Genomic DNA, 72089 nt, shown 5'->3' on the forward strand with positions numbered 1-72089 from the left:
CCCAATATCATCGTGGGAATCCGCGAGTTGAATGCCATAACATATATCAAGTGAATCAATAAGATACCCCAATTGTCACCTCAAGTATTCATACCGCAAGACATATATCATGTGTTCTCATCTCTGAATATTCAATCCGACATGACAAAACTTCAAAGGGTAAAGATTCAATTCATCACAACGGGAGTATAGAGGGGACAAACATCGTATGATCCGACTATATTAACAAAGCCCATGATATAGATCATGAGAGAGAGAGAGATAAAACACATAGCTACTGGTACAAACCCTCAGCCCCGAGGGTGGACTACTCCCTCCTCATCGTGGTGGCCGCCGGGATGATGAAAATGGCCACCGGAGATGATTCCCCCCTCCGGCAGGGTGCCGAAACGGGTCTAGATTGGTTTTCGGTGGCTATGGAGCCTTGGGACGGCGGAACTTCCGATCTAGGTTAACCCCGAGGGGTTTCAGAATATTTGGGAATTTATAGTGGAACGAAGGGGTACGGGAGGCCACTGAGGTGGGCACAACCCACCTGGGCGCGTGTGCTCCCCTCAAGGAACCCCCAGGTGTAGCTCTGGCCTATTGGGTTCCTTCTGGTCCAAAAAAATCTCTGTAAAGTTTCGTAGTGTTTGGACTCCGTTTGATATTGATTTCCTATGATGTAAAAAACAGCAACCGACACTGTTAGTAGGTTAGTCCCAAAAAATGATATAAAGTTGCCATAAAATGATTGTAAAACACCCAAGAATGATAAAAGAACAGCATGAACACTTCATAAATTATAGATATGTTGGAGACGTATCAAAGTGAAAGACAATAATGACGACATTCGATGAACTGGCCGTGGCAGAGAGAAACTGGTATGAACTCGACTTGTTCTGTCTGTGTAAATGTGTGCTACCTCTTGAGCATGCGTTGGTTTTCCTTTGAAGAGGAAAGGGTGATGCAGCAAAGTAGCCTAAGTATTTCCCTCAGTTTTGGAGAACCAAGGTATCAATCCAGTAGGAGACAATGCACAAGTCACCTAGTACCTCCACAAACAATCTAGAACCTCGCAACCAACGCGATAAAGGGGTTGTCAATCCCTTGACAGTCACTTGCGAAAGTGAGATCCGATAGAGATAATAAGATAAATATTTTTGGTATTTTGTTGTATAGATTGGAAAGTAAAGATTGCAAAATAGTAAACGAGATGTGACAATAAAATAGATGCAATATAATTAAGAAAGAGACCCGGGGGCCATAGGTTTCACTAGTGGCTTCTCTCATGATAGCATGTATTAAGGTGGGTGAACAAATTACTACCGAGCAATTGGTAGAAAAGTGCATAGTTATGAAGATATCTAAGGCAATGATCATGAATATAGGCATCTGATACGTCTCCGTCGTATCTACTTTTCCAAACACTTTTGACCTTGTTTTGGACTCTAACTTGCATGATTTGAATGGAACTAACCCGGACTGACACTGTTTTCAGTAGAATTACCATGGTGTTATTTATGTGCAGAAACAAACATTCTCGGAATGACCTGAAACTTCACGGAGCAACTTTTCAGAAAAATGAAAAATACCTGCAAAAGATGAAGGCCAGGGGGCCCACCACCTCTCCATGAGGGTGGGGCGCGCGCCTGCCCCCCTAGGGCGCGCCCCCTACCTCGTGGGCTCCCTGTTGCCTCTCCGACTCCAACTCCATATATTGTGTTTCGGGGAGAAAAAAATCAGAGAGAAGAAATCATCGCATTTTACGATACGGAGCCGCCGCCAAGCCCTAAAACCTCTCAGGAGGGCTGATCTGGAGTCCGTTCAGGGCTCCAGAGAGGGGAATCCGTCGCCATCATCATCATCAACCATCCTCCATCACCAATTTCATGATGCTCAATGCCGTGCCTGAGTAATTCCGTCGTAGGCTTGCTGCACGGTGATGGGTTGGATGGGATCTGTCATGTAATCGAGTTAGTTTTGTTAGGGTTTGATCCCTAGTATCCACTATGTTCTGAGATTGATGTTGCTATGACTTTGCTATGCTTAATGCTTGTCACTAGGGCCCGAGTGCCATGATTTCAGATCTGAACCTATTATGTTTTCATCAATATATGAGTGTTCTTGATCCTATCTTGCAAATCTATAGTCACCTATTATGTGTTATGATCCATTAACCCCGAAGTGACAACAATCGGGATACTTACCGGTGATGACCGTAGTTTGAGGAGTTCATGTATTCACTATGTGTTAATGCTTTGTTCTGGTTCTCTATTAAAAGGAGGCCTTAATATCCCTTAGTTTCCGTAAGGACCCCGCTGCCATGGGAGGGTAGGACAAAAGATCTCATGCAAGTTCTTTTCCATAATCACGTATGACTATATTCGGAATACATGCCTACATTATATCAATGAACTGGAGCTAGTTCTGTGTCACCCTAGGTTATGACTGTTACATGATGAAGCGCATTCGGCATAATTCTCCATCACCGATCCATTGCCTACGAGCTTTCCATATATTGTTCTCCGCTTATTTACTTTCCTGTTGCTATTGCTATCATCACTACAAAATACCAAAACATTACTTTTACTACTGTTACCTTTTGTTACCGTTATCACTACTATCATATTACTTTGCTACTAAACACTTTGCTGTAGATATTAAGTTTCCAGGTGTGGTTGAATTGACAACTCAACTGCCAATACTTGAGAATATTCTTTGTCTCCCCTTGTGTCGAATCAATAAATTTGGGTTGAATACTCTACCCTCGAAAACTGTTGCGATCCCCTATACTTGTGGGTTATCAAGACTATTTTCTGGCACCGTTGCCGGGGAGCATAGCTCTATTCTTTGAGTCACTTGGGATATATATGTGCCTATCATTATGAAGAACTTGAGAGATCCAAAAACTAAGATCTATCCCTCAACTACGAGGGGAGGTAAGGAACTGCCATCTAGCTCTGCACTTGATTCACCTTCTGTTTTGAGTAAGCTTGCGACACCTACACCTGCTTCTGCTATTCGTTCTGATATGTCGCATGTTATTGATGATGCCACTTCTGCTATGCATGATACTTATGATGAAACAACCTCTATGCCTGATACTACTGTGCCACTTACTAATTTTCTTGATGAACAACTTGCTAGGGCTAGAGAAATTGAAAATATTGAATCTAATGATACTGATGAAAGTGATGATGAAGAATCACTTGTTATTCCTAAGGGTTATGTTTTTGATCAAGAAGCTTCTTTCGCTATTTTAGCTTGCAAAAATAGGAATGAAATCAAAAGGTTATTAGCTAAATGGAGTAAGCAATCTCTAAATGCTAGAATGAAACCTGACCCTGCTTTTGCTACTTCACCTATCTTTGTTACTGATAAGGATTATGAATTCTCTGTTGATCCTGATATAATTACTTTGGTTGAATCTGATCCTTTTCATGGTTATGAATCTGAAACTGTTGTGGCACATCTTACTAAGTTGAATGATATAGCCACCCTGTTCACTAAAGATGAGAGAACTCGTTACTTTATATCCTTAAAATATTTTCGTTCTCATTAAAAGGTGATGCTAAGATATGGTTTAATTCTCTTGATCCTGGTTGTGTGCGTAGTCCCCAGGATATGATTTATTACTTCTCTGCTAAATATTTCCCTTCTCATAAGAAACAAGCTGCTTTAAGGGATATATATAATTTTGTGCAAATTGAAGAAGAGAGTCTCCCACAAGCTTGGGGGAGGCTTCTCCAATTAGTTAATGCTTTGCCTGATCATCCTCTTAAGAAAAATGAAATACTTGATATCTTCTATAATGGACTAACCGATGCCTCCAGCGATTACCTGGATAGTTGTGATGGTTCTGTTTTTAGGGAAAGAACACCGGATGAAGCTGAAATTCTTTTGAACAATATGTTGACAAATGAAAATAATTGGACACCTCTGGAGCCAATTCCTGAGCCAATTCCTAAACCAACTCCGAAGAAGAGGGGTATTCTATTTCTCAGTCCTGAAGATATGCAAGAGGCAAAGAAATCTATGAAAGAAAAGGGTATTAAAGCTGAAGATGTTAAGAATTTACCTCCTATTTAAGAAATACATGGTCTTAATTTACCGCCTGTTGAAGAAACATATAATCTTAATCCATTACCTATTGAAGAAACTCATGATCTTGATAACCCGACACAGGTAGTAAAGGTAAATTCTCTCTATAGATATGATAAAGCTGAAATCCCATTTACTAAATTTGCTAGCCCATGCTTAGATGAGTTTGATAAATTTATGGCTAAGCAAAAAGACTTTAATGCTTATTTTGGTAGACAATTGAAATACAATTCAAATATGCTTGAACACTTGGGTGATTATATGGCTAATGTCAAAGGTGAACTTAAACTTATTAGGTAACATGCTTCTATGGTTACCACTCAAGTAGAACAAGTACTTAAAGCTCAAAATGATTTGCTCAATGAATTGAATAGTAAAGATAACGATAGTGATGTTAGAGTGGCTACTAGAACTGGTAGAATGACTTAGGAACCTTTGTATCATGAAGGCCACCCTAAGAGAATTGAGCAAGATTCTCCGAGAAATAATATAGATGTACCTAGTTCTTCTAAAAAGAAGAAAAAGAAAAATGATAGGACTTTGCATGCTTCTAGTGATCCTATTGTTGAAACACCTGAGAATCCAAATGATATTTCTATTTCTGATGCTGAAACACAATCTGGTAATGAACCTGAAACTAGTGGTAATGTTAATGATAATGTTCATAATGATGCTCAACCTAGTAATGATAATGACATAGAAATTGAACCTGCTGTTGATATTGATAACCCACAATCAAAGAACCAACGTTATGATAAGAAAGACTTTGTTGCTAGGAAACATGGTAAAGAAAGAGAGCCTTGGGTTCAGAAACCCATGCCTTTTCCTCCCAAACCATCCAAGAAAAAGGATGATGAGGATTTTGAGTGCTTTGCTAAAATGATTAGACCTATCTTTTTGCGTATGCGATTAACTGATATGGTCAAAACCAATCCTTATGCTAAGTACATGAAAGATATTATTACAAATAAAAGAAAGATACCGGAAGCTGAAATTTCCACCATGCTTGCTAATTATACTTTTAAGGGTGGAATGCCAAAGAAACTTGGAGATCTCGGTGTACCCACTATACCATGCTCCATTAAAGGAAATTATGTTAAAACTGCTTTATGTGATCTTGGAGCCAGTGTTAGTGTTATGCCTCTCTCTTTATATCGTAGACTTGATTTGAATAAGTTGACACCTACTGAAATATCTTTGCAAATGGCTGATAAATCAACTGCTATACCTGTCGGTATTTGTGAGGACGTGCATGTTGTAGTTGGAAATGTTACTATTTTAACGGACTTTGTTATTCTTGATATTCCCGAGGATGATAGTATGTCTATTATTCTTGGAAGACCCTTTTTGAATACTGCAGGGGCTGTTATTGATTGCACTAAAGGCAATGTCACTTTTCATGTTAATGGTAATGAACATACGGTACACTTTCCGAGGAAACAACCTCAAGTTCATAGTATCAACTCTATTGGAAAAATTCCATCGATTATATTTGGAGGTTTTGAATTTCCTCTTCCTACTGTCAAGAAGAAATATAATATTCTTATTATTGGGGATGTGCATATCCCCGTTGAGGTAACATAGTATTATTCGAAATTTCTCCGGTTCCATGTCATTCGGAATGAGTTCGTTAACAAGACTTGATCAACCTTGTTAGTGGATTCCTTTTGTTGATCATGAGATGGATGAAACTAGAAGGCACAACCTTCTGTACCCCACTTTTACTTTCTGTTATTTATATTAAATAAAATAAAAATAAATACTTTTCTGTCTGTTATCTGATTATCTGTGCAATATAAAAATACTTTGAAAATAAAAGTTCTCCAAATGCCCTGAAATTTAAATATGATTTTTCTAGAATATTTGAGAATATTTGGCACTGAGAACACAGCAGGGGGGTCAACCACCTGCCCACGAGGGTGGAGGGCGCGCCCCCTGCCTCATGGGCCCACCGTGGCCCTCTTCCACTTATTCTTTCACCCATACACTTCTTCTCCCTCCCACAAACACGAATAACCAGCTCAGACCCGAGTCCAAGCTCGTTTTGCTGCCATTTTCGATCTCCTTGCTCAAAGCACCTCTCACAAAACTGCTTGGGGAGATTGTTCCTTGGTATGTGACTCCTCCATTGGTCCAATTAGTTTTTGTTCTAGTGCTTTATTCATTGCAAATTTTTGTTTCTTAGGTGACCCTGTTCTTGAGCTTGCATGTCAAATTTATAAGGTTCCAAGTAGTTTTGATGCATGATATAGGCTCTAGGCACTTGTAGGAGTAGTTGCTATCAATATTATTGAGTTTGGTTTACTTTTATTTTGAAGTTACTATAAATTTTCAGAATTTTTAAGAGGAAGAAATATGCTTAGGAAAATGTTCCAAGGTGGTTCTTCAAGGAAGCAAGGACCCAGGCTTGCAATGTGTGATGCTGATGACGAGCCACCAAGAGACGCTCTAGCGCGTCCTTGTGAATGGCCTTCTGAAAATTTTATGGATCGAGCAGGAATTAAGGAGGAATTCAACGCATATTTGCGTAACGCCGATCTTGTGAGCTTCGAAGAAGAGAAGTGAAGTCAGTATCACAACCTCACCAGTACCTTTGTGAGGAGGTTTGAATTTTCAACTTCACGTAATTCCCCAACTGTCCTGTTTGATCTTTATGAAAATTCTTATACTACGGACTTAGAGGATTTTACCACTACATGCAAACTTCCACAATGGGATAGTATAAGTGTAAGTGCATCTAGTGCCACCCCTAGTTGGTTTTGGAGTATTGACGACAAACCTAGTTGAGGGACTAATGTGTTTGTGAGAATTGCAGGATAACATAGGTAGACGTCCCTCATTGATTCGGTTTTACTACCAGAGATGACCCCTAAAAATGTATGAAGACATTGAAGTCAAAGGTGGTATATGAAGATATTCACATTGAAGACTATGACAAGAGAAGACACTATATGAAGCCTATGGAGCTCGAAGACTTAGATCTTTCGTAGTTCTTTTTCTTTTTGTGTTGAGTCATAGGAACCACCATACTGTTAAGTGGGGTCCAAGAGAACCAGTCAGAATGACTGAAGTGATGCCTAAACCAAAAAACCTATGTCTTCGAGTGAAGACTATGAGAGCGAATCTTGTCCAGAGTCGGACAAGTCAGCTTTGCTTGTAGCCCAAGTAAAGTTGCCGTGTGAGTTTGAAATCTGACCGTTGAACACGTGTCAGTTCCTTAGTGACCCAGGGTCATTTTGGACAAATCAGGTCGGGTTGCCAAGTGGCTATAAATAGCCCACCCCCAACAACCATAAATGGTTGGCTGCTCAGATTGATAGTACGGCTTTTGTCGTTTGAGAGCAACCCACGTCGAAGCCTTTGAGAGAGAATTCCTTGCGAGGATAAAGCCCTAACCACCAGAGCTAGAGAGAATTGGGCATCACTTAAGTCTTCTTGTCTGTGTGATCTGAAGACTTATTACACTTAAGGACTGTGCATCCTCCAGCCGGTTAGGCGTCGCGTTCTGAGCATCCAAGAGACATTGTGGATTGCCGGTGAACGAAGTCTATGAAGGTTTGGGAGTCTACCTTGAAGACTTACCAGAGTGATTGGGCGAGGTCTATGTGACCTTAGCTCAAGGAGAATACAGTGAGGACTGGGTGTCCTGAGCTGCGTGTTCAGGACTGGGTGTCCTGAGCTGTGTGTCCTAAGGTTTAAATACCTAGCCGCTCCAACCAGACGTACAGTTTTCACAGCAACTAGAACTGGTCCAACAAATCATTGCCTTCAACGAGTCACTGGTTTCATCTTCACTTCACCTTACTTACTGTTACTCATTGTGAAGTCATTGTATGTTTGCACTATCATTTGTCTTCACTGAGTGACTGTGTGTTCTGTTTGGCTTCACAATAACTTCCTACCTGATCCTTACTACCTAGCTGCTATTAGTCTTTGTGCTTTCACTTCATTGAATACTTGACTATGGTTTTCCTAGTGTAGTCTACCTTCCGCTGCATGGTAATAGGTTTAATTCTATCGTTTGTCTTCAAACTTCTATGTTCTGAAGACTTTCATAAAAATCGCCTATTCACCCCCCTAGTCGATATAACGCACTTTCAATTTGTATCAGAGCCTGGTGCTCCCTTGTTCTGTGTGATTCGGTTTAACCACCTGGAGTTTTAGCTATGTCGACTGCAGGGATAATTAAAGTCTCCGCTGCGTGCCCCGTCTTCGATGGAATTGAATATCCCTACTGGAAGAATAAGATGCGCATGCATCTTGAAGCCATTGACGTCGACCTGTGGTATGTCGTCAAGAACGGCGTTCCCAAGGCTGGAGAAGGTATCACTGCTGCTGATGTCAAGAAATTCGGTCAACTGGACTCTAGTGCCAAGAATATCATCTGTGGTCATCTGACTAAAGGACAGTATGGCCGTGTGAGTGCTTTGAAGACATCCAAGCTAGTCTGGGACTGGCTCTCCGAGGTCAATGAAGGCATCTCAACCCAGAGAGATCAGAGAATCAGTGTCCTTCGCAACCTCTTCAACCGCTTCAAGCGAAATGACAATGAGAATGTCCAGCACACATTTGACTGACTCACTGACATCACAAATGAGCTTCAAGCCCTCGGCGCCACTGAGATTACCAAACACGAAGTCGTCAAGATGCTACTGAGATCACTTGATAGTTCGTTTGACATCCTGGCCCTGATGATTCAAGAACGTCCTGATTTCAAGACACTCGATCCGTCTGACATACTTGAGAGGCTCAACACACATGAGTTTCAGCTTTCGGAGAAAAGAGATATCTACGGTCCAAACTATGGGCGAACTCGTGCCTTGAAGGCAAAAGCTGTCTCCTCATCGGAAGAAGAATCTGACAGCAGTTCTGATGATCCTGAAGACATTGGAAGGGAACTTGCTATGCTTGTCAAGAAGTTCCAAAAATTCACCAAGAAGAAAGGCTTCAGAAAGTCTTCCCGATCAAGTTCAAGGAATGATGAAGCTCCTGCTCATGACTACAAGAAGAAAACATGTCACAAGTGCAAGAAACTTGGCCACTTCATCTCTGAGTGTCCACAGTGGGACAATGAGAACAAAAAGAAGAAGAAGAGCAAGGAATATGACTCTGACGACAAGAAGAAGAAGAAGAAATACTCAAAGTCTTCTTCCAAGTCTTCCTCAAAGTCTTCATCACACAAGAAGAGCTCATCTGGCAAGGCACATGCGTTTGTTGGCAAGGAAATGGATTCAGAGGAGGAGTCTGCTTCTGAGGAGGCGGAGGTGGAGTCTGAGGAGGAATCCGACTTAGGCGTCGCAAGTCTGGCTAAAGCATACGTTGCCAAGTCCATCTTCAACACTGAAGCCAATGACTTCATCACCGACACCGATGCAAATGACAAGGACTACTCCGCATCTACCTACTGCTTCATGGCACGCGGTGCCAAGCTAAACACACGCACTACTCACTATCAAACATCTAGTGACGATGACTCTGATTGTGGTTCAAAACCTAGCTACAAAACACTTGCTAAAATTGCAACTGAACAACAGAAAGCTATGGAACATATTCAAAAACTGTTAGACAGAAGCGATGATCTGTTAGGTGCTGAAATGACTCGATCTGAATCCTTAATTGAAGACATAAAAAATCTTCACGTTAAGTATCAGGAACTTGAAATCGTCATGAAACTCTCTCAACAACTCATGAAAAGCTTTCCTATGATTATCTTCAAAGGAAGCAAGATCTTGAGAAATTGAGAGCGGTTCATGAAGATTTTCAGACGGAAAACGAGTCACTTCGCGCCAAACAGATCAGTCCCGCTCAGGAAGGATTTGAACCACCATGTCTTAAATGCATTGAGCGTGATAATGCTATTTCTGTTGCTGAATGTTCTACTACTACTGCTGTTGCAATATCTTCAACTGTTAATGTGGTAACTAACCCCTCTGCTGAGGATACCACCGCTATTGCTGATGAGAATGCTAGGTTGAAGACATTGCTTGAAACAGGGATGTACAAAAGTCTTAAAGGGCATCAGACGCTATGTGATGTCCTGAAAAAGCAGATTCTGAACCAAAACCCTAGGAAAGAGGGTGTAGGGTTCGTAAGGAAAATGAATGCAGATGGCTCTTACTGGAAACCTGAGCAGTACCCCAAAACCATGTGGGTTGCTGCAAAGGAACCTTCACCAGATCCATCCAATCTATCCGGCTTCACTTGTGCTAACCCCATTATAATTGATGAATCCTTTGATGCAAACTATATATTGTTTAAGAATCAGAATGGTGAAGTATTTGCCAAGTACATTGGTACTAACTGCAGGAATGGACCGCCTATGAAGAAGATCTGGGTTCCAAAAAGGTGTCTGGAGAGTCTTCTTGTGAATGTCATCATGACACCTCACGTGAAGAAGACAAACCTCAGACCAAAGACTTCATACGGTCCAAAGGCTTCATACAGACAGAGGACTCACCTGAGTCGCACTAACGCAAATGTTTTGCAGGGAAACCATACTCAGGCATATGAATATGAGAGCGGTTCATCAAACCGCCATGTTCATAAGACCAAGAACTATTCTACTTATTCTTATGAGTACTATTGTCCGCCTGCAAGACTGTTTGCTAAGGCTTCAAAGCCAAAATTCTCAGATGCTGCACTTAGACTTATTGCTTCTAAGCCGCCCTTGATGTGGGTGGCTAAGAAAGCTTAACTCTCTTTTGTAGGGAAAGGTCTCCAGCAGAAAACCAAAATCGTCTGACGCTATTCCGGGGACCTTAAACATCTTGTAGGGCGCAAGATCAAATGCCCAAATGGTCTTACTATGTACTTCGTACCTGAATCGCTTACTACTCTCCCTATTAGTCCTAACCTGGATCTAAGCTTTCATAACCCACTGGTTCGTCAAATGTTTTTGCTTCACAATGCTCTTGGTGAAGCCTATCCCCCTAACAGCACTGTAGGGTATGACACCAGCGTCTTCAGAATGGATTATTAAAAGTGGGTGTACAAATCACATGACTGGCAAAAGAAGTCTTCTTATGGACTCAACCTTACGTCCATCCGACAAGAGCCACATCACATTTGCTGACACTTGTAAAAGTAAGGTATTGGGTCTAGGTAGAGTTGCAATCTCAAGGGATCAACACATGGATAAAGTCATGCTTGTTGAATCCCTTGGCTTCAACTTAATGTCTGTCTCAATGCTTTGCAATTTGAACATGATCGTAATGTTAGGAAAATATCGTTGCCTTGTACTAATGGAATCTGACAAGTCTCTAGTGTTTGAAGGGTATCGAAAAGATGATTTGTACGTGGTAGATTTCTCGGCAGGGCCACAGCTTGCAGTATGTCTTCTAGCAAAGGTTTCAGAATGCTGGCTCTGGCATCGGAGGCTTGGACATGCTGGCATGAGGAACCTCCACACCCTTGCGAAGAAGAAGCATGTCATAGGCATCGAGGGCATCAAGTTCAAGAAAGACCACTTATGCGGTGCCTGTGAAGCAGGGAAGATGACGAGGGCCAAACATCCCTCGAAGACAATCATGACCACTACTCGACCCTTCGAACTGCTTCACATGGATCTTTTCGGTCCCACTCATTACTCAACTCTAACTACTACTGCTTGCCTCTATGGCTTCGTTATTGTTGATGATTATTCTAGATATACTTGGGTGCACATAATCCTTTACAAGACTGAAGTGCAGGATGTCTTCAGACGCTTTGCCAATCGAGCTATGAACAATTTTGGCGCCAAGATAAAGCACATCAGAAGTGACAATGGCACTGAATTCAAGAACACTGGCCTTGATACATATCTTGATACCTTGGGCATCACACATGAATTCTCAGCCCCGTACACGCCACAGCAGAATGGCGTCGTCGAACGCAAGAACATAACACTAATTGAGATGGCCAGAACGATGCTAGATGAATACAAGACCCCAAGAAAATTCTGGCCCGAAGCCATTGATACTGCATGCCATACAATCAATCGTGTTTATCTTCACAAGCTACTGAACAAGACATCTTATGAGCTCCTTACTGGCAAGAAGCCAAATGTCAGTTACTTCAGAGTATTTGGCGCAAGGTGCTGGATCAAGGACCCACATCACACCTCAAAATTTGCACCAAAACCACATGAGGGTTTTATGCTTGGATATGGAAAGGATTCGCACTCCTACAGAGTCTTCAATCTCTTTCATTACAAAGTGGTTGAAACAGTGGATGTGCGGTTCAATGAGACCAACGGTTCACAAAGAGAGCAACTGCCAAATGTGCTAGATGAAGTTCCATCCATTGAATCAATCAAGCTAATGGGAACTGGAGAAATTATACCTTGTGAAGCTCATCCTGAAGAAGAACTTATCATTTCAGCACCTGACCAACATGAAGACAATGCTCAGCCTGAAGACATTCCTTCCAACAACGACAATGAACAGCAAGAGCAAAGTCTTCGCCCTGTACATCCTCGCGTTGCCAATGAAGTGCAGATTGAAAGAATAATTGATAGCATCAATGCACCTGGTCCACTCACTCGTTCAAGGGCAACTCAGCTAGCAAATTTCTGTGGGCACTTCGCATTCGTCTCAATAGCAGAACCCAAGAAAGTTGAAGAAGCCTTCATGGAACCTGAATGGATTCAAGCTATGCAAGAAGAGCTTCAACAGTTTGAGCTGAATAATGTATGGGAACTGGTTAAGCGTCCTGATCCACGGAAGCACAATATAATAGGCACCAAATGGATATACCGCAACAAGCAAGATGAGCATGGTCAAGTTGTCAGAAACAAAGCTCGTCTCGTTGCTCAAGGATATACTCAAGTGGAAGGCATTGACTTCGATGAAACATTTGCTCCTGTGGCTAGACTTGAAGCCATACGCATACTGCTGGCCTATGCAAATCATCATAACATACTTCTATATCAAATGGATGTGAAGAGTGCCTTTCTCAATGGCAAGATTGAAGAAGAAGTGTATGTTGCACAACCGCCTGGCTTTGAAGATCCAAAACATCCTGACATGGTATACAAGCTCAACAAGGCACTGTATGGCCTCAAACAAGCCCCTCGGGCCTGGTATGACACACTCAAATACTTCCTGAAGAGCAAAGGCTTCATACCTGGTTCCCTAGATCCCACTCTTTTCACGAAGACATATGATGGTGAACTGTTTGTGTGCCAAATATATGTGGATGACATTATCTTCGGCTGCACCAATCAGAAGTACAGTGAAGAGTTTGGATATATGATGCAAGAGCAATATCAGATGTCCATGATGGGGGAGCTGAAGTTCTTTCTAGGTCTTCAAATACGACAACAACGCAATGGCATCTACATATCTCAAGAGAAGTATCTCAAAGATTGCCTGAAGAAGTTCGGTATGCAAGACTGCAAAGGCTTCACAACACCAATGCCAGCCAAACATCATCTGGGTCCTGACAACAATGGTAAAGAGTTCGATCAAAAGGTATACCGCTCCATGATTGGTTCTTTACTTTATCTATGTGCATCTAGGCCAGATATTATGCTTAGTGTTTGCATGTGTGCTCGATTTCAAGCTGCACCAAAGGAGTCGCATCACTTAGCTGTGAAGCGAATTCTTCAATATTTGGCTCACACCCCAACTCTAGGATTATGGTATCCAAAGGGCTCAGAGTTTGATCTGGTTGGATTCTCGAATGCTGATTATGCTGGTGACAAAGTTGATCGCAAGTCTACATCAGGCACATGTCACTTTCTGGGACGATCACTTGTATGTTGGTCTTCAAAGAAGCAGAACTGTGTATCTCTCTCCACTGCTGAATCTGAATACATTGCTGCTGGATCTTGCTGCGCTCAGCTTCTGTGGATGAAGCAAACACTCAAGGACTATGGCATTCATCTGAAGCAAGTGCCACTTTACTGCGACAATGAAAGCGCCATCAAGATTGCCAACAACCCAGTTCAGCACTCGAAGACAAAGCACATTGAAATTCGTCATCACTTTCTCAGAGATCATGTTGTAAAGGAAGACATTGATATCATACACGTCAACACTGAAGAGCAATTGGCAGATATCTTCACCAAGCCCTTGGATGAGAAGAGGTTTTGCAAGTCACGGTGTGAGCTAAATATCCTGGAATCCTCAAATGTCCTGTGATCAGGCACACATCCTAACCCTTATGCATATTGATGACTTAGATGTGCAACACACGAAGTAGAGTATATCTTCAATCAATGAAGACATACATTCTAAGTGTGAATACACTAATGTGGAATTTGACTTCGGAGTGCCACGATAATTGTGCGCCGTGTCTGGGTCTAATACTTCCTATACGGTGGGTAATGCCACCACCAAACGTTCTATTTTGAAGTGTTTCACTCATGGCGTTACCTTGCAATGTCTTCACATTTGGTTTGGCTTCGATCTCAACATATATTCATGATTATCTTCACTATGTTGATTATATATATATATATACTAGTGTTCTGTCCTCTACAGCATTCACTTATAGCTATGTCTTCGTGTTGAATCTTTTGAACTAAGTGAATGTGATCGGACCCTAACCTCTCTATGCTTTCTATCTCAAACTCTATCTCCCCAAGTCATATGAATTCTATTGAAACTGTCGAATGTCTTCTCTGCATCCTTGTCAGCAGAAGATACAGAGACAACCATTAAGTCCGTTTTCAATGCTCATTCCTCCACATGAAATCTGGAGAAGTAGGAACGACCACCCGACAATCCAGGCGTGCATGGGACGTGGAACAAACCCCAAAATTCCGCATAATGGTCACGTGTTCCTCAGATGCGAATCGCTAGGGGCACCTGTGTAATAGCACAGTGCCACCCCTGTGCCTATAAATACACACTCACAGTGGTCATTATCTCTTCTTCCACCCTCGCACGAACCCTAGCGCCACCGCTAGCCCTCGACGACGCCGGCGACGAAGCGCTTCGCTGCCGCAACCTCTCCGACGCCGTCTTCCGCCGACCGCGGACATCGCCCTCTCCGCCGTCGCCGTAGGTGTCCTCCGTCGCCAAGTTAGGGCACGGAAGATCGAACTGCTCGGCCTCATCTTACACTCCGTCTAGCAGTTCTTAGTGTGGTAAATAAAGCTTCCTCTTTTACAGCACCATTGATCCTATGAATTTGTCACTTTCTACCACAAGCAGTTTCTGTTCACACAAGCTAGATCTCTCTCATACTGCATCTCATAACATGCCTAGTATATTCGCTTGTGCTTCACAAAGTAGTTAGATTCCTCACTTGTACTGATCTGTGGATTCGTACAAATCTGGAACCAACTTCTTATCTGTGAGTGAATGTCTTCGCACGATGAGGTCAATGTCTTCTAAACTGATTTATCTTCAAAATCTTCTGAGAATGCATATGACCTCTTCCCCTTCCCTCGCACCTTAATGCTGTCACATGTACATGTCCGTGGGAGAATCCTTTGGTTCTCATAGTCTGCATTCATTTGCAGAATTCTTACAGCATCACATAAATTCTCCCGAAGCCAGTTCCTGTTGGTCCAGCAAACGAAAACCTTTGAAGCCTTTGAACGTCTTGAAGCCTTTCAGGTTAAAGTTTATGGCTTCAGAGAAAGCTGCAAGGAAGGGTGGCAGAAAGCGTCGTGGTGAGACCTCCAGAGATCTGCCAGATGAACTCTCAGAAATGTACAAGACAGATCCTGAAGAGGATTACAGTCAGCGCAAGACCCGAATCCAATGGATTCGAAGATATTGGGCAGAACAATGGTTCAAATACAGATTTGTGACCCAGGAGTATGCTGAGAAAAACGCCATCAAGAGACCGTGGGGAGACATCCTATTCAAGAATCTTCTACCCAGGTCCAGAGATGAAGCCATTGCTCAAGGCTTCTATCCATGCATGGTCCGTGGACCACAGCCTGCTGATGCACATTCATCGTCACTGCTATGGTGTCGTGACGACAATCTGTTCAAGCGCAACTTCTAGTTTGCTCAGAACTCAGCGAAGCAGAACCAGAAGACTTTTGGGTTAGACTTCAACCCTGGTCCCTCAGCACCAAGGGCAGATGGCACACGAGATGCTGAACCCAATGTCATCGGTCCTTTTGCCAACCTTGAAGGCCTCATCACCTACATCTTAGTTCAAGGGACTGCAGTGAATGAGCCTGCAGCTGACACTGAATCATAAGAAGCTCCTGCAGCTCTGAAGACAAAGAAGCTGAAGAAGCCTAAAACTTCAAAACCTGCCCCTTCACCAAAAGTCTCAAGGGCGAAGCCACTGGCAACTGCACCTCCTGAAGACAGTGTGCAGTCTGAAGACTTATCACGCGTCTCCAAGCCCCAGAAGGCCAAGATGCCTCTGTCTCACACTGGCAAAGAGCTAACAGCTGCTGCCATTCTGTGCAACGACGACATTGATCTGTCAAGTGATGAAGATCTTGCAGATGACGCTCTTGAGCAACTCATCAAGAGCAAAGAAGAAGCAGAAATCTTCAATGATCTGCCTCTCTTTGATGTCACCATCATCCACAACTTCATTGACGAGTGGTTTGACACGCCAAACATCAGCTTTGAAGATCTGCAGCTACCCATTGGCCTCAGTGTCGCCTTCCAAGGCACCATTGCTTCAGAACTTGCTATTTCCCAGCGCATTGTTGAACTGAAGCAGAAGATTGACTATGAAAAGGCTCAGTTCAAGAAGCATATGGCCAAGCTCAGCGTGCAAGAAGTGAAGAACTTCAAGACAATGATGCACGAGCTCAAGGAAGCCTTTGTGAAGAAGCGTGTAGAAGCTCAGGGTTCGCGTGAGCGCATGAAGACTCTGGCTGACAGATGTGTGCAAGCCTATAATGAGGCCGAGAAGCGCAAGGCACTTGGGCATCCTGGCATCGACCCAGGATGGCCGCAAAGAAGAAGAAGAAGCCTGCTATGGCTGAACCTGATGCACCAAGGCAAGAAGCAGTTCCGATTGTCTTCCCAACTAGACTGACTGGCTCGAAGCCAAAAAGCCGGTCAACAGCTTCAGAGCTCAAGAAGACAAGGACTGCTGAGGTTGAAGCCAGGAAGAGGAAACACTCTGAAGCCTCTCCTACTGCCCCCTCCAACAAGAAGAGGAAGACCAAGAAAGCTCGGGCTGCTTCCACAGAGCCCTTGATAGTTGAACCCATTTCTATGGTCTATCCTGAAGCTGAACGACAACTGACAATTCATGAGCCTGCTTCCACAGAGGCTCATGAAGCTGAAGACATTCCAGCAGCTGATCCCTTCGCTGCTGAAGACATTGGTCATCATGACAATGTAGTCGATGGTGCAGTCCTTCCTCAGTTTGAAAACATCAAACTCATCAGCATTGGTCGTCCACTGACGCCAATTGCACAGGATGCTTCATGGGCGGATCGCCCACAAGAGGAAGAAGACTATGAGGCCCAACCCACTCCAACTCCACAGGCGTCGTCTGCGCTCCATAGGCTTCACAAAGGTCCAAGGCCTCAAGTCTCTGCTGAAGACATTCCGGCTGCATCAGCCGCAGAAGAAGGAGTCCCATAAGATCCCACTCCCCTATCCCACCAAGAAGCAGTTCTCCAGGAGAATGTGCTTGTGACCGACCCTCCAGCTAGTCAAGTGGAGGATGAAAATCGTGAGGCTGCCACAACCACCAATGAAGCTAATGTGGAGCCCTCCCCAGCAAAAGCTTCAAAAGATAGCGAAGCCACTGATCCTGCCACTTCTGTTCTTGAGTCTGCTGCCGGTCCCCAATTCAACTATCATGTTGAGCATAGGCCTCAGGTCCAGAAGCCGATCCCAAGACTGCCAAGGTTTCCAGGTCCTGCATCAGCACCTGGCTCCTTCAACATCAATGGCTTCAGGGCAGACAACACGTTCTTCAATAGCTCCAGGAACCCCTACTCAAGGGAAAGGATATCATCTGATCGGTTCTGGAGCTATCCTCAGCGAAGCTATTACTCTTGCATTCTGTACAACCAAGGTCGCATCTTCCCACACAAGCGCCTTGACGTTGAAGCTATAGCTAGTCTGCCCTATCTAGAAGAAGCTTTAGATTGCTTCAAGGAAGTTGGACTGCTGCCGTTCATTACTGACGAAGAGCATTGGAATGAAGAGCTGCTGCTTCAATTCTATGCCACACTTCACATCAGAGGGTACAGCAGAGATCCGAAGACTTGGGTCCTGGAGTGGATGACTGGCAACGTTCATCATGAAGCCAATGCATTTGACATCATTGAGCTCACTGGCTTGCCCACTCCTGGCGATCTCTTCAAGCAAGGCTGTCAGCTGCATACTGAAGCTATTGAGAGCATCTTTCAGCGACCAGAACCTGATATGAGTCAGATGCTCAGCATGATGAAGCCATTGCCCCCAGATGCTGCTTATCCCACAGAGTTCTTCGTTGAAGACCTTGAGTATCTGCCAAGAACCATCTATCACATCATCAGGCGAACTCTCTGGCCTATCAAAGGGCACTCTCCAAATGCCAAGCTTCAGGGTGCAATGAAGACTTTGGTCTTCTATATACTTCATGGAAAATGCTTCAATGCACATGACTTCTTCATACGCCAACTTGCTGCATCAGGCATTGATCTGTTTGGTTTGAAGTTCTACGCCCCTTGGGTCATGCGGCTGATCAAGCTACACTCCGCCATCTTGTATCAGCCCTCAGCCCGCAACCATCGGATCTTCTTGCCTGACGTGGACATGTCTACTAAAGCCATATATTCTGAGCCTGCCAAGCAACCTCTAAGTCTTCAGAATGCAGAACATCAGAGTTTTACTCAGAACGTTGAAGGAGTTGAAGCAGTTTCTCGGGTGTATCCTTTGGCTGGCACTACATGTGCACCACACCTTGCTTCCACTAAAGCCACTGACAGTGCCACTGCTCCAAGACCCAAGAAGCGCACTCGTGTTCTCAACGACCGAGAGCTTCTTGTGGCTCTACATCAGAAGCAGGATAGGCATCATGACTGGCTGAAGCGTCAGATGAAAAGCCTCTTGGTGGATGTTAATCGCACTCGAAATCTTGCCACCAAGAATGCTTTTGTTGTCCATGAAACCTGTCGTCGCACATGGAAAGGGCTCATGATGATGTGTTCTGAAGCTGATCTTCAAGAGGATGGCTTCACTGAGAGATTCAAGTTTGACTCCGCACCCCCTCGAAGGGCTGTGCTTCTAGGAACTCCATCCCTTGAAGACTCTGAGTTCTCTTCCTCTGCTGCCACAATGACTGCCGGAATTATTGAGGAAGAAGACGATGCTACTTCACCGCCACCTCCTTCAGCACCTCCAAGCTCTTCTGCACCGCCAAACAACACCAACAACCCTGCTACTTCACCTACTACTCACGGGAACGAGTAGAGGCTCTATGTCTTCAAACCTTTTTGGTCATTACTGACAAAAGGGGGAGAAGCATATGAGATTGATAGTCTTCAAGCGGGTCCATATGGGCGGGTGCTTTATATTTTGCTTCGTGCTTACAACTCTCGTTTTTGCTACATTTGGTTCTTATGAGTTGTAACACTTAAACTAGATGGTCGTCTGCTACTTATTTGCCACCTTGTTTTGCGAAGATAAATTCCGCATGTGCGACGATAAATTCCGCACTTAGCTCATTCTGCGGACGTCCATTTTCCATTATGCATGTCATTATCTTCATATACTTTCACATGCATAGTGGATTGTCATCATAAGTTGAAGTGGATCTCCACAAGTACAACCTGCCATGTGCATTTGCATTCCAAAAGCAAATTAACTTATATGCACATCTTCAGGGGGAGCCCTTGCAACTTATGAAGACAATTCCTTATCCTTTTAAATTTCACAGATTAAATTCCCCGTTGAAAACTTCAACTAGTTTGTCATCAATCACCAAAAAGGGGGAGATTGTAAGTGCATCTAGTGCCACCCCTAGTTGGTTTTGGAGTATTGACGACAAACCTAGTTGAGGGACTAATGTGTTTGTGAGAATTGCAGGATAACACAGGTAGAAGTCCCTCATTGATTCGGTTTTACTACCAGAGATGACCCCTAAAAATGTATGAAGACATTGAAGTCAAAGGTGGTATATGAAGATATTCACATTAAAGACTATGACAAGAGAAGACACTATATGAAGCCTATGGAGCTCGAAGACTTAGATCTTTTATAGTTCTTTTTCTTTTTGTGTTGAGTCATAGGAACCACCGTACTGTTAAGTGGGGTCCAAGAGAACCAGTCAGAATGACTGAAGTGATGCCTAAACCAAAAAACCTATGTCTTCGAGTGAAGACTATGAGAGCAAATCTTGTCCAGAGTCGGACAAGTCAGCTTTGCTTGTAGCCCAAGTAAAGTTGCCGTGTGAGTTTGAAATCTGACCGTTGAACACGTGTTAGTTCCTTAGTGACCCAGGGTCATTTCGGACAAATCAGGTCGGGTTGCCAAGTGGCTATAAATAGCCCACCCCCAACAACCATAAATGGTTGGCTGCTCAGATTGATAGTACGACTTTTGTCGTTTGAGAGCAACCCACCTCGAAGCCTTTGAGAGAGAATTCCTTGCGAGGATAAAGCCCTAACCACCAGAGCCAGAGAGAATTGGGCATCACTTAAGTCTTCTTGTCTGTGTGATCTGAAGACTTATTACACTTAAGGACTGTGCATCCTCCAGCCGGTTAGGCGTCGCGTTCTGAGCATCCAAGAGACATTGTGGATTGCCGGTGAACGAAGTCTGCGAAGGTTTGGGAGTCTACCTTGAAGACTTACCAGAGTGATTGGGCGAGGTCTATGTGACCTTAGCTCAAGGAGAATATGGTGAGGACTGGGTGTCCTGAGCTGCGTGTTCAGGACTGGGTGTCCGGGACTGTGTGTCCTAAGGTTTAAATACCTAGCCGCTCCAACCAGACGTACAGTTTTCACAGCAACTGGAACTGGTCCAACAAATCATTGTCTTCAACGAGTCACTGGTTTCATCTTCACTTCACCTTACTTACTGTTACTCATTGTGAAGTCATTGTATGTTTGCACTATCATTTGTCTTCACTGAGTGACTGCGTGTTCTATTTGGCTTCACAATAACTTCCTACCTGATCCTTACTACCTAGCTGCTATTAGTCTTTGTGCTTTCACTTCATTGAATACTTGACTATGGTTTTCCTAGTGTAGTCTACCTTCCGCTGCATGGTAATAGGTTTAATTCTATCATTTGTCTTCAAAACTTCTATGTTATGAAGACTTTCATAAAAATCGCCTATTCACCCCCCTAGTCGATATAACGCACTTTCAATAAGGGATCCTCACAAATCTGAATTTAGAGATTTTCTTACTAGCATAACTATGGGAGAATCTAGAGATATTACACAAGCTACCATAGGGAGCATTCACTTTCCTGCTATACATTATTTTGCTCTCTTCTTAGGTAGATGCATCAATGGTAAATATGAGGCATGTCACATGTGTGTCCCTGATCTCAGTATTCTTAGGAGTGCTGTGTTGGGAGACCAATCCTATAATTTGGGAGCCATTGTTGCATGTAGGTTGCATCTTAATAGATTTAATGGAGATTTCTTTGGAGGAATTCATGCAACCCACATAGCTAATTTTCTTGGTGTAGCCATACGCGAAGATGATATTGAATTACCACCTGCTTACCTAGACTTTAATGCTATGGTTCACCACCGGTTTGTCGAGAGGAATGAATCACCTCTCCAGTATCGACTAATCTTTGACAGACACCGTGTTATCCCCATTACTCTCCCTGCTCCTGCCTTCTTTGATTATCAGGCAAGAGGAAGATATACCATTACCAGAGAGGAGGCAGATGAGTATGAGAGGAGAGCGAAGGCCGCTCGTCGCCATGCTGCAGCTCAACAGATGATAGCCACTGCATCGCAGTACGACCCCAGCTACTATTATGGATATCTGCCAGGCCAGCCGTGGCCATAGACCAACTTAGGCCAAAAGCCTAAGCTTTGGGGGAGTACGTATTTCCCACCGACATTACATTTATGTTCACACACTGATTGCTAGATGTCGGTGCTCATACTTTTTCATTGTATCATCCATGCTAGTTTATTTTCCTTTTTATGCTTTCTTCTTGTGTGTTTAATAAACCTTAAGAAAAACCAAAAAAATTAGTTGTAGCTTTTAATCAGTTTAATTTCCATGCTTGTAGTAGTAATTAAAAAGAAAACCCAAAAATATTTCCTGTTCTTCTTTTGCTTGTTGGGAACTTTCCCGTGTAAATAGTTTTATTTCTTTTCTTTCCTTTGGGGGTCGATAGGAGAAGACCATAATTAAATTGTTGAAATGGCTCTTATATGCATTATTGTTTATCTGACAAAAGAGCCCATATTGCCTTGTCTTCTCCTGTTTATTGAATGCCTGCAGATTCCAGCTTAGTCCAATGCACATGCACTATTATTATTATTCACATCGTTCGGTCGTGCAAGTGAAAGGGAATTATGACGATATATGATGGACTGACTGAGATGAGAAAAGTTGGTATGAACTCGACCTCTTTTGTTTTTGTAAATATGATTAGTTCATCGTTCCTGATTCAGCCTATTATGAATAAACATGTTTGCAATGGCAATTAGAGATCATAGTTTCTTGTGCCATGCTTGATTAGCTATGAGTTATAATGGTTTACCTTGCGTGCCAACATGCTATTGATATAGTTATGATGTGGTATGATGGGGTGGTATCCTCCTCTGAATGATTTAAGTGACTTAACTTGGCGCATGTTCACGCATGTAGTTGAAACAAAATCAACATAGCCTTCACGATATTTATGTTCATGGTGGATTATATCCTACTAATGCTTGCATTCGGTGTTGATTAAATTTAATGCATGTTCATGACTGTTGTCGCTCTCTAGCTGGTCGCTTCCCAGTCTTCTGCTAGCCTTCACCTGTACTAAGCGGTAATACTGCTTGTGCATCCAAACTCCTTAAACCCCAAAGTTATTCCACATGAGTCCACCATACCTACCTATATACGATATCTACCTGCCGTTCCAAGTAAATTTGTATGTGCCAAACTCTAAACCTTCAAATAAATATCATGTTTTGTATGCTCGAATAGCTCATGTATCAACTAGGGTTGTCTGTATCTTCCATGTTAGGCGGGTTATTCTCAAGGGGAGTGGACCCCGCTCCTCACTCACGAGATAAATGGCTGGTCATCGGGATGCCCAGTCCCATGCTTTATGCAAACTAAATCAAAATAATTGCAAACAAAACTCCCCCTCGGACTCTTGTTAGTTGGAGGCACTCGTTGTTTCGAGCAAGCCATGGATTGATGCTTGTTGGTGGAAGGGGGAGTATAAACTTTACCATTCTGTTTGGGAACCGCCTATAATGTGTGTAGCATGGAAGATATCGCCATCTCTTGGTTGTTATGTTGACAATGAAAGTATACCGCTCAAAATATTATTCACCTCTATTTCAAAACCGAGCTCTGGCACCTCTACAAATCCCTGCTTCCCTCTGCGAAGGGCCTATCTATTTACTTTTATGCTGAGTCATCATCCTCTTATTAAAAAGCACTAGCTGGAGAGCACCGCTGTCATTTGTATTCATTGCTGTTAGTTTACATTGAGTATGACTTGACTGGATCTCTTTTACCATGAATTACAATGTCTAGTCAGTCCTTGGTCTTTAAAGGTGCTCTGCATTTATGTTTTGGGGTCTCAGAAAGGGCTAGCGAGATACCATCTTGTTATATCATATTATGATTGTTTTGAGGAAGTGTTGTCATTCGAGATTTATTATTATGGCTCGCTAGTTGATTATGCTATTGATATGAGTAAACTCGAGACCTATGCGTTATTGTGAATGTGGTTAGTTATAATCTTTGGTGAAAACTTGAATGCTAGCTTTACATATTTACAACAACAAGAGCAAACAGAGTTTGTAGAAGTTTTTCTTTATCACTTTCAGTTTGTCAACTGAATTGCTTGAGGACAAGCAAAGGTTTAAGCTTGGGGGAGTTGATACGTCTCCGTCGTCTCTACTTTTCCAAACACTTTTGCCCTTGTTTTGGACTCTAACTTGCATGATTTGAATGGAACTAACCCGGACCGACATTGTTTTCAGCAGAATTACCATGGTGTTACTTATGTGCAAAAACAAACGTTCTCGGAATGACCTGAAACTTCACGGAGCAACTTTTCAGAAAATATGAAAAATACCTGCAAAAGATGAAGGCCAGGGGGCCCACCACCTCTCCACGAGGGTGGGGGCGCGCCTGCCCCCTAGGGCACGCCCCTTCCTTGTGGGCCCCCTGTTGCATCTCCGACTCTAACTCCAAATATTGTGTTTCGGGGAGAAAAAAACCAGAGAGAAGAAGTCATCACGTTGTACGATACGGAGCCGCCACCAAGCCCTAAAACCTCTCGGGAGGGCTGATTTGGAGTCCGTTCGGGAGTCCGGAGAGGGGAATCCGTCGCCATCGTCATCATCAACCATCCTGCATCACCAATTTCATGATGCTCAACGCCGTGCATGAGTAATTCCATCGTAGGCTTGCTAGACGGTGATGGGTTGGATGGGATCTATCATGTAATCGAGTTAGTTTTGTTAGGGTTTGATCCCTAGTATCCACTATGTTCTGAGATTGATGTTGCTATGACTTTGCTATGCTTAATGCTTGTCACTAGGGCCTGCGTGCCATGATTTCAGATCTGAACCTATTATGCTTTCATCAATATATGAGTGTTCTTGATCCTATCTTGCAAGTCTATAGTCACCTATTATGTGTTATGATCCGTTAACCCCGAAGTGACAATAATCGGGATACTTACCGGTGATGACTGTAGTTTGAGGAGTTCATGTATTCACTATGTGTTAATGCTTTGTTCCGGTTCTATATTAAAAGGAGGCCTTAATATCCCTTAGTTTCCGTAAGGACCCCGCTGCCACGGGAGGGTAGGACAAAAGATGTCATGCAAGTTCTTTTCCATAAGCACGTATGACTATATTCGGAATACATGCCTACATTATATCAATGAACTGGAGCTAGTTCTGTGTCACCCTAGGTTATGACTGTTACATGATGAAGCACATCCGGCATAATTCTCCATCACCGATCCATTGCCTACGAGCTTTCCATATATTGTTCTCTGCTTATTTACTTTCCCGTTGCTATTGCTATCATCACTATAAAATACCAAAAACATTACTTTTACTACTGTTACCTTTTGTTACCATTATCACTACTATCATATTACTTTGCTACTAAACACTTTGCTGCAGATATTAAGTTTCCAGGTGTGGTTGAATTGACAACTCAGCTGCTAATACTTGAGAATATTCTTTGTCTCCCCTTGTGTCGAATCAATAAATTTGGATTGAATACTCTACCCTCGAAAACTGTTGGGATCCCCTATACTTGTGGGTTATCAGCATCACGCCCGTGTCAAGTAGATCGAAACGATTGTGCATCTACTACTATTACTCCACACATCGATCGCTATCCAGCATGCATCTAGAGTATTAAGTTCATAAGAACAGAGTAACGCTTTACACAAGATGACATGATGTAGATGGATAAACTCAAGCAATATGATATAAACCTGTAATGCCCTCGATGCGGCTATATCTCCTACGTGTCGAAGCACGACTTAGAGGCATAACCGCATTGAAAGCAATGTCGCAAGTAAGGTAATCTTCACAACATCCCATGTAATACATAATAAGGGGAAAGGTACATAGTTGGCTTACACTCGCCACGTCACACAAAGTACATAAATAACATTACATCATCCAATCACTCATGGCCCGACTATGATGCCAAAATAAAAGATCAACCCAACATGTGACACGGTCCCGATCGCCCCAACTGGGCACCACTAATGATCATCAGGGAAAGACACATAGTAACGACGTGAGTCTTCGTCGAACTCCCACTTGAGCTCAAGTGCATCATCTGGAACGGAATCATCAGGCCCTGCATCTGGTTTGGAAGTAATCTGTGAGCCACGGGGACTCAGCAATCTCGCACCCTCGCGATCAAGACTATTTAAGCTTATAGGAAAATGTAAGGTAATATGTGGAGCTGCAGCAAGCGACTAGCATATATGGTGGCTAACCTATTCGCAAAAGAGAGCGAGAAGAGAAGGCAAAGCACGAACGAGTAACTAGAGAATAACCTGCGCAAACATTACTCAACACCGTGTTCACTTCCCGGACTCTGCCGAGAAGAGACCATCACGGTAACACACTCAGTTGGTTCATTTTAATTAAGTTAAGGTTCAAGTTATCTACAACCGGACATTAACAAATCCCCATCTGCCCATAACCGCTGGCACGGCTTTCAAAAGTTCAAATCCCTGCAGGGGAGTCCCAACTTAGCCCATGACAAGCTCTCACGGTCAACGAAGGATATTCCTTCTAGCGGGAAGACCCGACCAGACTCGGAATCTCGGTTACAAGACATTTCGACAAGGTAAAACTAAACCAGCAACACCGCCTGAATGTGCTGACAAATCCCGATAGGAGCTGCACATATCTCGTTCTCAAGGCACAATCAGATTTTCTAAACTTCCGATAGGCCAACCCAGAGTTGCCCCTGGTGGCCACCAGCGGCTGACGAGGTGGACCAACACTCAGAGGACCACTGTCCCGGGGGGGTTTAAATAAGATGACCCTTGGGCTCCGGAAACCCAAGGCAAAAAGAGTCTAGGTGGCAAATGGTAAAACCAAGGTTGGGCATTGCTAGAAGAGTTTTTATTCAAGGCGAACTGTCAAGGGGTTCCCATTATTACCCAACCGCGTAAGGAACGCAAAATCTGGGAACATAACACCGATATGACGGAAACTAGGGCGGCAAGAGTGGAACAAAACACTAGAGGAGAGGCCGAGACTTCCACCCCTTTACCAAGTATATAGATGCATTAAGATAACAAGATAATATAATGATATCCCAACAACAAAATAATGTTCCAACAAGGAACGATCTTCAATCTTCACCTGCAACTAGCAATGCTATAAGAGGGGCTGAGCAAAGCGGTAACATAGCCAATCAACGGTTTGCTAGGACATGGTGGGTTAGAGGTTTGACATGGCAATTTGGGAGGCATGATAAGCAAGTGGTAGGCATCATAGCATAGGCATAGCAAAAGAGCAAGCATCTAGCAAAGCAAAGATAGAAGTGATTTCGAGGGTATGATCATCTTGCCTGCAAAGTTGTCAGAGTTGACTGGATCCTCGAAAGCAAACTCAACGGGCTCCTCGTTAGCGAGCTCGTCTCCCGGCTCTACCCAAACAAGACAAACAAGCAAAAGGAACGCAATCAACCAGGTGCAAAGCTCAAACAACATGATGCAAACATGGTATGCTATGCGGGATGCGATATGTGATGCATATGCAAGATTTGACAAGGAATGATTGAACCTGGCCTCAACTTGGAAATCCAAGTGTGCCACTGGAAAGGTGAGGTGATTTCGCTTGAAAACGATATAAAGATCACCAGAATCAGAGACACGGTTTGGAAATGGCAAGCAAAACAAGTATGGCACCAGTCTGCGATAAACAACAAGTAGCCATCTAAATGCAACAAGTTAAACATGCTACAACACTCAAACATGGCAACAAAATACATGGCAGGGATCCAATCATGATGCTTAACAAAAGATGAACACTGAGCTACGGCCAATTCACCCCTTAACAGGTTCAATAAAGCATGGCAAAAGTGCAATTGGTAAACAGATATCAGACTTAGTGAAATTAACACTAGTCTGGAGTTTCAGATCAGGTAGCACACTTTGGAGCATGAAAACAATATGCTACAGGAATGTAACATGGCAAAGTAAAGCATGGCATGGAGCTACTCAAAGAGATTAACAAAAGTCCCTTAGTGACCTTGAGACAAAAGTGATCATAAAATACAATTGCAAGCATGTGAACATGGCAAAAACATAATCAGATCACAGACTTAGTGAAAAACTGGAGCATGCAAATCAGATATCAAGTAGGCATGTTCACGAGCTCGATGCACCCGCTACAGAGAAAGGCATGACAATCTAAGCACACACCCATTAAGAATACACATTATACAAGCTAGACATGGCAAGAACAACAACATAGCATGCACGGATCAACTACAACATCCTCGGCAAAATCGCTAACAAGTAGACAATCTGCCCAGATTCACGAAATAGCAAAAGTAGAGCTCGATTGACTGAAGCTACGGTGCTCCATAATTGCAAACAAAGACATGGATGGATAGAGCATTACAAGATTAACAAATCACCCTTACTAATCATCCTCAAAAGAGGCACAGATCACTAGGAAACAACATGAACATATGGCATATTGATAAAAACAGACCAAGGACTTGGTGGAATTGCTAAGTCCCTGAAATCAGCATTAACGAATGCACCATTTGCAAGCTTGTGCTAGTCACCACACATATCACAAAAATACATGGATGGCACCTCTGGAAAGATGACAAAGCATATAACAAAACTCATGTAGAGCTCAGGGGCATATCATGCACACAATAATCATGGCACAAATGACAAATAGCTATTTGGAGCAGCAGATCTGACAATTAACTCAAATAGCACTCTTCCAACAGCATTTCGGGCATTAAGATGAACTCAAATGTAAATGATGCAATGAGATGAAATGATGTGCTCTCTGAGACGAACATTTTGATATGCTATACGCCCAAAGGGATCTACGGATGCAAAGTTACGGCACGATGAACATGGCAATATAAACTGGGACTTAGAGAAAAATATACCCTCCGGATCTAGGGTTACTGTTCACCGATCCGGATCTACTGTTCACCGGCGAGAAGCTGGAGCTCCGGCGAGGTGGATGGGCGCGGGGGCGGCCGGATCCGGGTCGGGGCGGCGAGGTCCGGCGGTGGGGCGGCCGGATCCGTCCCGGGCGGCGAGGGGCGACGAGGGGAACGCGGTGGAGGCGGCCGGGTGCGGGCGGCGCGCTGCACCGGCGAGGAAGGTGCGGCGGACGCGGGGCCCAACATGGGCTGAGCGGGCCGGCGATGTGGGACACGGGCGTGGGCGAACCCTGGCTCGACACGTGGCGGTGGTGGGACGGAGCGGATGCGTCTGGCGCCGGCGGACGTTGTCCGGCGCGCGGGGAGAGGATTTAGGGTTTCGGGGGAAGAAGGAAACGAGAATTTCGGAGGGGGGTATTTATAGGCATAGGAGGAGCTAGGAGAGTCCAAATGAGGTGCGGTTTTCGGCCACACGATCGTGATCGAACGCTCTAGATGATGGAGAGGGTTTTGGGCCAAATTAGAGGGGTGTTGGGATGCAACACACACGAGGCCTTCTCGGTCCCTCGGTTAACTGTTGGAGCATCAAACAAAGTCCAAATGGTACGAAACTTGACAGGCGGTCTACCGGTAGTAAACCAAGGCTGCTTGGGAAGTCTTGGTCCAATTCGGAAATGTTTAACCCCCACACACGAAAGGAAGGTAGAAATGACCACCGAGGAGATAGGAGCGCCGGAATGCAAAACGGACAACGGGAGAAATGCTCGGATGCATGAGATGAACGCGTACGCAAATGCAATGCACATGATGACATGATATAAGATGCATGATAACAACAACAACACACGGAGACAAAAACCCGAACCCGAGAAAATAAAATAACTTAGCGCCAGAAACAGCAAGAGTTGGAGTACATATTAGGTAAATTACATCCGGGGTGTTACAACACTCCACCACTACGAAAGGATCTCGTCCCGAGATCTAGGACTGGAAGAACGCCGGGTACTCAGAACGGAGGTGATCCTCGCGTTTCCAGGTGGCTTCACAGTCGGAATGGTGTGACCAATTGACTTTGAGGAATTTGATTGACTTATTGCGAGTCTTGTGTTCAGTCTCTTCAAGAATAGCAACAGGGTGCTCACGATAAGAGAGATCTTCTTGGAGATCAATGTCTTCGAAGTTGACGGTGCGGTCCAGAGTCTTGAAGCACTTGCGGAGCTGAGAGACATGGAACACATCATGCACATTTGCAAAGTTTGAAGGTAGCTCGAGTTGATAGGCGAGATCGCCTCTCTTGCTGACGATCTTGAAAGGTCCCACATATCTAGGGGCAAGCTTCCCTTTGATACCAAAGCGACGAGTACCTTTCATTGGAGAGACGCGGAGGTAAACATGATCTCCGATCTCGAAAGCCAAATCACGGTGCTTACTATCATAGTAGCTCTTCTAGCACGATTGCGCTGCTTTGAGGTTATCACGAATGACTTTACACATCTCCTCTGCCTCTGTGATTAAGTCATTTCCCAGAAGTTGACGTTCACCGGTTTCGGACCAGTTGAGAGGGGTACGGCACTTCCCGCCATACAGAATTTCGAATGGGGCCTTGCTCGAACTTGATTGAAAACTGTTGTTGTAGGAGAATTCGGCGTATGGAAGACAATCTTCCCACTTCATACCGAAGGAGATCACACAAGCCCTGAGCATATCTTCAAGAATCTGATTGACACGCTCGACTTGACCGCTAGTTTGAGGATGGAAAGCTGTGCTGAAGCGGATGTTGGTGCCCATGGCCTTCTGGAAAGAATCCCAAAACTTGGAGGTAAAGATGCTGCCACGGTCTGAAGAGATCACCTGAGGAATACCGTGCAGCGAGACAATCCGAGAGGTATACAGCTCTGCCAGTTGAGCTGCAGTGATAGACTCTTTGATAGGCAGAAAGTGAGCCACTTTAGTGAGTTTGTCGATGACAACGAATATAGCATCATTGCCACGCTTGGACTTTGGAAACCCAGTCACGAAGTCCATCTCAATGTGGTCAAGCTTCCATTCTAGAATGGCAAGAGGTTGGAGGAGACCAGCTGGCCTTTGGTGTTCTGCCTTCACTCTTCTGCAGACATCACACTCATTCAGGAACTGTGCAATCTCGCGCTTCATTCGAGTCCACCAATAAGCCTACTTGAGGTCCTGATACATCTTCGTACTCCCAGGGTGGATGGAGAGGAGTGAATTGTGAGCCTCGTTCATGATTACTTTACGAAGATCACCTTTGGGCACAACAATACGATCCTCGAAGAAGAGAGTATCCTTGTCATCAAGGCGGTAGAACTTGTACTTGGGTTGACTCTTGGTAATCCCAATCTTCACCTTCTTCACCATAGCATCAAGAAGTTGAGCCTCGCGAATCTGGTCTTCCAAGGTAGGAGAGACTTGAAGGTTGGTGAGGAAACCTTGAGGAACAACTTGCAGATTGAGTTTGCAGAAAGCTTCACAAAGCTCGGGTTGGTAATGCTTGAGAATCAGGCTGTTGCAATAAGCCTTCCTACTCAATGCGTCAGCAATCACATTGGCCTTGCCTGGAGTATACTCGATACTCGGGTTATACTCTTGAATCATTTCGACCCAACGAGTCTGCCTGAGGTTGAGATTAGGCTGAGTGAAGATGTACTTGAGACTCTTGTGTTCAGTGAAAACGTCCACTTTTCTTCCCAATAAGAGATGTCTCCAAGTCAAAAGAGCATGCACAACTGCCGCCAACTCGAGGTCATGAGTGGGGTAGTTCTTCTCATTGGGCTTCAACTGGCGAGAGGTATAAGCCACAAATTTCTTCTCTTGCATCAACACTGCACCAAGACCTTGGAGAGAGGCACTGCAGAAGACCTCGAACGGTTTGGATTCATCAGGAGGAGTTAGAACTGGAGCAGTGACCAATTTCTCTTTCAAGGTGTTGAAAGCGATGTCACATATCCATAAATTGAGAAGCCACTTAGAATTTAGGTAGAGGAATAAATCAACAAGATACGGAGCAAGAACGAATACTCGGTAAGAAATCCCAATCTCAAACCAAATATCTATGGAAGAAAAGCTAGAGCTACCAGAATTCCCACCTATGAAACTCCCGAACCTTTCCGGTTATGCAATCAGGTGTTGGGGATACAGGGGAAGCATAATATCTCACCCAAATCTAGCAAATCCTACATCCAGATGTATCCATCCTTCAACACATAACCGAGAAAGACTTCGGAAACCATCTACCTCAACCTTCGAAAAGCATCAGTTATACAAGTTATGGCAATACTCCCGAACTCCCGCCCCAGTACTGGGTGGCGTCGAGGTTATCTCACCAACAACTGCATAAAGAGATTTTCGATGTCGGTGAACTAAACTCAGGTATTCCAGAACTGCGACGATAAAATTGTGACGACAACACCTCGGAGCTCAACTCCCCGGGACACTGCCACAACCCCTAAATGACAGGAGGCACCAAGAACAATGTTCTCGTCACAAATCCATCGGAACGATTCCAAGATACCCGCGTGATCCAAAATTTTTTTTAGTGAAATTTGAGAAGAGAAGAGACAAAACTCTACGTCAGGATGCCTCACCAGAGCGATGAAGGGACTGGGGAGTAAAAAGAATTCCTAAACTCTCCGATATATAATTCCTAAATGACTCAAAACATTTTTCTAGACTCAACTCGGCTACTAGTTCGATCAAGCAATGGGGCTCCTAAGGTCGGGGAAGGCTCTGATTACCAACCTATAACACCCTCGATGCGGCTATATCTCCTACGTGTCGAAGCACGACTTAGAGGCATAACCGCATTGAAAGCAATGTCGCAAGTAAGGTAATCTTCACAACATCCCATGTAATACATAATAAGGGGAAAGGTACATAGTTGGCTTACACTCGCCACGTCACACAAAGTACATAAATAACATTACATCATCCAAACACTCATGGCCCGACTACGGTGCCAAAATAAAAGATCAACCCAACATGCGACAGGGTCCCGATCACCCCAACTGGGCACCACTACTGATCATCAGGGAAAGACACATAGTAACGGCGTGAGTCTTCGTCGAACTCCCACTTGAGCTCAAGCGCATCATCTGGAACGGAATCATCAGGCCCTGCATCTGGTTTGGAAGTAATCTGTGAGCCACGGGGACTCAGCAATCTCGCACCCTCGCGATCAAGACTATTTAAGCTTATAGGAAAATGTAAGGTAATATGTGGAGCTGCAGCAAGCGACTAGCATATATGGTGGCTAACCTATTCGCAAAAGAGAGCGAGAAGAGAAGGCAAAGCACGAACGAGTAACTAGAGAATAACCTGCGCAAACATTACTCAACACCGTGTTCACTTCCCGGACTCTGCCAAGAAGAGACCATCATGGTAAAACACTCAGTTGGTTCATTTTAATTAAGTTAAGGTTCAAGTTATCTACAACCGGACATTAACAAATCCCCATCTGCCCATAACCGCTGGCACGGCTTTCGAAAGTTCAAATCCCTGCAGGGGAGTCCCAACTTAGCCCATGACAAGCTCTCACGGTCAACGAAGGATATTCCTTCTAGTGGGAAGACCCGACCAGACTCGGAATCTCGGTTACAAGACATTTCGACAAGGTAAAACTAAACCAGCAACACCGCCTGAATGTGCTGACAAATCCCGATAGGAGCTGCACATATCTCGTTCTCAGGGCACAATCAGATTTTCTAAACTTCCGATAGGCCAACCCAGAGTTGCCCCTGGTGGCCACCAGCGACTGACGAGGTGGACCAACACTCAGAGGACCACTGTCCCGGGGCGGTTTAAATAAGATGACCCTTGGGCTCCGGAAACCCAAAGGAAAAAGAGTCTAGGTGGCAAATGGTAAAACCAAGGTTGGGCATTGCTAGAAGAGTTTTTATTCAAGGCGAACTGTCAAGGGGTTCCCATTATTACCCAACCGCGTAAGGAACGCAAAATCTGGGAACATAACACCGATATGACGGAAACTAGGGCGGCAAGAGTGGAACAAAACACTAGAGGAGAGGCCGAGACTTCCACCCCTTTACCAAGTATATAGATGCATTAAGATAACAAGATAATATAATGATATCCCAACAACAAAATAATGTTCCAACAAGGAACGATCTTCAATCTTCACCTGCAACTAGCAATGCTATAAGAGGGGCTGAGCAAAGCGGTAACATAGCCAATCAACGGTTTGCTAGGACATGGTGGGTTAGAGGTTTGACATGGCAATTTGGGAGGCATGATAAGCAAGTGGTAGGCATCATAGCATAGGCATAGCAAAAGAGCAAGCATCTAGCAAAGCAAAGATAGAAGTGATTTCGAGGGTATGATCATCTTGCCTGCAAAGTTGTCAGAGTTGACTGGATCCTCGAAAGCAAACTCAACGGGCTCCTCGTTAGCGAGCTCGTCTCCCGGCTCTACCCAAACAAGACAAACAAGCAAAAGGAACGCAATCAACCAGGTGCAAAGCTCAAACAACATGATGCAAACATGGTATGCTATGCGGGATGCGATATGTGATGCATATGCAAGATTTGACAAGGAATGATTGAACCTGGCCTCAACTTGGAAATCCAAGTGTGCCACTGGAAAGGTGAGGTGATTTCGCTTGAAAACGATATAAAGATCACCAGAATCAGAGACACGGTTTGGAAATGGCAAGCAAAACAAGTATGGCACCAGTCTGCGATAAACAACAAGTAGCCATCTAAATGCAACAAGTTAAACATGCTACAACACTCAAACATGGCAACAAAATACATGGCAGGGATCCAATCATGATGCTTAACAAAAGATGAACACTGAGCTACGGCCAATTCACCCCTTAACAGGTTCAATAAAGCATGGCAAAAGTGCAATTGGTAAACAGATATCAGACTTAGTGAAATTAACACTAGTCTGGAGTTTCAGATCAGGTAGCACACTTTGGAGCATGAAAACAATATGCTACAGGAATGTAACATGGCAAAGTAAAGCATGGCATGGAGCTACTCAAAGAGATTAACAAAAGTCCCTTAGTGACCTTGAGACAAAAGTGATCATAAAATACAATTGCAAGCATGTGAACATGGCAAAAACATAATCAGATCACAGACTTAGTGAAAAACTGGAGCATGCAAATCAGATATCAAGTAGGCATGTTCACGAGCTCGATGCACCCGCTACAGAGAAAGGCATGACAATCTAAGCACACACCCATTAAGAATACACATTATACAAGCTAGACATGGCAAGAACAACAACATAGCATGCACGGATCAACTACAACATCCTCGGCAAAATCGCTAACAAGTAGACAATCTGCCCAGATTCACGAAATAGCAAAAGTAGAGCTCGATTGACTGAAGCTACGGTGCTCCATAATTGCAAACAAAGACATGGATGGATAGAGCATTACAAGATTAACAAATCACCCTTACTAATCATCCTCAAAAGAGGCACGGATCACTAGGAAACAACATGAACATATGGCATATTGATAAAAACAGACCAAGGACTTGGTGGAATTGCTAAGTCCCTGAAATCAGCATTAACGAATGCACCATTTGCAAGCTTGTGCTAGTCACCACACATATCACAAAAATACATGGATGGCACCTCTTGAAAGATGACAAAGCATATAACAAAACTCATGTAGAGCTCAGGGGCATATCATGCACACAATAATCATGGCACAAATGACAAATAGCTATTTGGAGCAGCAGATCTGACAATTAACTCAAATAGCACTCTTCCAACAGCATTTCAGGCATCAAGATGAACTCCAATGAAAATGATGCAATGATATGAAATGATGTGCTCTCTGAGACGAACATTTTGATATGCTATACGCCCAAAATGGATCTACAGATGCAAAGTTACGGCACAATGAACATGGCAATATAAACTGGGACTTAGAGAAAAATATACCCTCCGGATCTAGGGTTACTGTTCACCGATCCGGATCTACTGTTCACCGGCGAGAAGCTGGAGCTCCGGCGAGGTGGATGGGCGCGGGGGCGGCCGGATCCGGGTCGGGGCGGCGAGGTCCGGCGGTTGGGCGGCCGGATCCGTCCCGGGCGGCGAGGGGCGACGAGGGAAACGCGGTGGAGGCGGCCGGGCGCGGGCGGCGCGCTGCTCCGGCGAGGAAGGTGCGGCGGCGATCGGGCGGCGGACGTAGGGCCCAACGTGGACTGAGCGGGCCGGCGATGTGGGGCGCGGGCGCGGGCGAACCCCGGCTCGACACGTGGTGGCGGTGGGACGGAGCGGACGCGTCCGGCGCCGGCGGACGTTGTCCGGCGTGCGGGGAGAGGATTTAGGGTTTCGGGGGAAGAAGAAAACGAGAATTTCGGAGGGGGGCTATTTATAGGCATAGGAGGAATTAGGAGAGTCCAAATGAGGTGCGGTTTTCGGCCACGCGATCGTGATCGAACACTCTAGATGATGGAGAGGGTTTTGGTGGGTTTTGGGCCAAATTGGAGGGGTGTTGGGCTGCAACACACACAAGGCCTTCTCGGTCCCTCGGTTAACCATTGGAGCATCAAACAAAGTCCAAATGGTACGGAACTTGACAGGCGGTCTACCGGTAGTAAACCAAGGCCGCTTGGCAAGTCTCGGTCCAATCCGGAAATGTTTAACCCCCACACACGAAAGGAAGGTAGAAATGACCACCGGAGGAGATAGGAGCGCCGGAATGCAAAACGGACAACGGGAGAAATGCTCGGATGCATGAGATGAACACATATGCAAATGCAATGCACATGATGACATGATATGAGATGCATGACATTAACAACAACACACGGAGAAAAAAACCCGAACCCGAGAAAATAAAATAACTTAGCGCCGGAAACGACAAGAGTTGGAGTACATATTAGGTAAATTACATCTGGGGTGTTACAAAACCCCATCTTTTTATCCTCGATGCCAACAATACAATACGTGCCTTGCTGCCCCTACTATTACTGGGAAAGGACACTACAAGATTGAACCCAAAGCTAAGCACTTTTCCCATTGCAAGAAAGATCAATCTAGTAGGCCAAACTAAACCGATAATTCGAAGATACTTGCAAAGATATCAAATCATGCATATAAGAATTCAAAGAAGAACCAAATAATATTCATAGAGAATCAAGTTCGCAAACCCACAATTCATCGGATCTCGGCAAACACACCGCAAAAGAGTATTACATCGAATAGATCTCCAAGAACATCGAGGAGAACTTTGTATTGAAGATCAAAGAGAGAGAAGAAGCCATCTAGCTAATAACTATGGACCCGAAGGTCTGTGGTAAACTACTCGCGCTTCATCGGCGAGGCTATGGTGTTGATGCCCCTCCCGGCAGATCGTCGGAAAAGGTCCCCAGATGGGATCTCACGGGTATAGAAGGTTGCGGCGGTGGAAAAGTGGTTTCGTGGCTCCCCCTGATGTTTTTAGGGTATAAGAGTATATATAGGCGAAATAAGTACGTCGGTGGAGCTCCATGGGGCCCACAAGGGTGGGGGGCGCGCCTACCCCCCTGGGCGCGCCCTCCTATCTCGTGGCCACCTCATGGAGTTCCAGACTTCCACTCCAAGTCTCCTGGTTTGCTTTCAGTCCAAGAAAGATCATCGCAAAGGTTTCATTCCGTTTGGATTCCGTTTGGTATTCCTTTGCTGCGAAACACTGAAATAGGTAAAAAAACAGAAACTGGCACTGGGCCTCCGGTTAATAGGTTAGTCCAAAATATAATGTTAAAGAGCATATTAAAGCCCATTAAACATCCAAAATAGATAATATAATTGCATGGAACAATCAAAAATTATAGATACGTTGGAGACGTATCAAGCAACCCCAAGCTTAATTCCTGCTCGTCCTCGAGTAGGTTAATGATAAAAACAGAATTTTTGATGTGGAATGCTACCTAACATATTTATCAATGTAATTTTCTTTATTATGGCATGAATGTTCAGATCTGAAAGATTCAAGAAAAAACTTTATTGACATAAAAATAATAATGCTTCAAGCATACTAACAAAGTAATCATGTCCTCTCAAAATAACATGGCCAAAGAAAGCTCATCCCTACAAAATCATATAGTTTGGTCATGCTCCATCTTCATCACACAAAATACTCAAATCATGCACAACCCCGATGAGAAGCCAAGCAATTGTTTCATACTTTAGTAAGCTCAAACCTTTTCAACTTTCTCGCAATACATGAGCGCGAGCCATAGACATACACTATAGGTGGAGTAGAGTGGTGGTTGTGGAGAAGACAAAAAGGAGGAAGATGGTCTCACATCAACTAGGCATATTAATGGGCTATGGAGATGCTCATCAATAGATGTCAATGTGAGTGAGTAGGGATTGCCATGCAACGGATGCACTAGAGCTATAAATGTATGAAAGCTCAACAAAAGAAACTAAGTGGATGTGCATCCAACTTGCTTGGTCACGAAGACCTAGGGCATTTGAGGAAGCCCATCGTTGGAATATACAAGCCAAGTTCTATAATGAAAATTTCCCACTAATATATGAAAGTGACAAAATAAGAGACTCTCTATCATGAAGATCCTGGTGCTACTTTGAAGCACAAGTGTGGAAAAAGGATAGTAGCATTGTCCCTTCTCTCTTTTTCTCTCATTTTTTCTTTTTCTTTTTCTTTTTTGGGCCTTCTTTTTTATTTGGCCTTTCTCTTTTTTTCCTCACATGGGACAATGCTCCAATAATGACGATCATCACACTTCTATTTATTTACAACTCAAAGATTACAACTCGATACTTAGGACAAAAAATATGACTCTATATGTGTGCCTTCGGCGGTGTATCGGGATGCGCAATGAATCAAGAGCGACATGTATAAAAAATTATGAACGGTGGCTTTGCCACAAATACGATGTCAACTACATGATCATGCAAGGCAATATGACAATGATGGATCGTGTCATAATAAACAGAACGGTGGAAAGTTGCATGGAAATATATCTTGGAATGGCTATGGAAATTCCATAATAGGTAGGTATGGTGGGTTTATGGTACTGGCGAAAGTTGCGTGGTACTAGAGAGGCTAGCAATGGTGGAAGGGTGAGAGTGCGTATAATCCATGAACTCAACATTAGTCATAAAGAACTCACATACTTATTGCAAAAATCTACAAGTCATCAAAACCCAAGCACTACGCGCATGCTCCTAGGGGGATAGATTGGTAGGAAAAGACCATCATTCGTCCCCGACTGCCACTCATAAGGAAGACGATCAAAGAAATACCTCATGCTTCAAATTTGTTACACAACGGTTACCATACGTGCATGCTACGGGACTTGCAAACCTCAACACAAGTATTTCTCAAATTCACAATTATCCCACTAGCATGACTCTAATATCACCATCCTCATGCCTCAAAACAATCATCAAGTATCAAACTTCTCCTACTATTCAATGCATCTTATATGTAAGTTTTTATTATACCCATCTTGGATGCCCATCATATTAGGACTAGTTTTATTACCAAAGAAAATTACCATGTTGTTCTAAAAGACTCTCAAAATAATATAAGTGAAGCATGAGAGATCAATAATTTCTATAAAATAAAACCACCACCGTGCTCTAAAAAGATATAAGTGAAGCACTAGAGCAAAATTGTATAGCTCAAAAGATATAAGTGAAGCACATAGAGTATTATAATAAATTCTGATTCATGTGTGTCTCTCCCAAAAGGTGTGTATAGCAAGTATGATTGTGGTATACTAAAAATCAAAGACTCAAATTATACAAGATGCTCCAAGCAAAACACATATCATGTGGTGAATAAAAATATAGCCTCAAGTGAAGTTACCGATAGACGAAGACGAAAGAGGGGATGCCTTCCGGGGCATCCCCAAGCTTAGGCTTTTGGTTGTCCTTGAATTTTACCTTGGGGTGCCTTGTTCATCCCCAAGATTAGGCTCTTTCCACTCCTTGTTCCAAAATCCATCAAATCTTTACCCAAAAACTTGAGAACTTCACAACACAAAACTCAACAGAAAATCTCGTGATCTTTCTTAGTATTAGAAAATAAACCACCACTTTAAGGTACTGTAATTAACTCATTCTTTATTTATATTGGTGTTAAACCTACTATATTCCAACTTCTCTATGGTTCATACCCCCCGATACTAGCCATAGATGCATCAAAATAAGCAAACAACACGCGAAAAACAGAATCTATCAAAAACAGAACAGTCTGTAGCAATTTGTAAGTTTCGAATACTTCTGTAACTCCAAAAATTCTGAAAACATAGGATGACCAGGAAAATGTGTATATTGATATAATGCAGTTCGAATTGGTATTTATCGCTCTCTGGTAAAAAACTAAAATTATTTTCATGAGCGCATACTTTCTGTTTTTATCAGCAAGATCAAACAACAATCACCGAAGAAGATTCTAAAGGCTTTACTTGGCACAAACACTAATTAAAACATTAAAAACACAATAATAACAGAGGCTAGATGAATTATTTATTACTAAACAGGAACAAAAAGTAAAGAACAACAATAAAATTGGGTTGCCTCCCAACAAGCGCAATCGTTTAACGCCCCTAGCTAGGCATAAAAGCAAAAATAGATCTAGGTATTGCCATCTTTGGTATTTATCTTTTTAATGGGGTTATGCTCGAATCCGGGAGGTTCCTTACATTTCCTTCTTACTCGGAGATTTTTAGATCTAGAGCATCCAACCGCTTATTGCAAAGAGTGATCAACATATTCATGCGGTTAAGGTTCCCACTAACATTTTTAAGAGGTTCAATAGATTTTCGTATTTCGCAATGTTTCTCAAAAACCTGGGTTCTTCCTGAGTATGATGTGGTCCCTTTTGTGGGGGTAGTACTCCTACTATTCCCTCTATAATTTCATGTGCAATACTGGGATCAATTTCGACAAAATTCCCTTTGGCGACAAAATCCAAGAGTTGTCTATGGGACATGGTTAGCCCAACATAAAAATTGCGAAGAAAAATCTTGAAATTTCCCTATATAGTGCAATTACGATAGGATCTTACCATCCTCATGTCGGTGTCAAAACCAGCGAATTCAGGTAGGGGGTCCCGAATTGTGCGTCTAAGGTCGATGGTAACATGAGACAGGGGACACGATGTTTTACCCAGGTTCGGGCCCTCTCTGTGGAGGTAATACCCTACGTCCTGCTTGATTTATATTGATGAGTATGAGGATTACAAGATTTGATCTACCATGAGATCGTAATGGCTAAAACCCTAGAAGTCTAGCATGTATGATTGTGATTGCCTCTACGGACTAAACCCTCCGGTTTATATAGACACTGTAGGGGACTAGGGTTGTACAAAGTCGGTTACAAAGAAAGGAATCTTCATATCCGAACGTTAGGCTTGCCATCCATGCCAAGGAGAGTCCCATCCAGACATGGGAGAGAGTCTTCTGTCTTGTATCTTCACAGCCCATCAGTCCGGCCCATGTCTAACAGGTCGGATGCCCGAGGACCCCTAAATCTAGGACTCCCTTAGTAGCCCCTGAACCAGGCTTCAATGACGAGGTGTCCGACGTGCAGATTGTCTTCGACATTGCAAGGCGGGTTCCTCCCCTGATAACTTCAAAGTACCTGACTTAAAGAGTTGTATTCGGCCTTCCATTTAATGTCGCACCCATCGGCTTCTGTGCCTCCACACCTCCTGATTCCATGTGTCGAGCGAATACGAGAGGTCGGGGTGTTTTTTGCACATAACCCCCCGGCCACGTAAGAAGGGCCTCTATTTAAAGGAATTGAATCTCAGATGCATTCCACACCCAGCGGAAAATCCTCAGAGTCTTGCTAGGGGAAACCATTCAACATGGCTAGCATCCCCAGTTCTTCCTCCCGCCCTCACGACTCCGAAAAAGGTGACTGGGAGAGATGTTCTGTATCCCATAAGTAGTTGGTTAAGCTCCAAACACAGGGATTCCTTCCCCCCGCGGATCTGGTCCCTGTTCGAGCAGGATTTACCTCCTTCACAGGCGAAGTTCTGGCGGAAAATTTCCCCGATCCAACCAGGGGGAACGGGTGTGCTTCTTATCCTACTTGTTGAGAGGCGTAGGGTTTCCAATCCACCCTTTCCTCCATGGACTCCTGGAGTATTACGGACTCCAAATGCACAACCCCACTTTGATTTGTGGAGGAAGCTATTCTACCTCGTCCCTCGCAACCAAGAGGGGTCGATATTCTAGGTGGGCAGCGCCGAAGTATGGCGCATAGCCGGGACTGGATACCTGTCTGGCACGCCAAAGAAGGTGCTCGAAGAATGGCCCTCAGAAAGGTTCTATATTGAGGACATCACTCTCCCTGACCCAGTTTGAATGGGTCTTCCCGAATTTTCAAATGCTCTGTTGAATAAATGCCACAGCTGGTGCCCTCAAAGCCTCGAGGAGGAAGATAGCGCGGAACTCCGTCAATTGATGGGCAAGATAAGGACACTTGCCCAGTCCGGATTATTAATAATCGAGGCGATGGCGACTTCCATAGTGCGGGGGGTCCGGCCGCTCCAATACAGAGGGCTTCCCATGTGGCACTATAATGGGGAAGATGACGCCTCACGCTACAGTCGGAAGGGTCCGGACACCCCCGCCGCTTTGGTCAAAATATTGGCCGAACTGTACAAAGGGGAGAAAGAGGAGTTCACTCGTCTTAAACGTCGAGATGGATTTTCCATGTACAGTCCTCTGAGATGGGTGAGCTCTAATCACACCACTTTACTCAATCCTCTCCCTAGGTCACATTTTAATGGACATTAACCCATCTATTTGTAACAGGAGTGGCGGAAGGTTACCGAGGGGATCCATAGGCCCGCCCCACAGCTAGAGGATCACAACCGGGACCTTGACCCTAGATTCAAAGAGGATCCATACATGTTTGTGGAGCTTGAGGATGGAGTATTCTACCAAGCGAGCTACGACGGCAAGGAAGTGGCCATCCTCGCCGACTATCCCGGCCTCCTCCCTACCTCGCATGTAAGTAATCAAGAGACACCTTCTTCGAAAGAGCTTCCTCATTACGCCTCACCCACCGCACTATTTCGTGCTCCAAAGGGGAGGTGCCCGATGCCTCAACATGCACCAGAGGCATCTCCTAGGAGAGCGACGCCCGCGCCGAGCAAATCTTCAAAGAGGAAGGCGAATGACAACACGGCAGAACCTTCATCAAAGAGGTATGGTTTTTTAAATCATGCCTCCTGGCAGTCACATCACACTATGACATTATCTGTTGTGACTTATCAGGAAAAGCGTTCGCCGAACTATGTTCGGGGATCCTTCCAGCCGCGCCTCCACAAGTCAGCTTCCAGACCCTGCCTTAAAGGCAAGGGCTAATATGAGAGTGATGCCAGATTGTCCTTTGGCAGAGGATTCAGATGATGTATCCGTCACAAACTCTGAAGTGAAAAGCGCCATGAATCATCGGCGCCGGCGGGCCGTTCTTCGTGACCCCTGCTTCACAGAAGAGGCATTCAATGCCTTCAACTCAGCTGATACATACATCCGAGCTGCTCGAGATGGGCTTACGAGAGCCACAGACCAACATTTGAAAGATATGCGGGTAAGTACACATTTGAACAAATCTGATAATTATATACCAGTAGCCCCCATGACTTGAAGCAGTTGATACAACTGATTTAAGGATCATTGTATAACCAGGTGCTCACAGAGAAGAACAACATGTTGACTCAAGAGCTGGAAAAGTGCCGGACCCAGCTAGCTGCTGCTACCGCTGAACTGGAGAAATTCAAGAAAGCATCGCCTGGTAATGTTCCCCTCCATCGAGAAATCATATTCATATACCAGTAATATTAATACTTTTTGCATTCCCCAAGGCAGGATCATCGGATCAACTGAAGGAGGCCCTGAAAGTCGCACAAGCGGGTGAACAAGAAGCCAAAAGGCAATTGGCCGCGGGCGAACGTGTGCTGACACGGGTCAGGGATGATAACAATAAGCTGCAAGATTCCAACACCCTGCTGGGCGAAGAACTAAAAGATGTGTGAGCCCAGCTAGCCGACTCCGTGAAGGAGAATAAGAGGCTATGAGGCGGCATATTCAGTATGCGTTGCGAACTTGCCTTCATATAATTCGGTGAGGACAGGAACTGACAGATTGATGTCTCCAGGTATGTTGTCTAGCCGTCCCAAAGAGGAAATGTCCAGATCTCAAGGCGACTTGCTACAAGAGCTGTCCCAAATGCACGAGCGAGCTCGGCAAGCAATGCGGAGTGTTGCCAAGGCTTTATGGCCATTCGCCTCCCCTCTAGGAAGTATGTCAGAGTTCGTGGAGCTATTCAAAGGAGCACGGTGGTGTATTCGATTATGGAAGATATCAGCCTGCCGAGAAGGTGCGCGGGAGGCCTAGGCCATGGTGAAGACACGGTACACCAAACTTGACCCGAATCATATGGCCCGGGTCGGGCCTAAGGGGTCAGATGGAAAAGAAATTCCAGTTAGTTTGGTATATGACCAAGTAAAGGTAGCCGCCAAATATTCCCAACAGGATTGTAAGCTAGACAGCCTATTAGACGGCATAGAGGAAGAAGTTTTTGAGTCCAAGTGACTATGTACTTCAATTGACATAATTGTCCCTAGACAGATTGTAAGACGATTGTCATGGCAGACCTTTTTGCTTTAACCTCTGGACCCGAAGGTGCGGAGTGTTTCTGAATACCAAAGCGGCCATATAGACTGGCGTATGCGTGGAAACCAAGCGTAGGGGTCATAGTTGCTTGAACAGACAAGTTGTATCCGGCTAACTATGTTATATTACATTGTAATTGTAAGAAACATCTTCCAGAGAGAATAGTTCCGTTAAGGGTTCCTTTCCCTGGGTGAACATGCGTTTAGTGTGCATGCCCGAACTGTGATTGAAAAAATCGCAGTGTACGTGACATCTGGGGGAGTCATAGTGTAATGAGTGCAACACGTCTTTAGTCCGCCGATCGAATATTCCCTTAAGAACTCTAGCTTTCGGCTTCACCCAATTTGAGGTACACGTTCGGATGACCCGGCAGTAACAATCGCAGAGGTGCTCCCTTTATGCCCTAGCCGAACAAACGGGAACGTAGGGCATAAGCACAGGAGCCAGGCAACCCAGCTTGGCAAAAACTTAAGTCATAACGATGCATATAATGGCGAAAAAGGTACATATGAGGAAAAAGACACATATGTGGTGAGCTTGATGCTCGAAAAATAATAATAAGCTTCTGTACAAGAACCCCCGGGTATTATGGGCGTACATATTTAAGGATGTGTACGTCATAGGTGAGTGGTTTAGCCTCACAAGAGCTTAAAGCTAGAAGAAAAGTTAAAGAGAGGAAAAAAATAATGGAAACAAAGGGAGAAGAAGACGAACAAAGAGTCCGGCTCTAGGCATAGAATCTTCGGAGTCTGGCGGCATTCCACGGATTCGGCTCTAAGAGGTTGTTCGATGCATCACGCAGGCGATACGCTCCTCCAGTAAGAACTTCATCTATGTTGAAGGGACCCTCCCACTTGGGCTTGAGTTTGTCCTTTTTCTTCTCTGGTAAGCGTAGAACGAGTTCGCCAACGTTATAAGTCTTGGCCCGCACTTCTCTGCTTTGATATCTGCGAGCCTGCTATCGATAAAATGCGGAACAGGCTTTTGCAACACCGCGCTCCTCCTCCAGGGCATCTAAGCCGTCCTGCCGATCAAGCTCGGCCTCTCTCTCTTCATACATGCCCACTCGAGGTGAGTCGTGAATAATATCTCAGGGCAACACAGCCTCTGTGTCGTACACCATGAAGAAGGGTGTATATCCGGTAGTGTGATTGGGCGTGGTCCGCAGCCCCCAGAGTACGGAGTCGAGCTCCTCAACCCAGTGCTTGTCTGATTCTTTCAAAGACCGCACTAGTCTAGGCTTAATGCCGCTTATAATAAGACCATTAGCTCGTTCGACTTGACCGTTTGTTTGTGGATGATAGACGGAGGTGTAATCGAGCTTAATGCCCAGGTTAGCACACTAGGCTTTCACTTCATCGGCTATAAAGTTGGAGCCGTTATCTGTGATGATGTTGTGTGGGACACCATAATAGTGCACAACTCCGGATATAAAGTCTATCACTGGTTCGGCTTCGGCCGTTTTAACTGGTTTGGCCTCTATCCATTTGGTGAATTTATCTACCATGACCAGCAGATATTTTTTCTTATGGCTTCCTCCTTTAAGGGGTCCGACCATATCAAGCCCCCAGACCGCAAAAGTCCAAGTAATGAGGATTGTTTGTAGAGCGGTGGGAGGCATATGGCTTTGGTTGGCGAAAAGCTGACATCCGACACAACGTTGGACAAGGTCCTGTGCATCTGCTCGGGCCGTCGGCCAATAGAAACATGTATGGAAGGCCTTACTTACAAGGGCCCGAGCCACGGCGTGGTGACCACCGAGACCGGCGTGAATTTCGGCCAAGAGCTGCCGTCCCTCTTCTTTGGAGATACATCTTTGAAGTACTATGGTAGCGCTTTTCTTGTAGAGCTCTCCGTCATGGACCTTGTAGGCTTTCAAGCGCCGGACAATGCAGCGAGCCTCATTCTGATCCTTAGGGAGTTCTCGCCTATTAAGGTAGGCCAAGAAGGTTTCGGTCCATGGGGCAATTACTGCCATGATAAGATGGGCCGATGGTGTAATTTCGGTGGCTAAACCCCCGATGATATCGGTATTGTGTTTGGAATCTAGGGTATAATCGGGTCTGGACTGGTGTTGACGCTCTCCCCCTGCCACACCACGGATGGCTTGCAGAGCCTTTCTAGGAATATGTTAGGCGGGATGGGGTCGCGCTTGGCGCCGATGCGAGCAAGGACATCCACCGCTTGATTACTTTCTCGAGCCACATGATGAAACTCGAGCCCCTCGAACTGAGCCGGCATTTTAAGAATGATGTTATGATAGGCCGCCATCTTCGGATCCTTGGCGTCGAAATCTCCATTTATTTGGGATATTGCGAGGTTTCAATCCCCGTGCACCTCCAGCATTGTATGCCCATGGAGACAGCCATCCGAAGACCATGCAATGAGGCCTCGTATTCGGCTGCATTGTTGGAGTCTGTGTATAATATTTGGAGTACGTACTGAACTATGTCTCCAGTGAGGGACGTTAAGACAACGCCCGCTCCTAAGCCCACCAGCATTTTGGAGCCATCGAAGTGCATAACCCAGTTGGAATATGTGTCGTACTCTTTAGGGAGTTCGGCCTCCATCCATTCGACGACGAAGTCGGCCAGTACTTGAGATTTAATGGCCCGGCGTGGCTTGTATGTTATGTCGAATGGAAGGATCTCAATGGCCCACTTTGCGATCCGGCCCGTGGCATCGCGGTTGTTTATTATGTCATTGAGTGGTACTTTGGAAGCCACCGTGATTGAGCACTCTTGAAAGTAGTGTCGTAGCTTCTGGGATCCCATGAAGACCGCATATGCTATCTTTTGGTAATGAGGGTACCGGGATTTGCATGGTGTGAGGACAGTGGACACGTAGTATACCGGTTTCTGAAGTGGGAATTTGTGTCCGTCCTCCTCTCGCTCGACGACGAGCACCGCGCTCACCAGCTGGTGTGTTGCTGAGATGTATAATAACATGGGTTCGCCGATGTTCGACGCGGCCAGGATTGGGTTGCTCGCTAAAAGAGCCTTTATCTCTTCCAGTCCAGACATTGCTGCATCCATCCACTCGAAGTGGTCGGTGCGTCGGAGAAGGCGATAAAGCGGCAATGCTTTTTCTCCTAGTATGGAGATAAACCGTCTTAAAGCTGCCACACATCCGGCTAGTTTTTGGACTTGTTTAAGGTCTGTTGGTGTAGTCAATTGAGACAAAGCTCAGATTTTGGCTGGAATTGCTTCAGTTCCCCTATTGGAGACGATGAAGCCCGGCAGTTTTCCGGCGGGAACGCCAAAAACACACTTTTCCGGATTGAGCTTGATGTCATATGTATGGAGGTTGTCGAATGTGAGCTGCAGATCATCTATCAATGACTCGACGTGCCTGGTTTTGATGACGATGTCGTCCACATATGCTTCAACTGTCTTGCTGATCTGTTTCTCCGGGCATGTTTGAATCATGTGTTGGTAGGTGGCGCCGGCGTTTTTAAGTCCGAAGCTCATAGTGTTGAAGCAGAACGGCCACTATGGGGTAATGAATGCCATTGCGGCTTGGTCAGACTCCTTCATTTTGATTTGATGGTATCCGGAGTATGCGTCGAGGAAACATAGTGCATCGTGTCCCGCAGTAGCGTCAATAATCTGATCAATGCGGGGGATGGGGAAGGGATCCTTAGGACAGGCCTTGTTGAGGTCTTTGAAATCGATGCATAGGCGCCAGGATTTATCCTTCTTTGGCTCCATCACCAGGTTTGCTAGCCATTCCGGGTGTTTTATTTCTCTGATGAATCCGGCCTCGATTAACTTGGCTAACTCCTCCCCCATAGCTTGTCATTTGGGTTCGGAAAAGCGCCGCAGCGTTTGCTTGATCGGTTTATATCCCTTCAATATGTTGAGGCTGTGTTCGGCCAACCTGCGTGGGATTCCTAGCATATCAGAAGGGTGCCAGGAGAATATGTCCCAGTTCTCGCGCAGGAACTCTCGTAGTGCGGCGTCAACCGTTGGGTCCAGCTGTGCCCCGATGGATGCTGTCTTCTTGGGGTCCGTCGGGTGGACTTGAAATTTGACTATTTCGTCTGCTGGTTTAAAGGAGGTGGATTTGGGTCGCTTGTCCAGGATTATGTCGTCCTTATCCACCGTGGAGTGCAGCACGGTTAACTCTTCGACCGCAAGGGCTTTAGACAGTGCCTCGAGGGCCAAGGATGCAGTTTTGTTTTCGGCGCGGAGCGCTATGTCCGGATCACTGGAAAGAGTGATAATACCATTGGGCCCGGGCATCTTGAGCTTCATGTACCCGTAATGAGGTATAGCTTGGAAGCGTGTAAATGCATCTCGCCCCAATAGGGCGTGATATCCACTGTTGAAAGGGCCCACTTGGAAGGTTATCTCTTCGGACCAATAATTCTTCGGCGTGCCGAATACCACGTCGAGCATGATTTTTCCCGCGCATTGCGCCTCCCGACTGGGAATGATTCAAAGGAAGGTCATGCTACTTTGCCCGATGCGGCTCCTGTCTATTTCCATTTTGTTGAGTGTGTCCTCGTAGATGAGGTTTAGTCCGCTGCCGCCGTCCATGAGCACTTTGGTGAGCCGAAAACCGTCCACAATTGGATTGAGGACCAAGGTGGCTGGTGCCTGGACTGTCCGGAATTTTGGTTCGTCACTGGCATTGAAAGTTATGGCCATGTTATTCCAGTGGTTTATTGCTGCGACTTGGCAGACTTCGGCCAGGTCATGGAAGGCCCTTTTGCGCCGATTGTTTGAAGCAAAAGTCTCAAAGACCGTCAATACGCTGAGGTCATAGTCTTCCGGGGGGTGTTGCTCTAAGGTTTTTTTGGTGAGGATATCCTCGCCGCTCTTGGCCACTTGCTGGAGTATCCAACATGCTCTAAGGCTGTGGGTTGGTATGGTATCCGGTGTTGTGTGTATTTTGCATGGCCTATCAAGCCATCCCTCCAGAACGGTTCCGCGCCCCGTGTTGGGCTTAGATTTCTTTACTATTGGGCCAGACGGCCTGCGAGGGTCCATCCTTTTTGCCCGGACGAGGGGTTAAGTGGAAACCAGTGGTTCCTAGCGAGCTGCCTGAGTTTTCCAAGCGCTTTCCATTGCACGGTACTTCTGTACTATGGTTGCCAAGTCAGCGAAGTGTAATACATGACGGCAGTTGATGGCGTTGAGGATTCCTTCGTCCGTGCAATTATTGCAGAATACTGAGATCGCATCTTCGTCGCGGCAATCTTTAATCTTGTCTTTGACAAGGAGGAATCTGGCCCAAAAGTGATGGACTATTTCCTGAGACTGCTGTTGTATGTACATGAGATTGCACATATCTGGGTGGGTGGGTGGCTTTAAATCTGAACCCTGATCCAATTTGGGATCCGGAGTTTGAGAAACTTCCGAGCTTAATAGTTCGGGCTCCGGGATATCAACCGATTTTTCAGGTCCACCGTCCGATTCTGGGTTCGGAGGACAGGGCGTGTTGTTCCGCGGACGGGTATCCGGCTCTTCGAGCTCAGAAATCCGAACATAGTTTGTCGTCAATATAGAGGTAGAGTTGTTGATTTGCTCCTCAACTACTTCTATCTGATGGGCGATCGGCGGAGATTTGATTTCTCTCTGATCGGGTTTAAGCCCAATCCGATCATAGTCTGTAGCGACCCCAAAGGCCGTGATGCGATCCAGGAGTTCATTTAAAGACGACAACTCCGTCGGATCCATCCGTTTGGAGTATTCGGAGTCAACACAGAGGCGATTTTCGATGACCCGAGAAGTCATCTTCGGCTTAACGGCTGGACGAGCGGTCATGGTAAAGCCGCCCAGCCGGAGGGTTTGGCCTGACGCCAGGGCTCCTCCGGAGGTGATACTGTCCTTGATAACAAGGCGAGCCATCAATCCTGTCTTTGAAGTCATGGAGGAACTCTCAATGAAAGCACCAATGTCGGTGTCAAAACTGGCGGATCTCGGGTAGGGGGTCCCGAACTGTGCGTCTAAGGTCGATGGTAACAGGAGACAGGGGACACGATGTTTTACCCAGGTTCGGGCCCTCTATATGGAGGTAATACCCTACGTCCTGCTTGATTGATATTGATGAGTATGAGGATTACAAGAGTTGATCTACCATGAGATCGTAATGGCTAAAACCCTAGAAGTCTAGCCTGTATGATTGTGATTGCCTCTACGGACTAAACCCTCCGGTTTATATAGACACCGGAGGGGACTAGGGTTGTACAAAGTCGGTTACAGAGAAAGGAATCTTCATATCTGAACGCCAGTCTTGCCATCCACGCCAAGGAGAGTCCCATACGGACACGGGAGAGAGTCTTCTATCTTGTATCTTCACAGCCCATCAGTCCGGCCCATGTCCAACAGGTCGACGCCCGAGGACCCCTTAATCCAGGACTCCCTCCGCAGCCCGAACAGTATCCATGTGCGCTCAGGGACGTCTATGCGATAGAGCCCGTCGCCCCAAAATTCAACCCATGGTCGTCCTGTGCGATCACCTTCGATCACAGGGACCATTCGACCAGTATCCGTCACGAAGGTTCAGCCACACTGGTCCTCAACCCAATCATTGATGGATTCCACCTTACGCGCGTCCTCATGGACGGTGGCAGCAGCCTCAACCTACTCTATCAGGACACAGTCCGCAAAATGGGCATCGACCCGTCAAGAATCAAGCCCACAAAAACTGCCTTTAAAGGAGTAATACCAGGTGTAGAGGCCCACTTCACAGGCTCAATTACATTGGAAGTCGTCTTCGGATCTCCGGACTACTTCCAAAGCGAGGACTTGATCTTCGATATCGTCCCCTTCCGCAGCAGCTATGACGCACTGCTCGGACGAACTACATTTGCGTGATTCAATGCGGTGCCGCACTATGCTTATCTCAAGCTCAAGATGCTTGGACCACACGGTGTCATCACAGTCAATGGAAACATGGAGCGCTCCCTCCGTACTGAGGAGCACACCGCGACCCTGGCAGCAGAAGTATAGAGCGGCCTTAACAAGCAGAACCTTAATTCGGCGGCCACGCTCCCGGACACTGTCAAACGAGTCCGGACTACTCTGCAGCAGGACAGTCCAGCTCGTCAGGAGCTCAACTAGCAATTCGGCCTCTATCTCAGTCCTAACCAAATGACGGCATACGTACCGCACGTACATAACTACGCACTCAAAATACCATGGGCATAGACGGAGGCGTAACTTGATTGTGGTCCATCATACGGCTCCCACACATACTTTTCCTTTTTACCATTTTTAGTCTCTTCTCTACAGGCCCCTCTCGACGGCCTGATCATAGGTCGTTTCGAAGGACGGATATACCAAGGCGGCAAGTAGCACAGACGTGTGGGGGAATCTCTAGATGTTCTTCTTGATGATCATTCTAGCTGTTTTCAGGACCTGTACGCAGCTCCCCCTTGATCTTGGCATGTTAATAGCCCGGTTGCTCATTGCACTATTAGTACAAATACACTTTGACGTATTAATCAAAATTATAATGAACATAGTTTGCGGCCCAACTCATGTGGCACTGGCTTTACTTCATTTTATTTTGCTATTCTTATCGATTGCATCCGTACACTTTTGTACGCCGTAATTCGCCAAGGGCTTTATTGCGCTCCATACTACAGCAATAAGTCTGAACACTTTTAAAGTATAGTTCGACCCCCGAATTTAGCATTATATGCATCCGCTCTGAATCATGTCTTTGATCAATAGTTGGGTTGCCCGGCTCCAGTGCTTACTACCTTACGTTTCGCTCTATCGGCTAGGGTAGTAAACGGATGAGAACCTCAGTAGAGAAAGCTGAAAACTGACTGTCATGATGTGGCGTGAGCCGGTCAGCTCTTCGGAGGTTAAAATCTCTTGCGATTTTTTTCGCATTATGCGACAGATCGTCCTTCACCCGATCAGGTGTCTACAACACCCTAGTCCGGACTAACAAATACTAGGGGCTGCGCCTACATTTCTATCGTCAAACTCCTATGGCTAAGTGAGGGTGATAAAGCCACATAGTCCGATTGCCTGGTTCGCTGCGCTAAACACCTCCTTTAAGGACCAAAATTGTGGATCAAGAGTGTTTAGGTTTCAACCCGAACACCCCCGTACTACCTACGTGGGGGCTGAAGCCGACGACTGGCCAACTCTCAGATTTAATAAAACGGCCGCACAGGAGGTAAAATTCCAAAATAAACAGCAAGCATTATATTACATATCGGTCTTGTTTTCATCATACAGGGCGGGATAACATGAAGGTATTCATTCAAAGATAATGTCTTTTGAACACTTGCCCTCTACTATACGGGATCCCTTCAGGACATCCTCAAAATACCGCTCGGGCATACGGTGCTCCTTGCCCGCGGGCGATCCCTCGGTCGCGAGCTTGATAGCATCCATCTTCGCTCACTGCACCTTGACACGGGCGAAGGCCATTCGCGCGCCTTCGATGCAGACCGACCGCTTGATGGCATCAAGCCAAGGGCATGCATTGACCAACCGCTTTACGAGTCCGAAGTAGCTGCTGGGCACGGCGTCAGCAGGCCATAGACGGATTATCAAATCCTTCATGGCCAGTTCGGCCGCCCTATGCAGTTCGGTCAGCTGCTTTAGTTGATCACTTAAGGGCATCGGATGTTCTAGCGCAAGGTATTGCAACCAGAATAGCTTCTCCGTTGAGCCCCCCTCTTCGGCTCGGAAGAACTCCACGGCATCGGCAACACTGCGCCGCAGATCCGCAAACGCCCATGGAGAACTCCAAATCTGGGTCAATGAGAGGAACCTTTTCTTCACATACTTGCTCTGCATAATAAAGGCCTTACCCACCGTGATTTTTCTGGCCTCCTGGATTTCCTGGAGGGCGCCCTGGGCTTCAACCCGGGCATCGTGCGCACTTTGGCGGGCCTTGGCAAGTTCGGAATCTTGATCCGCAATATTGCACTCCAAGGACTCGCATTTCTGCACGACGTACTGGAGCTCCTGCTGGACCTCACCAAACCTGGCCTCGTGTTTCTCATGAGCGGGTTGTTCCTTTGCCGCTCTCTCCTAGGCTTCGGCCAGCGCCTTCTTGAGGGCCTCCACCTCGGTCGCCGCTCCTACAAAATATCATGGCACTATGGTCAACACAAATCATTCATCCTTTTTGAACCTACACAAGGTCATTGCATACCTTGATGGTCCTCCAGCTGTTTTTTCACGCGGCCGAGCTCTTCCTTGGTCCGCTCCAGACTCTGCTTTAGTCCGTATACCTCAACAGCATGAGAGGTTGCAGCCAGCAAGGACGCATGCTTATTCACATAGACACGTATGGTTAGTCTCCTGCGAAAATTAGTTGATCCTCTATCCGGCTCTTCTTTTCGAACACCGGACAGTGTCTCAGGGGCTACTGTCTATACTATGGAATTCCTTTTGCATAAATTGCACTTCATACTTAAAGCATGTTAGAAGGCTTGTGCAGGCTTTGGTCAGTCTGCTCTTTGCGGACTGAATCCTCTCAACCACCGTACCCATGAGGGTACGATGTTCCTCAAAAATGGAAGCACTTTGCAACGCTTCCAGTAGAGTATCCGGTGCCTCTGGATGGACAGAGGTCATAGGTGGAATCGGTGCACCTCCTTCTTTCGAAGGAGGCTGCTTGTCGAATACCGGAGCCGTATAGGTCTCCGGAATTGTATTCGGCTAGGGGCCGGATTGGATACAACCCCCATCACCAGTCTCCATGGGGATTTTCTCCCCCATGTGTCCGGTGGCCGAGGGTTCAGCCACTGTCGCCACCCTGACGACCTCCTGCATCTCTCCCTGGTCTAGGCAGGTCCTTCGGGACAGCACCTCGGCGTCATCCATGGTCTTAGGAGAAGAGGCCGCTGGAAGGGACCCACTGTCCATTACCTTTGGATCCAGCGAATTCCCCAAAGATGAGGATCACTGGAGGTCGGAACGAGCCGGACTGTGGCACATAATTCAACATGTTAAAATCATGAAGTAAAGGAGCTGGATATTTGTGTGCGTCTTCGAGTACTTACGATTCGGCCAGGGGCTTATTCCTGGGGCGCCACTCGGAGCTGCTATCAATGTCCCACGCGGAGTTGTCCACGGCGGAGGCCTTCCCCTTCTTGGACGCCTCTGCCTCTAGATGAGTGGAGGCCGCCCTTTTCTTCCCTCCCCCTCCGGGGGAGAATCGCTTTCCTCCTCATCATCATCGTTATCAGTGTGGGAGGACTGGGTCTCAGCGTCTTCGGACGTCACGTCGGAAGTTCCCTTACGGCGGAGACCACTCCTAGTCTCCTTGGCCTTCTTCTCCGGTGCTTGGTAGGGCGCCGGAACCAGCATCTTCTTCAGAAGAGGGATTACTGGGTCTTCGGGTAGTGGAGCCGGACACTGGATCCGCTCCGCCTTCTTTGTCCAGCCCTGAAAAAATTAATGGGGAAGCTTAGACGTCTTCCCTGAATATGCAAGTAAAGGATACACCTTGAAATACAGAAAACCTACCGCACTAGCGGGATGGGCCAGGTCGTGCCCGCGGTCCTCGGTCATCGCCGGCCACGTCTCATTGTCCTTGAAGAGCACCTTCCAGGTGTCTTCGTGCATAGTGCCAAAGAACTGTTGCAAGGTCTGGTGCTTGGCCGGATCGAACTCCCATAGATGGCAAGTCCGGCTTTGGCACGGAAGGATCCGATGAGCAAGCATCACCTGGTCACATTGACAAGCTTGACGTTCTTGTCCACCATGCTCATGATGCGCGTCTAAAGCGTTGTCATCTCGTCCGACGAAGACCAGTCCAGGCCCTTGTCTAGCCAGGAGGTGAGCCGCATCGGAGCGCCGGACTGGAATTCAGGAGCCGCGACCCAGGTGGCTTCGCGAGGCTCTATGACGTAGAACCACTGCTATTGCCACCCCTTGACGGTCTCCATGAAGGTACCTTTGAGCCATGTGACATTGGGCAGCTTGCTCACCATGGCGCCTCCGCACTCTGCGTGTTGACCGCCCGCCACCTTCGACTTCACATTGAAGATCTTTAACCACAATCCGAAGTGGGGTGGGATGCAGAGGAAGGCCTCACACACAACAATGAATGCCGAGATGTTGAGGAAGGAATTGGGGGCCAGATCGTGGAAATCTAGCCCATAGTAGAACATGAGTCCACGGACGAATGGGTGGAGAGGGAATCCCAATCCACGGATGAAGTGGGGATGAATATGACCCTCTCATGGGGCTCTGGGGTGGGGATGAGCTGCCACGTTGCTGGAAGCCAGTGGGCGATTTCTTTGGCTAAGTACCCGGCCTCCCGGAGCTTGGTGATGTCCTTCTCCTTGACGGAGGAAACCATCCACTTGCCTTGTGCTCCAGATCCGGACATGGCTGGAGTGCTTTTTTTGAGGTGGAAAGGATGGAAGCTTGGGCGCTGGAGCTCGAGAATGGATGGGCAGAGAGAAGGAAGGCGTGGGTGGAAGAGTTGAATCCTTATCCCTTTATAAAGGCGATGAATATCAAACGCCTCCTCATAGGCCTTAAAGCCTGCCTATTCCCAAGGGATCATGCCAATGGAATAGTTGGGTTACCCATGCGTGTATTGATGAGAATCCCGCAATAAGGGGACACGATCTCTGCTTTAACAAGACGTGCCAATAAAACCGCATCTTGAAACATGGAGCGGGAGGCTAAAGAAAAAATGGTTCGAAGTAATGACCGGGCAGGGACGTGATGTCGCGCTACAAAAGTTGTCAGCAGATTGGACTCGTGAAATATTATACTCTCTGCGGTTGTGTGTGGTATTTGTCGTGCAGAGCCGGACACGTTTTCTATGGATGCTTTGGAGTATTCGGAGGAGGAACCCACCTTGTAATGCCGAAGACAATTTGCGCGCTGGACACATCGTCATTGAAGCCTGGTTCAGGGGCTACTGAGGGAGTCCTGGATTAAGGGGTCCTCGGGTGTCCGGCCTGTGTGACATGGGCCGGACTAATGGGCTATGAAGATACAAGACAGAAGACTCTCTCCCATGTCCGGATGGGACTCTCCTTTGCGTGGATGGCAAGCCTGACGTTCGGATATGAAGATTCCTTTCTCTATAACCGACTTTGTACAACCCTAGTCCCCTACGGTGTCTATATAAACCGGAGGGTTTAGTCCGTAGAGGCAATCATAATCATACATGCTAGACTTCTGGGGTTTTAGCCATTACGATCTCGTGGTAGATCAACTCTTGTAATCCTCATACTCATCAATATCAATCAAGCAGGACATAGGGTATTACCTCCATCAAGAGGGCCCGAACCTAGGTAAAACATCGTGTCCCCTGCCTCCTGTTACCATCAACCTTAGGCGCACAGTTCGGGACCCCCTACCCGAGATCCGCCGATTTTGACACCGACACCTGTACCAAGCATCTTTTAGGTTTTCTCCTTGTCTTTGTTTGAAGTGAAGAACTTCAAAATTGGGAAACAAAGGAAGGCTAGCCATGAGGGCAAATAAACAATCTAACACACAAGCACACAAGAAGCAAGCGAAAAGAGACAAATGGAAGAGGGCAAATAAAACGGCAAAGGTGAAGTGGGGGAGAGGAAAACGAGAGGCAAATGGCAAATAATGTAATGCGAGGGAGAAGATTTTATGATGGGTACTTGGTATGTCTTGATTTGGCGTAGATCTCCTGGGAAACGGCGCCAGAAATCCTTCTTGCTACCTCTTGAGCATGCGTTGGTTTTCCCTTGAAGAGGAAAGGGTGATGCAGCAAAGTAGCGTAAGTATTTCCCTCAGTTTTTGAGAACCAAGGTATCAATCCAATAGGAGACAACGCACAAGTCACCTAGTACCTGCACAAACAATCAAGAACCTCGCAACCGATGCGATAAAGGGATTGTCAATCCCTTCACGGTCACTTGCGAAAGTGAGATCTGATAGAGATAATAAGATAAATAATTTTTGTATTTTGTTGTATAGATTGGAAAGTAAAGATTGAAAATAGTAAATGAGATGCGATAATAAAAGAGATGCAATATAATTAAGAAAGAGACCCAGGGGCTATAGGTTTCACTAGTGGCTTCTCTCATGATAACTAACAGGTGGGTGAACAAATTACTGCCGAACAATTGATAGAAAAGTGCATAGTTATGAAGATATCTAAGGCAATAATCATGAATATAGGCATCACGTCCGTGTCAAGTAGATCGAAATGATTCTGCATCTACTACTATTACTCCACACATCGACCGCTATCCAGCATGCATCTAGAGTATTAAGTTCATAAGAACAGAGTAACGCTTTAAGCAAGATGACATGATGTAGAGGGATAAAATCAAGAAATATGATATAAACCCCATCTTTTTATCCTTGATGGCAACAATACAATACGTGCCTTGCTGCCCCTACTGTCACTAGGAAAGGACACTGCAAGAATGAACCCAAAGCTAAGCACTTCTCCCATTGCAAGAAAGATCAATCTAGTAGGCCAAACTAAACCGATAATTCGAAGAGACTTGCAAAGATATCAAATCATGCATATAAGAATTCAGAGAATAACCAAATAATATTCATAGATAATCAAGTCCATAAACCCACAATTCATCGGATCTCAGCAAACACACCGCAAAAGAGTATTACATCGAATAGATCTCCAAGGACATCGAGGAGAACTTTGTATTGAAGATCAAAGAGAGAGAAGAAGCCATCTAGCTAATAACTATGGACCCGAAGGTCTACAGTAAACTACTCACGCTTCATCGGCGAGGCTATGGTGTTGACGTAGAAGCCCTCCGTGATTGATTCCCCCTCCGGCAGATCGTCGAAAAAGGTCCCCAGATGGGATCTCACGGGTACAGAAGGTTGCGGTGGTGGAAAAGTTGTTTCGTGGCTCCCCCTAATGTTTTTAGAGTATAAGAGTATATATAGACGAAAGAAGTACGTCGGTGAAGCTCCATGGGGCCCACGAGGGTGGGGGGCATGCCTACCCCCTGGGCGCGCCCTCCTATCTCATGGCCGCCTCACGGAGTTCCAGACTTCCACTCCAAGTCTCCTGGTTTGCTTTCGGTCCAAGAAAGATCATCGTGAAGGTTTCATTCCGTTTGGATTCCATTTGGTATTCCTTTTCTGCGAAACACTAAAATAGGCAAAAAAACAGAAACTGGCACTGGGCCTCCGGTTAATAGGTTAGTCCCAAAAACATATAAAAAGAGCATATTAAAGCCCATTAAACATCCAAAATAGATAATATAATAGCATGGAACAATAAAAAATTATAAATACATTGGAGATGTATCAATATGTTTAACCTAGTATCCATGCTTCAGCCCATTATGATTAAACGTGTTTGCAATGACAATTAGATATTATAGTTTCTCATGCAATGCATAAGTAGCTGGGAGTTAATAATGATTCTTGGATATCAACATAGCATTAAAATGATTGTGATGTATTATGATGATATGGTATCCTCCTCTGAATGTTCGAGTGGCTTGAGTTGGTACATGTTCATGCATGTAGTTGAATCAAAACCAACATAGCCTCTATGATATTTATGTTCATGGTGTTCATATCCTACTCATGCTAGTGTCCAATGTTACTTATGCATAATGCATGGTTATGATCGTTGTTGCTCTCTAGCTAGCCGCTTCTCAATCTAAATTGCTAGCCTTCGCCTATACTAAGTGGGGATTCTGCTTGTACATCAAAAACCTTGAACCCAAAGTTATTCCAGATGAGTCCACCATACCTACCTATATACGGTATTACCCTGCCGTCCTAAGTAAATTTGCATGTGCAACCTCTAAAAACTTCTAAAAATTATCCATTTTGTGTGCCTGGATCGTTCATGGAACGACAGGAGGTGGTCGGTATCTTCCATGCTAAGCGGGTTATTCTCAGGTGGAGTGTTTATCACTCGCCATCGCACGAGAAAAGGCGGTAATAGGGATGCCCAGTCCCAAACCGCAAAATACAAAAAGAGTTAATCGCTCGAATAATCAAATAAAAACTGGCAATGGAGTCAAAACCTTTACTTTTATCGCTTGGGAACCGCCACTAGCCTGTTTAGCATGGGAGATATTGATAACTGATGGTCGTGAAGTAAATGAGAAGGGTGCATGTCTCAAAATATCATTTATCTCTGTTTTAAAAAATTGAGCTCTGGCACCTCTGCAAATCACTGCTTCCCTCCGTGAAGGGACTATCTATTTACTTTTATGTTGTGTCATCACCTTCTAAAACAAGCGCCAGAAACTGAGCAGAGCACAGTTGTCATGATTTATGCATTGTGTGTAGCTAATGTTGGGTGCATCATGACTGGATCTTTTCTACCATGAATTACAATGTTTAGTCGCTGCTTGAACTTTGGAGGTGCTCTGCATTTATATTTTGTGGTCTCAAAAAGGGCTAGCAAGATACCACTATTGTCATATTATATCATGGTTGTTTTGACAACGTGTTGCTGTTTGAGATATCTTATTATTGCTCGCTAGCTAATTATGTCATTGATATGAGTCATTATAATCTTTAACAGTTATTGTCGACACGATTAGTTATAATGTTGGCTGAAAACCTTGGTGTTGTTTAAGCTTATTTATGCAAACAAGAGAAAAAGAGTTCGTAAAAGTTTTTCGTTTTCACTTTCAGTTTATCAACTGAATTGCTCGAGGACAAGCAAAGGTTTAAGCTTGGGGGAGTTGATACATCTCCAATGTATCTACTTTTCTTAACGCTTTTCCTCTTGTTTTGGAATGTAATTTGCATGATTTGAATGAAACTAACCCTGGGCTGACCCTGTTTTCAGCAGAACTACCATGGTGTTGTTTTTGTGCAGAAATAAAAGTTCTCGGAATGGAACGAAACTTTGCGAGGATTTTTTATATCAACAATAAGAATTTTTGGAGCCAAGACTTGCCAGAGAGGGGCACCTGGGTGGGCACAACCCACCAGGGTGCACCCCCTCTCCTGGCGCGCCCAGGTGGGTTGTCCCCACCTGCTGGCCCCGCAGACCCCGAAACCAACACTATCAATTACTATTTTCGGAGAGAGAAAACAGGGAGAAAGAATTATCATGATCCACGAGACGGAGCCGCTGCCAAGCCCTATTCTTCCTCGGGAGGGCAGATCTGGAGTCCGTTTGGGACTCCGGAGAGGGGGATCTTCATTCTTCGTCATCACCAACCCTTCTCCATCGCCAATTCCATGATGCTCCCCACTGGGAGTGAGTAATTCCTTCGTAGGCTCGCTGGTCGGTGAGGAGTTGGATAAGATTCATCATGTAATCGAGTTAGTTTTTTTAGGAATTGATCCCTAGTATCCACTATGTTCTTAGATTGATGTTGTTATGACTTTGCCATGCTTAATGCTTGTCACTTTGGGCCCGGGTGCCATGATTTTAGATCTGAACCGTTTATGTTATCGCCATTATATCCATGTTCTAGATCCGATCTTGCAAGTTATAGTCACCTACTACGTGTTATGATCCGGTAACCCCGGAGTGATAATAACCGGGACTTCTTCCGGTGATTACCGTAGTTTGAGGAGTTCATTTATTCACTATGTGTTAATGCTTTGTTCCGGTTCTCTATTAAAAGGAGGCCTTAATATCTCTTAGTTTCCAATAGGACCTCGCTGCCACGGGAGGGTAGGACAAAAGATGTCTTGCAAGTTCTTCTAATAAAGCATGTATGACTATTTACAGAATACATGCCTACATTATATCAATGAACTAGAGCTAGAACCGAATAGCCCTAGGTTATAACTATCACATGATGAATATCATCCAACAAGTCACCGATCCAATGCCTACGAACTTTCCCATATTGTTTCTGCTAAGTTACTACTGCTATCATCACTGTTACGCTTGCTACAAAATTACTGCTATCACTGTTACTGTTATTATTGCTGCTGACACTACTATCAAAACTATTAAAATACTTTGCTACTGATCACTTTGCTGCAGATAATTAATCTCCAGGTGTGGTTGAATTGACAACTCAGCTGCTAATACCTTCAAATATTTGTTGGCTCCCCTTGTGTCGAATATATAAATTTGGGTTGAATACTCTACCCTCGAAAACTGTTGCGATCCCCTATATTTGTGGGTTATCAGTCCTTGTTGAAGGTTAAAATAGCACACTTGATGAAAAATCGTTGTGGTTTTGATGCGTAGGTAAGAACGGTTCTTACTAGAAGCATGTAGCAGCCACGTAAACCCAGCAACAACAAAGTAGAGGACGTCTAACTTGTTTTTGCAGGGCATGTTGTGATGTGATATGATCAAGACATGATGTGATATACGTTATTGTATGAGATGATCATGTTCTGTAAAAGTTATCGGCAACTGGCAGGAGCCTTATGGTTGTCGCTTTATTGTATGAAATGCAATCGCCATGTAATTGCTTTACTTTATCACTATGCGGTAGCGATAGTTGTAGAAGCAATAGTTGGCGAGACGACAACGACGCTACAATGGAGATCAAGGTGTCAATCCGGTGATGATGGAGATCATGAAGGTGCCATATCATGTCACATATTTTGATTGCATGTGATGTTTATCTTTTATGCATCTTATTTTGCTTAGTACGGCGGTAGCATTGTAAGATGATCCCTCACTAAATTTCAAGGTATAAGTGTTCTCCCTGAGTATGCACCGTTGCGACAGTTCGTCGTGCCGGGACACCACGTGATGATCGGGTGTGATAAGCTCTACATTCACATACAACGGGTGCAAGACAGTTTTGCACGTGCGCAATACTCGGGTTAAACTTGACGAGCCTATCATGTACAGACATGGCCTCGAAACACTGAGACCGAAAGGTCGAACGTGAGTCATATAGTAGATATGATCAACATAGAGATGTGCACCATTGAAAACTACTCCATCTCATGTGATGATCGGACATGGTTTAGTTGATATGGATCACGTGATCATTTAGATGACTCAAGGGATGTCTATCTAAGTGGGAGTTCTTAAGTAATATGATTAATTGAACTTAATTTATCATGAACTTAGTCCTGATAGTACTTGCATATCTATGTTGTAGATCAATAGCTCGCGTATAGCTCCCCTATTTTATTTTTGATATGTTCCTAGAGAAAACTAAGTTTAAAGATGATAGTAGCAATGATGAGGACTGGGTCCGGGATCTGAGGATTATCCTCATTGCTGCACAGAAGAATTATGTCCTTGATGCACCACTAGATGACAAACCTGTTGCAGGAGCAGATTCAGACATTATGAACGTTTTACAAGCTCGGTATGATAACTACTTGATAGTTTAGTGCACCATGCTTTACGGCTTAGAAGCAGGACTTCAAAAATGTTTTGAATGCCATGGAGCATATGAGATGTTTCAAGAAGCTGAAAATGATATTTCAGACTCATGCCCATGTTAAGAGGTATGGGACCTCTGACAACTACTTTGCCTACAAGATGGAGGAGAATAGCTCAGCTAGTGAGCATGTGCTCAGAATGTCTGGGTACTGCAATCGCTTGAATCAAGTGGGAGTTAATCTTCCAGATAAGATAGTGATTGACAGAGTTCTCTAGTCACTATCACCAAGTTACTAGAATTTTGTGATGAACTATAATATGCAACGGATGACGAAAACGATTCCCAAGCTCTTCGCGATGCTAAAATCAGCGAAGGTAGAAATCAAGAAATAGCATCAAGTGTTGATGGTTAACAAGACCACTAGTTTCAATAAAAAGGTCAAGGGAAGGAAAAGGAAACTTCAAAAAGAATGGCAAGAAATTTTCCATGCCCATAAAGAAGCCTAGACCCAAGCCTGAAACTGAGTGCTTCTACTGCAAAGGAAATGGCCACTGGAAGTGGAACTGCCCTATATACTTGCGGATAAGAAGGATGGCAAAGTGAACAATGGTATATTTGATATACATGTTATTGATGTGTACTTTACTAGTGTTTATAGCAACCCCTTGGTATTTGATACTGGTTCAGTTGCTAAGAGTAGTAACTCAAAACAGGAGTTGCAAAATAAATAGAGACTAGTTAAGGACGAGGTGACGATGTGTGTTGGAAGTAATTCCAAGGTTGATACGATCACCATCGCACACTCCCTGTACCTTAGGGATTAGAATTAAACCTGAATAATTTTTATTTGGTGTTTGTGTTGAGCATTAAAATGATTAGATCATATTTATTGCAATACGGCTATTGATTTAAGTTAGAGAATAATTGTTGTTATGTTTATATGAATAAAACCTTCTATGGTTTGATACGTCTCCGTCATATCTATAATTTTTGATTGTTTCATGCCAATATTATACAAATTTTACATACTTTTGGCAACTTTTTATATGATTTGTTGGACTAACCTGTTAATCCAGTGCCAAGTGCCAGTTCCTGTTTTCTGCATGTTTTTGTATCGCAGAGTATCCATATCGAACGAAGTCCAAATGCAATAAAATTTCATGGAGAATTATTTTGGAATATATGTGATTTTTGGGAGTTGGAATCACCACAAACGGAGGCCCATGGTGGGCACAACCCACCAGGGCACGCTAGAGGAGCCAGGCGTGCCTTGGTGGGTTGTGCTCACCTCGTACGTCGGTTGGACCTCTACTTCGGGCACAAGGAAGCTTATATCTGAGAAAAATTGTGTTAAAATCTCAGCGCAATGGGAGTTACGGATCTCTGGGAATATAAGAAACAGTTTTTGGCCAGATCTGGGGAATCCAATCTCGGAGGGGCTCCCGCCCCTCCGACGCCATGGAGACCAAGGACCAAAGGGGGAACTCTCCTCCCATCTAGGGGGAGGCCAAGGAAGAAGAAGAAGGAGGGGGCTCTCTCCCCCTCGCTTCCAGTGGCGCCGGAGTGCCGCCGGGGGCAACGATCAGGACGACGATCTACATCAACAATCTTGGTACCATCAACACCAACTTTCTCCCCCTCTATGCATCGGTGTAACACCTCTTCTCCCCGCTGTAATCTCAACTTAAACATGGTGCTCAACTCCATATATTATTTCCCAATAACACTACAAAACAATACACATCTGTCATGATACGTGTTTGTCACAGTAGGTCACGTTTTCTGTCATGCATGTACATCCATGACAAATTTATGACAGAATCAAGATAGTCATACTTGTGCTGTCGTAGAAGTGTTCCATGACATTACCAAAATTATCATCACGGAAGTGTCCACTTCCATGATGATAAATCCCGCATCACAGAAGTGCTTTCGTCAAGGGGGACAGACACGTGGCATCCACCGTAACGGAACACCGTTAAGCTATCGGGTCCGGTTTTGGATCTGATAACCCGTTAACAGCCCCGACCAATGGGGATTTTCCACGTGTAAAATCATCATTGGCTGGAGGGAACACGTGTCAGCTTGCCGCTGTGACAGATGTCATCCACTCATTGGACCCAAAGCGCCTATGATACGTCGACACGTGGCACGGCCCAACAGAGGCCCATTCCTGTGAAAAGGCCGACCCGTTTGACTTGGTAAAAAGGTGGCGGACCGGCCCACGGCAAGCCTGTTAATAGCCTGTTCACATATAGCCCATTTACAGCCCGCTAACCCAGGGCCCGTTTATGGCCTATCCGAATTAGGCCCAATAGCGTCATCTCGGCCGTCCAATATAATTCCAGCCCGTTTTAACTTCCGGCCCATGTATGGCCCATGACGTCTTTCGGCCCATATGAGGCCCTTAGTAACCCTCGTCCCATTAACGGCCCATGGTAAAATTGGCCCGTAATGAACAGTGTATCACTTTATACCCATTAACGGCCCATTATACCGTTGGGCTGTTTCTAGCCCATGTTATCTTTCTGCCTTCTCAGGGCCCATTTATTCTTGGGCTCATTTCCAGCATTCGTTTACTTTTGGCCCGTTACTGACATTTTCTGCTTGTGGGCCAAATTCAGCCCGTGGTTACAGTCGGCCCATTTGTGGCCCGTTAATACGTTGGGCCGTTTTCATAGCGTCATCAAATACGGCCGATTAACGACGGCCCGTTATGGTCGGCCCATGAACGGACGATTTCAACTCTAGCCCATTTACGGCCATAATGTGGTCTGTTATTGGCCCATGTTTGGCCAACCGATCATACGGCCCGTAGAAGGCCCATTGTGTCTACGGCCTGTATAAGGCCCATTGTTTCTACGCCCCGTAGAAGGCCCACTGTTTCTATGACCCTTAGAAGGCCCATTGTTTCTATGTCCCGTAGGAGGCCCATGTTAACTACAGTAAATATGTAGCCCATGGTTAATGTGGCCTAGTTTTAAAAAATAGGCTATTGCGGCCACTAGCAAACTGCGAAAAAAGAACTGCACTGACTACAAGAAAACAAATAAACAAGACAATAAGGAAATAAATAGGCAAGCAACTTACGCTAAGCTATCACGGCTATTACACATATAACATCCACTGGGCCTCAAAGTTCGCCACCAGTGCCAATATAGGGAACAGAGCAGCATATAAACGCCGTAGCAAAACAAGTCCAGAATTGAAACCACTTTAGAAGAGCTCAAGAAACAATATCCTGGGTACCCATAATGCTGGCAAGATGCTTAGCAAGCTTATTGACTTTCTCTTGTTTGGCGCTTAAATCCTCCAGCACTTGCTGTTGCACCAGAAAGTATGTGATAACCCACAAGTATTGGGGATCGCAACAGTTTTCGAGGGTAAAGTATTCAACCCAAATTTATTGATTCGACACAAAGGGAGCCAAAGAATACTCTCAAGTATTAGCAGCTGAGTTGTCTATTCAACCACACCTGGAAACTTAATATCTACAGCAAAGTATTTAGTAGCAAAGTAATATGATAGTAGTGGTAATGGTAACAAAAGGTAACAGTAGTAAAAGTAATGTTTTTGGTATTTTGTAGTGATGATAGCAATAGCAACGGAAAAGTAAATAAGCGGAGAACAATATATGGAAAGCTTGTAGGCAATGGATCGGTGATGGAGAATTATGCCGGATGTGGTTCATCATGTAACAGTCATAACCTAGGGTGACATAGAACTAGCTCCAGTTCATTGATATAATGTAGGCACATATTCCGAACATAGTCATACGTGCTTATGGAAAAGAACTTGCATGACATCTTTTGTCCTACCCTCCCGTGGCAGCGGGGTCCTTACGGAAACTAAGGGATATTAAGGACTCCTTTTAATAGAGTACCAGAACAAAGCATTAACACATAGTGAATACATGAACTCCTCAAACTACGGTCATCACCGGTAAGTATCCCGATTATTGTCACTTCGGGGTTAACGGATCATAACACATAATAGGTGACTATAGACTTGCAAGTTAGGATCAAGAACACTCATATATTGATAAAACATAATAGGTTCAGATCTGAAATCATGGCACTCGGGCCCTAGTGACAAGCATTAAGCATAGCAAAGTCATAGCAACATCAATCTCAGAACATAGTGGATACTAGGGATCAAACCCTAACAAAACTAACTCGATTACATGATAGATCCCATCCAACCAATCACCGTCCAGCAAGCCTACGATGGAATTACTCACGCACGGCGGTGAGCATCATGAAATTGGTGATGGAGGATGTTTGATGATGATGATGATGGCGACGGATTCCCCTCTCCGGAGCCCAGAACGGACTCCAGATCAGCCCTCCCGAGAGGTTTTAGGGATTGGCGGCAGCTCCGTATCGTAAAATGCGATGAATTCTTCTCTCTCATTTTTTTCTCCCCGAAACAAAATATATAGAGTTGGAGTTAGAGTCGGAGGAGCTCTAGGGGGCTTACGAGGTAGGGGGCGCGCCCTAGGGCGGGAGGCGCGCCCCCACCCTCGTGGACAGGTGGTGGGCCCCCTGGCCTTCATCTTTTGTAGGTATTTTTTATATTTTCCAAAAAGTTGCTCCGTGAAGTTTCAGGTCATTCCAAGAACGTTTGTTTCTGCACATAAATAACACCATGGTAATTCTGCTGAAAACAGCGTCAGTCCGGGTTAGTTCCATTCAAATCATGCAAGTTAGAGTCCAAAACAAGGGAAAAAGTGTTTGTAAAAGTAGATACGACGGAGACGTATCAACTCTCCCAAGCTTAAACCTTTGCTTGTCCTCAAGCAATTCAGTTGATAAACTGAAAGTGATAAAGAAAAACTTTTACAAACTCTGTGTGCTCTTGTTGTTGTAAATATGTAAAGCCAGCATTCAAGTTTTCAGCAAAGATTATAACTAACCACATTCGCAATAACGCTTAGGTCTCAAGTTTACTCATATCAATAGCATAATCAACTAGCGAGCAATAATAATAAATCTCGGATGACAACACTTTCTCAAAACAATCATAATATGATATAACAAGATGGTATCTCGCTAGCCCTTTCTGAGACCGCAAAACATAAATGCAGAGCACCTTTAAAGACCAAGGACTGACTAGAAATTGTAATTCATGGTAAAAGAGATCCAGTCAAGTCATACTCAATGTAAACTAACAATAATGAATGCAAATGACAGCAGTGCTCTCCAACTGATGCTTTTTAATAAGAGGATGATGACTCAGCATAAAAGTAAATAGATAGGCCCTTCGCAGAGGGAAGTAGGGATTTGTAGAGGTGCCAGAGCTCGGTTTTGAAACAGAGATGAATAATATTTTGAGTGGTATACTTTCATTTTCAACATAACAACCAAGAGATGGGGGTATCTTCCATGCTACACACATTATAGGCGGTTACCAAACAGAATGGTAAAGTTTATACTCCCCCTTCCACCAACAAGCATCAATCCATGGCTTGCTCGAAACAACGAGTGCCTCCAACTAGCAAGAGTCCCAGGGGGATTTTTGTTTGCAATTATTTTGATTTAGTTTGCATAAAGCATGGGACTGGGCATCCCGGTGACCAGCCATTTATCTCGTGAGTGAGGAGCTGAGTCCACTCCTCTTGAGAATAACCCGCCTAACATGGAAGATACGGACAACCCTAGTTGATACATGAGCTATTTGAGCATACAAAACAGGATATCTATTTGAAGGTTTAGAGTTTAGCACATACAAATATACTTGGAACGGCAGGTAGATACCGTATATAGGTAGGTATAGTGGACTCATATGGAATAACTTTGGGGTTTAAGGGATTGGATGCACAAGCAGTATTCCCGCTTAGTACAGGTGAAGGCTAGCAAAACACTGGGAAGCGACCAGCTAGAGAGCGACAACAGTCATGAAAATGCATTAAAATTAATCAACACCGAATGCAAGCATGAGTAGGATATAATCCACCATGAATATAAATATCGTGAAGGCTATGTTGATTTTGTTTCAACTACATGCGTGAACATGTGCCAAGTCAAGTCACTTAAATCATTCAGAGGAGGATACCACCCTATCATACCACATCACAACCATTTTAATAGCATGTTGGCACGCAAGGTAAAGCATTATAACTCATATCTAATCAAGCATGGCACAAGAAACTATGATCTCTAGTTGTCATTGCAAACATGTTTATTCATAATAGGCTGAATCAGGAACGATGAACTAATCAGATTTACAAAAACAAAAGAGGTCGAGTTCATACCAGCTTTTCTCATCTCAGTCAGTCCATCATATATCCTCATAATTGCCTTTCACTTGCACGACCGGACGATGTGAATAATAATAATAGTGCACGTGCATTGGACTAAGCTGGAATCTGCAAGCATTCAATAAAATAGGAGAAGACAAGGCAATATGGGCTCTTTTGTCAGATCAACAATTCTGCATACAAGAGTCGCTTCAACAATTTAATTATAGTCTTCTCCTGTCGACCCCCAAAGAAAAGAAATAAAACTATTTACACGGGAAAGCTCCCAACATGTAAAAGAAGAACATGAATTCTTTTTGGGTTTTCTTTTTAATTACTACTACAAGCATGTAAAATAAACTAATTAAAAGCTGCAACTAATTTTTTTGGTTTTTCTTAAGGTTTATCAAACACACAAGAAGAAAGCATAAAAAGAAAATTAAACTAGCATGGATGATACAATGAAAAAGTATGAGCACCGACATCTACCAATGAGTGTGGGAACATAAATGTAATGTCAGTGAGAAATACATACTCCCCAAGCTTAGGCTTTTGGCCTAAGTTGGTCTATGGCCACGGCTGGCCTGGCGGATATCCATAATAATAGTTGGGGTCATACTCCGATGAATAAGAAGACTCCGATTGCCACTGGCTGGCAATCATCTTCGGATCCCACTGGTAATTAGACTGTCGTGAAGGATCAACTTGTGGTTCCGGCTCTGGCTCCATGGCTGGTGCAGGGTTCTGGTAGGCGTGAGTAGCTTCTAACGGAACAAGATACTGGCCTGCAGATAAATCAAACAAAGAAGGAGCAGACAGGGCAATAGTCTCAGGATGATGTTTATCAAAGAACAATTTGTATTTAAGCTCTCCTTCCCTATTCTTAACAATAAAATCATGTGCCACCATACTTTTATAATCTAAATAAACACGAGGCAGCACTTTATCTTCCTTCTCATAATGCCTAATAGGTATGTTAAAATGTGCAGCTAGGCGTGAAGCATAGATGCCTCCAAAGATGGGGCCCTTGGTACGGTTCAGACTTAACCGTTTAGCAATAATGCCGCCCATACTGACAGAGTTATCACCGTATAAATCGTGGAGCAAAATAATAATATCAGGGACACTAAGATTTCCATAGTTTCCTCGACCAATTATGCAACGACTAGCAAATAAGCAAAATAGCGTAAAACAGGAAAATGTATGCTAGTGATTCGTGCATCGGAAACCTTCCTTGTTTCCCCTACAGTAATAGTATCAATAAACCCATCCACATCCTCACGATGTGGTTCCTCTGTCTTGCCCTCGAAAGGGACTAAACAAACCCGACAAAAATCATAAAGTGACATCTCATTATTCTCATCATATAGATAAAACTCCACCGTAGGTGGTGAGCTCCTAGAATGGAAATGAAAGTTTTGCACAAAAATATTTCTGAGTAAGAGATACTGATCGCGTTGGTCGTGGAAGAAAGCGGTGAGGCCTGCATTCTTAGCCAATTCATGAAAATCTTCATAAATCTCGGCTGCTCTCAAGAAATCATCGGAAGGCCATTCACACGACCGAACCTCCATGGTGCGAGGCAGATTATACTTAGGCTTTGGTGCCTTTTCCTTTGAGCTACGGCTCGATGAGCCCCTCAAAAGTCTCTTCATCATTTTCTGAAAAATTCTGAAATTTTTAGTAACTTCAAAATAAAAGAAAACCAAACTCAATAATATTGATAGCAACTACTCCTACAAGAGCCTAGGGCCTATATCATGCATCAAAACTACTTTTGACCATATAAATTTGACATGCAAGCTCAAGAACGGGGTCACCTGAGCAGCAAAAATTTGCAATGAATAAAGCACTAGAACAAAAACTAATCGGACCAATGGAGGAGTCATATACCAAGGAACAATCTCCCCAAGCAGTTTTGTGAGAGGTGCTTTGAGCAAGGAGATCGAAAATGGCAGCAAAACGAGCTTGGACTCGGGTTGAGCTGGTTATTCGTGTTTGGGGGAGGAAGAAGGAGAGTGTGGGTGAAAGGATAAGTGGAGGAGGGTCACCGTGGGCCCACGAGGCAGGGGCGCGCCCTCCACCCTCGTGGGCAGGTGGTTGACCCCCCTGCTATGTTCTCAGTGCCAAATATTCTCAAATATTCTGTAAAAAATCATATTTAAATTTCAGGGCATTTGGAGAACTTTTATTTTCGGGGTATTTTTATATTGCATAGATAATCAGATAACGAACAAAAAAATATTTGTTTTTATTTTATTTAATATAAATAGCAGAAAGTAAAAGTGGGGTACAGAAGGTTGTGCCTTCTAGTTTCATCCATCTCATGATCATCAAAAGGAATCCACTAACAAGGTTGATCAAGTCTTGTTAACGAACTCATTCCGAATAACATGGAACCAGAGAAATTTTGAATAACACTATGTTACCTCAACGGGGATATGCACATCCCCAATAATAAGAATATCATATTTCTTCTTGACAGTAGGAAGAGGAAATTCAAAACCTCCAAATATAATCGATGGAATTTTTCCAATAGAGTTGATACTATGAACTTGAGGTTGTTTCCTCGGAAAGTGTATCGTGTGCTCATTACCCTTAACATGAAAAGTGACATTGCCTTTAGTGCAATCAATAATAGCCCCTGTATTATTCAAAAAGGGTTTTCCAAGAATAATAGACATACTATCGTCCACGGGAATATCAAGAATAACAAAGTCCGTTAAAATAGTAACATTTGCAACTACAACAGGCACATCCCACAAATACCGACAAGTATAGCAGTTGATTTATCAGCCATTTGCAAAGATATTTCAGTAGGTGTCAACTTATTCAAATCAAGTCTACGATATAAAGAGAGGGGCATAACACTAACACCGGCTCCAAGATCACATAAAGCGGTTTTAACATGGTTTCTTTTAATGGCGCATGATATAGTTGGTACTCCGGGATCTCCAAGTTTCTTTGGTATTCCACCCTTAAAGGTATAATTAGCAAGCATGGTGGAAATTTCAGCTTCCGGTATGTTTCTTTTATTTGTAACAATATCTTTCATATACTTAGCATAAGGATTCATTTTGAGCATATTAGTTAATCGCATACGCAAAAAGATAGGTCTAATCATTTCAGCAAAGCGCTCAAAATCCTCATCATCCTATTTCTTGGATGGTTTGGGAGGAAAAGGCATGGGTTTCTGAACCCATGGTTCTCTTTCTTTACCTTGTTTCCTAGCAACAA

This window comes from Triticum urartu, chromosome 6A (assembly GCF_056163025.1).
Source record: "Triticum urartu cultivar PI428250 chromosome 6A, HENAU_Tu73, whole genome shotgun sequence".
Lineage (NCBI taxonomy): Eukaryota > Viridiplantae > Streptophyta > Magnoliopsida > Poales > Poaceae > Triticum > Triticum urartu.